Raw genomic sequence first — 63,401 nt, 5'->3', positions numbered from 1 at the left:
CACGCCACCACATCGCAGGTTCCATCGAACAACGAAAAAAGGTTACATTCTGTCTATTCACGTGAAAACATGATTCTTTCTTGATATAAGTATATGTATGTTCATCTGGCACACAAGGTCCCAGCCTTCTGTATTTCACTGGCTTCAATTACCTTCTATGCTGTCTTTTCTCAGTATCTGTGCATATCGTGGTGCGTTCAAAGTGCTGATTACGGCCATAGTCACGGCATTGCAGCCCCACGTTATCTGATGTCAGCCTAGTCCAATTACAGCGGTGTTCTTTTTCGGCATCTCATTCAAGCACCTGCCCCTCTTGCCAATAGACGTTTTTGCGCATGTCAACAAAATGGAGTAGACAGCAGCATCCACGGCCAGCACAAAAAACAAACAATGTCTTTTTGAACACCTGGCTGCCGAGCTGTTAATGCTGTCGGCTGTGGAAAGGTCAGACCCCTTTTCCTGTGCAGAAAACAATATTTTGAACGCCTACGCGATGGCGCACGTCTTTTGAAGTTGTGGGAAATGCTTGTAGCAGTGTAGAATGACGGTTAAATATTTGTTGAACTTCCCTGCTGTCTTGGATTTGGAATTCTACGGGCTTCATTATCTTCTGCAATAAGTTTTTATCGAACGCGAATAGAGAAAAGCTATTGGATACATAAATCGAAAGACGCTGCGCTTGATTGACGAAACTGCTCTTTATTTTATCGGTACATCGCTGAGATGATAATTTGGGTTGAAGCCTCCAACACACGGGAACATAGAGAGCCTTTAATGACACGGGGACGGCACCAAGGCAACGTACACGATAACAGACACAATTCACTTCATGGCTGTCGCTTTGAGTGCCATGCACAGCGTCGCTGTAAGATAACGTCTCATCGCGTGTCGGTACCACACACTAAAGGCACCAGGAGCCAGAACGATGAATCTGTAGCAGCGGGTGGCGCATGGGATGGAAGCCGGGAGGGGGGGGGGGAGGCCCGGCACACAACCAGCCACTTTTGTGACAGCTCTGTCGGGGCGTTTGCCCACCACAGAACAGACCATTCGGAAGGCTTGGCTACACCAGAACACGCTGGCTTCGGATGTTCGCACACCAGTGGAGCATAGGGACAGTTCTGGCACAGGGATAGTCCGACCTGCTGTCCCTACTCACACCGGCCCCGGGTAGATGGCTAAGAAAATTTCCTGGTGGAATAGTTGGTTCATGCTCATAAATGAATACTGGTAAGTGCACTTTAAGTATGCGACAAGAAAACACAAACGCACAGGACAAGCGCTTGTCCTATGCATCGGTGTTTTCTCTTATCCCGTCTTGAAACTGCGCCTACCAGTGTCTGTTGGGTAGACGGACTGCTCGGCTCATTGGGCACCAGGCAGCTCGGGCTGGTGGCATGACTGTTCTTGTTCTTGTTCCCTAGCGAAATGGCGCAACCCACTCTGTGGCATCGGCCATGAATCGGGCGGTAAAGGAATTGTTAGCATCTTTTTTTAATAAATTAGGGTGAAATTAAGTATCTTCCAATTGGGATTTAAAGTATCTACTGTTACAGGTATAAATAATCAATTATGTAGATATTTTTTTATTCTGTGCACACTAAAAGAATTTTGTAGAATTATAACATACAATTCCTTTTGTCTCACACCGAAAGGTGCAGGCCCCTTCCGCGCCAGACACCGACTCCTGCTCTTCATCGTCCGTCACGGCACCACAGCAGCCACGCATATTCGACCTCGCAGTTCAGATAGTCTCAGCTGCTATCACATCCCCCGTCCCGTGTTTTAGAAATCGAGGACGGTAGCGCACTGCCAAGAAAGAAACTATAAAATTACAACATCCTTCGGGACCACAGCTTCTCGAACGCTGGACCTGCCCCATCCTATAGCTGGCTTCAACAGCTCCGAAATTTTTTAGTGTGACTGATGTGTGAGTACCATTCTCGAAGCTCACTTTCCGTCAAAGCAATAGACAGCACGAAGGTCTCTTCGCTCGCTGGTGATGCCGCGCTTGCCGCACCAGCGTTTGGACAGCGAGTGACCGCGGTCATCGAGTTTTCGTGTTCGCTGTGAGCACTGACACAATGCTTGTGAATTTAGTTAGGAAGCGAATGTTCCCAAGTTGATACTGCCGATAAAAGTGCTATCCTTAATTCACATGGCTGTCTGCTAATTTCCTAACGCAATCGATGCTTCCCCTCTCTGGGGAAAGTGCGACTGTTTTTACAGGTGTCCTGCTGAGAAATCGTCGATAATGGGCCACAATCGGCAACTCTCACAACAGATCTTCGATACAGAAAGTGAACCTGCGTAGCATTTTTCCTTTTCTCTCAATACACGATCCTTGTGACAGAAATACAACCTAATCAGACTTGCGCACGCTCAGAAATATTGAGAAAGACGTTGTACTCGGTTGAAAAAATAACCTGCAACATACCTGCACTGTCCAGCATTTCAGAACAACTAAAATAAATGAAACCGCCTCTGACCAGCGGACCTCGTCATTCATGCAACAAGACAGGAATCGATGGAAGGTGTTCGCCTAAGAAGAAAAATACAGGTGTCTGGAATATATTTTTGCTCTTGAAACCATTTTTTTACGTAATATAGCATGTCCTCACCAAGAAATTGGCCTAAGATCTGCGAGAAATTAGGGTAAACTTCGGAATGGTTTTGTTTACATGCCTTTTCCTTCCGATCTGATATTCATTCCAGATACCTCATTATCATTTGCTTAGGGTAGTGAACACGCCAGCTAATGAATAGAAACAAAGGAGCATGCTCACAGGTTTTGGCGGCGTGCTCAGAGATTGTGAGCTGCAAGAAAAAATGGAGCTATGTGAAACTTCTTTATTATTGCGTGGCTGACTTCATGCGCTCACTTAGATTTCCTGCTTTTCATTTTCAGCTCCTATAATGGCCCAGGACAGGCTGTTCATGTTTTCAAATATAGTACAACTAAAGATTGACCTTCTTTCGCTTTTCGCAAGAATTACTCTCTGCATTCATGTAACCTTTATGTAGTATCAATTATTACTGCCTGAAGAATATTTGGTGAGGTTAGACAGAACAGAAGAAAGCTCACGAACAGATGTTGAGCGCCTCATTCCCATACAAGAGCCAAAATGGTGGTTTTGCTCATTCTTGCGGATAACCTCTTTCCTTTCTAATTGGCTCCTGGTTGCATGAGATCGACTTTAATTACACTGCCTAACAGATGGATACAACATTGCCGAATGCTGCACAACACAAAAGGAAAGGAGTCACACACACGAACGCTTGTAGCAATCGCTCGTGTGGCGATCCCTCTCCTTCCGTGTATTTATGATGCCTTACTTTAGGACGTTTTCATTATTCATAAAGGCTGCTGGAGTGCACAGCAACCATACAAATTCATTACGGTATCGTTACAGTCACGATGCCTCACAGGTCAGATTCCTCATGCGCCACTTACGGTTCCAACACTGAACTTGAACTTGCATGCTGCATTTATGTAACTGCTTGCCCATGGTATGACACTGACAATGTCGGTAGGTAACTACGGTTTTAAAATTTAAAAGCTTTCGTTCGTGGTATGGCATTGGCAATGTTGTAAGGTACTACGGCTTCAGTGGTAGTCTCTTGAGCTACAGCATTTGTAATGCTAGAAAATAAGTATGGCTTCGGGGTTTTTCGCTTGAGGTACAGGATTGGTAATATTAAGATTACCTACGGCTTCAATAGTAGTTTCATGAGTTACGGCATTGCAAATGCTGGTTGGTAACTATGCCTTCAGTGGTATAATGTATCATTTCGGCAACTTCCTGGCATGAAGAGTTTGCAGGTAGTTATACTGTAAAATGTTGGGACTTTTTATAACAGTGTAACACGACGGAGTAACGAGTCACACAGTTCACGCTATAACTTTCATGTAATATTAATCCCGGTTCGTAAATATATTGCTGAAACAATCTCCACCGACGTTGTCACAGCCACGAATCTACTCTACGTGGAAGTCGAAATCCAAAAGGAATAAACTCATGAGAAGCACACCTGTTCACATGCTTCGCGGAATTGAAATATCGCAGTGGTTGGTGGTCGGACTGCAGGATGAACGGGTGACCGTAAAGGTACACATGAAATTTCTGTACCGCCCACGCTATCGCGAGGCACTCTCTCAATTCAGGAGAAGGCAGTTTCACGAGGGAGAAGTTTGGGGCTAGCGTAGAGCACAGTGTGCAAACGTCCTCTGTTTTCTTGCAGAATAACTGCTTCGAAGCTTCTCGAAGAGGTGTCCATACGTAACGAAAAGTGTTTGCTCAAATCTGAGGCTTCTCCTACAGGCTGATGTGACAACAGCTTGTTTAGTCGCATAAATGCCTCTTCGTGCGGTGTCTGCCGATTCAGCCGGTTCGTACAGCCTTTCTTCGTAAGATCGGTTAATAGATGGCCAAGCTCAGCGCAGTTTGGAACAAAGTCCCGGTAGTAGTCCGCGAGTCCTAAGGAGGCCCTGAGCTCCTTTTTGTTTCAGGTGGCTTAGCAGTGTTGATCTCGTCGGCTGTCTTCCAAGGGCTGTAAAATGCCTTGTCCCACCACATGGCCCAAGAAGCATGTTGTTGGGGAGCTAATTTCACTTTTCATAGGTTTTGTGGTTAGTTTGGATGGCATCGCATACAACGTGATGTCATCGGCGAAGGCTGTGACCTTGACAACACGGCTACCAGGCAGTGGGAGCGCAGGGAGGCAGACCGCACGCGTAAGGGTTTCTCAGTACAGAGTGAAGAAATTGCTCAAGCTTAAGCACAAAGAGTGCTGAGAATAGAGGGCACCCTCGATGAACACCATGAGTAACGGGAAATGGCGCACTTTCACGACCATCTAGCACCAATGTACTTCAGATATTTGAGCAGGCATTCGTAATAAATTCAACAAAATTTGACGGAAACCCGAACGAGGTCAGTACATTAAATATATGGCTATGCTCAAGGCAATCGTATGCCTTCTTTATATAGTGGAACCAACCGACGACATGCTGACCCAGTAAGCGCGTATGTCATTACTTCACGTGCAATGAACGAGAGACTATGTATCTCTCTGCCAGGGACTGAGCACGCCTGATGGTGTCCTATTAACGAAGGCCTCAGGCTTCCCATGCGTCAAGTGACAACAGCTGTGAAGGTTTTGTAGTCAACGTTGAGAAGTGTGATTGGCCTCCATTCTTCTCGATGGGCTGATCTTGGATCGTGCTTAGGTTTCACCACAATACGACCTCTCTCGATGGGCTGATCTTGGATCGTGCTTAGGTTTCACCACAATACGACCGTCGCGAAAACTAGACGGACATTCAAAGTTCTCAAAGCAGCGGCTCATAACAGACACTAGAATGGCAGCAATACGTTCCCAGAATGTTATATAAAACTCTACGGGTAACCCGTCCGGCCCAGGGGCCGAGCTATACTTCATGGAAGATGCTGCTGCCTTCACCTCGCCAGCTGACGGTTCTGCACAAAGATGTTCAGCGACCTCAGGTGGAACCTGAGGCCACACTAAGCATTTCTACGTTACCATGATCCATTCGCAAAGTCATACGAGCCATGTTTTCAAAATGCGACACGAACAACGAATAACCACGCCTGGGAGACAAAGTAACAGGAAGCGCTCTTGGGCCGCAGATTAGCCTCGATTGGCGGATATATTTGTGTATATATTTGACGAACGTTCCATGAAACTACCATCGAAATGGCTTACAGAACCCTTGTATGTTTGCCAAGTCTGCGTATGTCGAATACTATAATTATTATATTGCTTTCCTGCACAAAACCTGTACATATAATGTGGACTCGCAGGCTTTCCTAAAGTACGCCTACCTCTCACTCGAATTGTGAAATATATTTTGAGGGATTCTTGGATTTACTCTGTTTTCTTTGATTTCTTTACAAGTTGCCTGTTGTCGGGCAGTCATTCAGACTGAGCATGTCCCACTACGACTCCTAAAAAAGACTGAACATTTCATGTCGCCTCCCACATATCGCTAAAGCTCACCGATCACTTAAAGCATCTTGTCCAAGAGCGACAAAACAAGATTCTACGGCACCGCACACTCTACTGAAGAATAGGTGAGTGCTGTCAGCACAGCCAAGGCGCTCTTTTTAGCTTTCAGTCCTCGTATGAGGCGTCATAGCAACAGTCACCTTTCAGTTTCTCGCCAAGTCTGAAATGTGATGGGGAACTTTCTCGTCTTTTGTCTTCGTGGTAAACACGAGTGGCGACCCAAACAATATGAGGCTGTTGGGGTCCGTAGTCTAAATAAGGGAAAACTTCTCACCGTTTCTTTTGTGAAGGGCAAACATACGTGCTCACAGGCACTTCTGCTGAGCATGGACCCGCTAAGGATGCTTGCTGCCCTCTTTCTCCTGCAACTTTTCCAATGCTCCTATGCAGGTAAATCTTCATTCCATATTTAACATTTCTCAACCCATCTATGATGTCACAGAAGGAAAGTTAAAAATATTTACACTAGCTTCACCATTCGTTCGAAGTCTCAATGACACAGATTTCTATATTAGGCACAATTATTTCTTACACCGTGTCTGCACGTATGTTTTACTTTATTGAAACTTGAAAAAAAAATGTGTCAATGCTGTGATTACTTTAGTCTATTTCCCGGTTGATAACATTTCGAAATGAAAATTTCGTAGTTAGATATATGGATGGCCTCTGACGTGGATCAGTTGGCTGCAGTGCAGGGAAGGTACAACGTTGTCATTGTTAACTTGGTGTTGATGGCTCGCCATAAAATCATTGCGTCATTCTTTAGTACTGTCAGCTCATATTTAGGAATAAATTTATTCACTACAAATGATATAAGAGCTCCCTGAGGGTGATTTCCCGCAGCTTGTTTTAGACCATCTGTAGTGCAAAATACAACGCATCCAGAATGAAGGAGTTTAACGGACGCTATGCTCGTTAAGGTTTTAACGGAACGCTTGTTCTATTCTCTCAACCTCAGAGGAAAAAAAACTTAAATAAATGTTCCGCCAAGCGGTGTAAGAGAATGTGCATGGCATTGCCTGGTCATGTGTTTTGAATAACTTAAGATAGGTGGCTAGAGTCACAGGTGATTTATTTATGTTTAGAAATCTTCAACTTCCGTAGCAGAACATTCGAAAGCATATTATCTAAGGGCAGCTCCTAGTGAAATGTTGGCTTTGTATACCGATCAAAAGAAACGAATGAGTTCATGCTGAACTGTTTTACTTGATCAACATATTTTATAGTGATTCAATTTGTATATTACTATGCCTCACGTATTATATTAATCAGCAAGTATCAATTTGCAGTGCGTGTTCATAAGTTTGTACCATACTAAACAAGGCAATTGTATATATGAACATGTCAGAATTATGCCGATTTCAGTTCCATCTATATCTCTTAAGGATAATGTGTCCATACTGACCATCTTTCTCATTTCCGTTGCAATATTTGTGAAAGATTCATAAACAGTTCTCACGAAGAACTATGAGACATTTGAGCTTACCCATGTCTGACTTGAAAATTTATTTGCCTTTTGAAATCCAAGCTTTCTTTGCCTCTTCCTCTGACTTTACACTTGCTGCCCGCTGGGTGCCGTCTTGCAGGACTGGTAGATAGCGAGCATACAGCAAAGTGGCACCACTTACAACTGTCATCAAGAACTGCGCCGGGCGGAAGGCGCTGTATGCACACGAGGACATGAGCACCAGCACAAACACGCCCTAGTCGTAAGAAGTACACACCGTTCTTTGTGACGGCGTTGAAGGGTGGTAGTAGAAACCAAATATCCATGTGTTCTCATTATTTACTAGTATAAGAATAGTGACCGATGGACTGCTGCATTGCTGGACAACGCATTTTTTGATCGTGCCGTTGACGCGCTCGGGGATCGTTTTCACTTTGAAGTAGGTAACTGGTGGTAGGAGTTCATGTGTATCGGGGTAGCTTCTCCGTATTTGAGGTGGTGGTGCATACAGGAAATGCAAAAGAATGTTGCGTTAAAGGAAAATAGGGGTCTGATGAGCAATCTGCGAGAACTCCATGGAGCACAAGATATACTCGGCAGAAGATGGTGAATTCTCTATCATGGGCGTCAATTCAGACGAGAAGCTAGCCAACTGCTTGTTAGACTAGAATGATCGAGGAACACCTTGTACTGTAAATGCGAGTTCACCAACAACTTGCACTCCGAGATCAATGAGGTCGAACGACACGCGTTGGGGAAATATTTACTATCCGTTGAGGTTGAGGGCTTGAATAAAACGATGAGCGACCAGCAGTTTTCTTAATCTCGTCAATGCATTTTGGCGCCACTATGTTATTGCAGGGTTTAATTCAAAAGCATGAATAGCATGCAACCATAAACATGGCTGCCTGACTAGGTGGGAATACGTAACTGGATATCGAAAACGTTTCGTTTTCACTTGAGGTAAACTTCGCTAGCATGAAGGCACGAAACTTCCCCATCAAATTTCATGATGCAAGAATTCAGTTTAGGGTGCCACATTTCACCTTCAAGTGCTCCAAAAGTGACTTCGCGATACCGAGCGAACAAATCTATTTGTCGAAGGTGAACTTTCAGATATCAGAATGTTACTGAAAAAAGGCGCCATCGTTTACACTGTCTGTACAGGCATACACCACCTTCTTAAACAGATCAGCATATCTGCATCTGCTGCGAAGAGGCGAATATGGTGAAATCTCCATTGTTGGCACTGTGAGGATTGGGAGGTCAATTCCACCGTTCGTAACTAGTTGTCAAGATTGGAGTCGGGCATGAATTAAATGGTAGCTGGCCCATGCCGCTGTCTAACTTATCCACGCTGAGGACGTTGTTGAATGGAAGGACTGCTTCTCATCGAGAACGACGAATATGGGTTTATTTACAGTATCTACATAAGGACGTTGCAGTTCATCAGTCTAGCATGACTGCGAGAGAAAGTACACTGAGCAGCCGCACAACAGCGGTTTATAAACACTCGGTCCTCCCTCGATTCCTAGGTGAGGGAGAGAGAGAGAAACAACTTTATTGAGCCGAGTTCCACATCTTTTTAGACGCCGTTGATGGAAGTGGTTCCCTCATCACGGGACCCATATGCTTCCCTAGCCGCCTGGCGCCTGGAGATCAGGACGAGCTGGTCTTCCAGAACGGTGCTGGTTAGCATTGTCTCCCATCGCTAGGTAAGGGTGGATGAGGAATGGGGTAGGGTAGTGGGGCAGGTAAGAGGTGGGGAATCGCCTTGATGAAATCGCATACTCCAATGACGTGTTGGAGCGTGCCTAACTGAGTTTTGCAGAAATTACAATCCTCGTACCTTTTCGGGTACATCTTGTTTTGAAGGTATGGGTGGGGGAAGGATCCTGCCGGTATTTGCCTCTAGACCGCTTGCTGTTCTAAGCGATTTGTGAAGATCGGGGTAACGGCACCTTTCCGTCTTGTAATGGTTCGTAATGTTTCTGTAACTAATTATGTACATCGGCTCACCTTCCTCTACCCGGTGTTCCATCTCTCGGGTGAACTGGTGAGCAAGTTCGTTGCCCTCCAGCACAGAGTGAGCCGGCGTCCATATCAATTCAACTTTCCTTTCAGGTACGTCGCGTTTACTCTTCAGAATATCTAGTCCCGCAAGAGACACCCACACATTTCTGTGGCTGTTATACGCCTTTTGCGAGTCAGTGACAATTCTTCTGACCTTGGGCTGTGCGAGTGCTAGAGCTATCGCTGCCTCTTCTGCCACTTCTGGAGAAGACGTCTTGATGGAGGCGCAGGTTACGAGCACATCCAGCGTCGTAACTGCCAGTGTGGCTTTGGATGAAAACTTGGGTACCGAAGCGTCTGTGAAGAGAGTGACCTACTATTTGACCCAAAGTCTCCGTCAAGGCGGCTGTACGAGCCGCCCGGCGGCCATCGTTACGACCCGACCTCATGTTTTGAGGCAGTGGCTTTACTGCCGATATTATGCGCCCACAACTTGGGTAATGGCCCCGTTTCTTTCCGTTTTGCCTCTTGCCAGCCCAACTTGGCAAGGTTAAGGAAATGTTCGATCAGTAGACGAGCCACCTTTGAGCGGGAGGGCTTCCGCACGTGTTTCACGGACCCCACCGAGGGCAGATGGTCTTCGCAGAACTCGGGGCTTACGTCAGGAATGGTGCGTGGGACGGGGCCTCCAAATACGTTCCCTCAGGAACTCCTTTGCTCACGGCAGACCGGGTCGGCGGTGGCGTGTTCAGTCACAAAGCCTGGTTCGTCGAACTCCTCTCGGCAATCCTGCGACGAACGTCGAGGACGCCGCGTATTGTCCTCCGGACACAGTAGACTTAGTGACGCAGTTTGGCTAAAGGGTGACGGTGGCTTTCCAGGAAAAGTCGACACCGCTCTCACACCTGGCTGGCAAAACTTGCACCTCAGCAGGCTGTTCTTAAAAGCACCATCTTGTTTTCCAGTGGTGGCGGGAATGAAAACCGGCGACGCGGTCGGTAGCGTTGCAAGGCTGGGCCCGGAGACAAGATATGCATTGGGCCACTTCATTCGTGTTAAGTTTAGCATCTCCTGGGTTACTGTTTCTCTATTGGAAGGGTTAAATATGTGTCCGTGTCCTTTCGTTGCAAGAGAGGTGGATGAGCTGAACATTACAGTGGTCACCGGTCAGAGCCGGCAGTAGCGTAAAATGTGCCCTCAGAGGCCACAGTCTGCAAACTGTGTCCATGATGGGGACTTCTACTGACCAGTGCGCATGCACTAAGCCGGTGGCAGAAGCTCACTGAAATACGTCGAGGTCCCGCATTCACAAAGTGAAGGATATTATTACGTGAAAAACGAGTAAGTAAGCCGAGCAACTATTTACAGGTTATATCTACAAATGTGGCTGCAGCGCTGACCGGTCAGATTCACCGCGCGAGCCCAGTTCGTTCTTCCTTCTCTTTTCTCGAGTGGTCGCTCCCACGCGCCTCATTCAGGGTGATATGGGCCGGGTAATATGTGATATATGGGCAGGGTTCAGGGCGATATGTGCAGGCAGATATGGGCTGGACTAGTTTTGAAGTGAAGGAAGCTCACTGTAATATTAAGTATGAAGAACGGCTGAGGAATATGCAAGAAAGTAAATGGGCTGGGAGAGTGTTCAGGAAAACATTGATTGACAGTAGAAGGAAAGAACTAGGAAGCTTACGAGCAAGTATGCAGCCTGTAGGGTGGGCGTCTAAATGTCATCACTGGGACGATGATACTGCTTCAGTTGTGTGACGTGCATGATATCACTGGACTGGGAAGTGTATGGGGCGTCGGGCGCGATTTCGTGGGTGACGGGAGTCACGGCACGAAGCACTCGGTATGGGCCTCTGTAGCGAGACAGCAGTTTTTCTGAAAGGCCGTCCTGACGCGACGGAGACCATAGAAGCACCAAAGAACCAGGCGTGTTGGCGTTGCGAGAAGACGGCGCCGATCCCATAACCACTGGCATCGGTTCGGACCTCCGTAGGTGCGGATGGGTCAAAGTGGGTCAAGACCGGTGGATTGATGAGAATCGTGATAAGGCGTGAAAATGCGGCAGCCTGAGTCGGACCCCACGTAAAAGGCACGGCTTCAGAAGTTCAATGAGTGGTCGAGCGATTGCTGCGAAACCTTCCACAAACCGCCTGAAATAAGAACAGAGCCCCACAAAACTCCGGACGTCTTTGACAGACTGAAGCACAGGAAAAGTCGTTATTGCTCGAGCGTTCTCCCGGTCGGGCTCTACGCCGGAAGCATCGACGAGATGGCCTAGCACTGTAATCTGTCGGCGCGCGAAGTGACACTTGGATGAGTTTTATGGGAGTCCAGCCTTGCGGAAAACGTCAAGGATAGCTGCGACGCGCTCAAAGTGCGTCTCAAATTTAGGAGAAAACACAAGGACGTTATTGAGGTTACAAGGGCAAGTTGACCATTTGAAACCTTGAAGCAGCGAGTCCATCATCTGTTCGAACGTGGCGGGGGCATAACATAAACCGAAGGGCATAACCTTGGATTGGTAGAGGCCATCTGGAGTGACGAAAGCGGTCTTTTCTTGGTCCTACTCATCGACTGAAATCCGCCAATAACTAGATCAAAGGTCGATGGACGAAAAGTATTTGATACCGTGAAGACAGTCAAGAGCATCGTCGATTCATGGTAAATGGTAAACGTTCTTTTTAATGATTCGGCTTAGGTGGCGGCAATCAACGCAAAAAACGCCACGTGCCATCTTTTTTTTTAGGAGTATGACAGCCGACACCCAAGGACTCCACGAGGGCTCAACAATGCATCTGGCTAGCATATTGTTTACTTCCTGCTGAAAAAGTTGCCACTCTACCGTGGACACGCGATACGGTCGGCGGTGAATGGGACCAGCATCAACAGTGTTTATCCGATGCCTAACAAGGGACGTCTGCCCAAGTGGTCGATTGCCAGCGTGAAATGTGTCGCGGTAGGAAAGCAAAAGGCGATATAGGGTGGCTACTAGGTCAGGTGTGAGGTCCGGAGCGACCATGGGACGTAATGGGCCGTCAAGGTTCAAGGCAACCTGCGGGTAATCAGGAGGATCTGGAGACGCGTCGGCTACAAAAGCAGTGACGTGGTCGTCTGTCACAGACCGGAGCGTTGCCACCGCTATGCCTTCTGGTAACAATTGCTTTGTCAAGCCAAAATTGTTAACGGGAAGACACAACGGATTAGCGGCAAGGGTTACGACGGAGTGTGGAACAGAGATGTCGCGCGCCAGGAGGATATCACGGATAGGTGCGACCACATAGTCGCCATCAGGCACGGTTGCTGTTGAGGCCAATTCCACAAACCTTAGGCCTTTTAGAGGTAAGCGAGCAAACGCTGTATTGCAGAGGGTGTTCGGTTGTTCGGGGCGAAGGTCTGAAAGAAGACGAAACTCGAGGCACAGCGTACCGGTGGAACAGTCGATGAGGCCAGAATGCGTCGTCAGAAAGTGGAGCCCGAAGGTTAGGTCATGAGGGCAACTGATCAGCACGGCGAAGAGGACTGGAACATGGCGGCCAGCAATTGAAATGCGAGCAGTGCACATACCCCTGACGACAACAGTGGCGCCACTGGTGACGCGTACGGCTCGAGTGATGGCAGGCTTAAGAACTTTTTTGAGGCGACAACATAGGTTAGCGCTCATTAGGCGCACTTGGGCTCAAGTATCAATTAATGGCGTCAACGGAACACCATCTGCGTCTACAATTAGGTTCGTGTTGGTGAGGAGCGTCAACGGAGGATTTGGACAGCACGAACGTGATGCTGCGCTACCTCCAAGAGCTGCATGGCCTAGGTTTCCGTCCGTCGGTTTGGCGAGGAAAAGCGGCGAGGTTGGGGTGATGGGGAGTGAAGGGGTTGAGGCGACGGCGATCGCACGGAGCAGTGGCTGTCAGGGGCATCAGAAGTGGGGTACAGACGGCGAGGTGAATAACGGCGAGCGTCGGCGTATGGGCGAGGAGCAGGGAATGAGCTCCAGTACTGCGGCATCCATGTGGTGCGGCAGTGGCGGGCTACATGACCAACGCGGTGGCAGCGGACGCAGATCGGTTTGTCGTCTGGGGTTCGCCATTCAACAGGATGTCGTGGTTTGGGAGTGAAACAATGGTCATTACAGGTTGTGGACATGGGGAATTGGTACCGAATCAGGTCGGGAGGCAGAGCAGGTGGTAGGGATGCCAAGGTGTGCAATTTCTTGCCGCTGAACCGCTTTAATAATGGAAATAGTGGGGGGAAGGCACTTGGTCGAAGGTACCGTCAAGAGGTCGTGGATGAAGGGGGGCCGTACTCGCCGCTTACATCTCACGGCGAACGATACGTGTGACGTTCTCATGAAATGGTCGTGTGGCGGTAAGAGTGGAGCAAGAGGACGTGGCAGAGGACCGGCAAAGCGCGAGCACTTCCTGTATGTAGCAGACATACGATTCGGTCGACGTCTGGACACGGGTGGCAAGCTCTTTTCGCGCAGCCTGTCGGCGAACTGGCGGGTTGCGAAATAGGTCGCGAAGCCTGTCTTTGAAGATGTCCCAGCTGGAGAGCTCGACCTCATGGGTGTGAAACCAGACACGCGGTGTCCCGACCAGGTAAAACATCACATTGGCAACCATGATGGTAGGGTCCCAGCGGTGGCTTTGGCTAACACGCTCATACATGCTGAGCCAGTCTTCGACGTCAACGTCATATTGGGCGGAGAATGTCCCAGAATCACGGAGACTAGGAACCGTAACGTACGTTGTGGTGGGCGCCACAGGTGTAGGTGGTGACGGGATGGATCTGTCGGAAGCCATGGCTGAGAAGACGACGCCATCGATGTTACGCGAAGGACGAGTCAGTAAGACGAGCAACTATTTGCAGGTTACATTTACAACAGCGGTTGCAGCGCTGACCACTTAGATTCAACACGCGAGCCCAGTTCGTTCTTCCTTCTTCTTTCTCGAGTGATGGCGCCCATGCGCCTCGTTCAGACAATCAAATGCCACACGCGTGTAGCACCATTCCTGTGGCCGGAAGCTTCTTTCATTGATGTGGGGCGCTATAAAGTAAAGCTATTCCAAACTTTTCTGCTCAAATTCTTCAATCAGCCCTCCGCAATTGGCAAAAAACGATTTTAAGCCACCCCCACTTCGCCCGGGTCTTATCTCAAACCTTATCCTTTACCGATATAGCGGTGCCGGCAGATTGGCCAAGCGCTGTACAAATGCGTGCGCGAAAAGTTCTCGGCTCGTCGTCACACACTTCCCTTGGCACATACAGCTTACGGCACATGGCTGCGATCTTATTGCACTTGGACTTTATACGGAACCTCGCTTCAGCGTCGACGCTGACGACGGCGGCGCAAATCGGCCAGAAGCGCCCTTGTAACGGCTATTGCAGTATAAGGGGGCTAAACAGTTTGGTCCTAATGCATGTTTATTTGGCGGTGCGTGTTGTTCATTACTTCTATTCATTTTTCAGCAGAACAAGATTTCTACGTGTACCCAACCATTCTGCAAGAGAGAACAAGATCCGGAAATTTAATTATGCGCCTGACCAACAATCTAACTCTCAACCTTGAAAAGAGCTCGGTGCTGGCTGATCAACTACTGCTTGTTACGAGCAGTCGCGAAGGACATCGGATGGACACGGTATGCAAACAAGAGTGGTGAGGCTGTAAATTAAATAGCCTAAGCTGGCATCATGTTTACCCAGCTATGCCGGTGAATCACCGTTATTTATTGCGTAAGCATCCAACCTCCCCCCTCTCCCCCCATGTCATATTCGTCAAACTTCTGCATTTTATTGCCCCAAAAAGATAAATTTCGTTGTCGTTGCACCGCTTTTGAAAAACGCCTACGCTCCTGCGTAATTGCATACTTTCCGAAGACACAAATTCGTTTTGTACCGGTTTCAGCATACCGTGAAATGTAGAGTTGTGACGTAGCGGAAAGCGCGTTTGCGCGATCGTTATTAGCCCGAAAATAACAAGGCCATACACTTTTACAAAAACAAAAGAAAAAGTGATCGAAAAAGATGCGCTTGTGACAGACGAATTCCACTCTGTAATATCGGTCATACGGGTATAGCAGGTATAAACATAGACCTTTGAAATTTACACTTTCTTGTGGCCAATCCATGCTCCAGGTCGATCCACATAGCGCTTGCACTTATGGGCATCCGAATGCATTGATATGTAAGCATATGCAGAATTACATTGTTTAAAGTATGTACAGACCCTGCAGTTTTCTCGAAGCATGTTTTGATATTGTACATAGCCGAACAAAGGCGAAGAAGAAAGCCTTTTATTTTCGAAGTAATGCAAGGCAGTCTTTTCTGAAACCAAATGGTCGACAAGAAATGTGTGGTTTCACTTCAAGTTATCTTTTATTTTTTCAGAAGAGAAAGTCTGCTGTTGGCAGATAGCGCAATTCTACTGTCTGACGTAGATTGCTTGATGATGCGTACAGTAAACGTAGATATATCGCAATGGAAACTTTCATAATTAGCAGATTTTAATAATTACTTTTAAACGTATTCTCTTGAGGAATCTTTTGAATTTTGCGGAGAGAAAAAGATAAGCTTAAGGCATGTTCTCTTAAAGAAAAGTATGAGTTTTAAGAATTGCGGAAATACCCAGAGTTCCATGTACTTTTCTTAAAGCGTTTTTAAACGACACATGGAAAATTTAGGTCGAACATGAATAGCGGTAACACATATCCCAAACTGGCGCCAGCCTGAAATTGCCTTCAAGGTGATGAGGCAAACGATATCGCCGGCTGCAAATAACAAGCACCAGTATGCGTCCTCAAGTGACAATTTTTAAACATAATTGTGTCTAATGAGACAATTCTTTTCATCGAATACAAGAGCAAGTTATACATGCTTCTTCAAGAAGGCGAGTTCATCGAGTTACAGGTTCATGAATTGCACTTCTCGAAGCGGCGTGTATAAGTTGCTCATGAACGTGAGATCGGCCACAGAACATATTACAAAACTAGATTCCGATTAAAAACACACGAAGCATTTGGTCAATAAATTAAAAGTGTTTTGCCGTGCGCCTCGGTACACTTCAATTTAAAACATCATATTTTTTTAACATTACATATACAAGAGACTTCCAGTTCTGCAGTACACCAAGCACCCTTTACCGCAGGATCTGTGAATACGTGCAAACAAAAAAGTCCCGCCCACAACACCTATCGAAGCACAAACGGAAGACCAGTGGTCCAAGACCTGAGGACCAGCTACGGCTGGTGAACAGGTCTAGGCTATCATCGCAGGGCAACGGCTATTTGTAATAGGGCGGCCGCCCACTTTGAAGCATTAGCAGCTTGGTCTCTATAATTAAGCTTATTGACTAACTCACTCACTCACTCGCCCACTCACTCGCTCACTCACTTAATCTCTCACTGGGAATATAGCTTCTGTATATGACGGGTGTTCTGGTCATCTTGTTTCAAACAAGGCTGCAAAGGGAACGAGTTGGCTGGTAACAAACAGGAGTTTCGCTTTATTGGTGTAGTTCTGAGAAGGTTCTTCTTGCACCTCTCAATTCCAGTCAAGTTGGTTATTATTTTATGAGTTTTTGACAGTCGATATTGTTAAGACTGGCTAAGTTCCAACACCTGTCAAACACCGCATTGTGGGGACATTAAACTAACCTAATGATATCTTTAGTAATGTTATCATTGCGCGCCATCAGATTATTCAATACTAGTAACATTATACTGTAATCACTAATGCTGCTGCCAGATGGCGGCTGTGCGTTAGCCGGCTTTACCACTCATGCCGATTTCCGAGAAGAGGTGGTGAAGATAAAGCGCAATTGATAAAACAGTAGCAACATGGCATGAAGTTCTTGATCGAATATGGCAGCGCACTTCAGGACAAGGACGTAACACAGAGGGAACAAACACGAGCGCTGCTGGTTCATCCTGTGTTACGTCCTTGTTTCGAAGTGCGCTGTTATATTCGATCATGATTAACCAACTAGTCCCCCAGTTCGTCTTAATAAAGCTCTGGACCTGCGAGAAGTGGTCGCGGTTACAGTACCGCGCAAATGATCAAACGATATCAAGATGACATGAAGCTCTTAATGTCAACGCATTTGGCCCCTGCGGGAGATTATACGCATGGTTTACAGCAGAAGGTCAGCAGAGGCTCCAACAAGATGACCAAACAAGCCACTTTCCGGGCTTAGGAAGTATTACACCCCCCCCCCCCGTCATCATAAGACAATAAATACTCAGTTTCTCTTAAGTCTATGAGCATAGTGTTTCGAGGAACCCGTATGGGTTTCCTTTATACCAATTACTATGATTGGGTGGATGTGACATTTTCCATTAATTATTTATCTGCACCTTGCGGGCTTCCGTAGAACTATTACCTCAGGTATAATCGGATAGGAGTAAATGCTCATTTCTTTTTCATTTCATGTCTGCGATAATATATCACTTTTCAAAACTTAGTTTAACCCAGCGGTTCTCTGCATACCGACTGAGGTATGCTGATTGGCAACAAAAACCAGAGTTTATATGTCACTACTTCTGTTCTTACAGAATAAACGAATAAACAGCTGCCTCTTTCTAGCGAACGAGGAGACCTTAGATTGCTCAAGCGCCTAGTTCTTGTACACCAGCATGTGCTGCTGTTGTAAACAATGATATTGCTTACATCGGAGATCTCACTGTATGCGAGATTGTAGATCCCTAGAATACAGTGTCGTCTGCTAAAACCTATCGAGGATCAGTGCGTTAGTTGGACGTCTTGTCCGAACTTCTGGTTCAAACTTTTTAGTTATTGAGTAGAGCGTATGTGCAGACACTGCTCATCGTTTAGAAATGCATTAGATGAAAGGCAGAAGCAAGTATTTCGAACATGATAGAAAGTAGCACAACAGAAAAAAATTATGGGCCATACCACACTTTGAAGATGAATGACCAGCGAAGCTGTTTAGCATACGACACAGAGGTGACACAGGATTCTGAACATAGGTACGGACTCATTTACCATGATCTTTATATGCATTCGCGTGAACGACGGGAAAGCCTCCCGGAGGAGCCGGAGGAAACTGGATGCGCGTGACGTTTCGACGTGACCGACACCGCAGGAGAGCAGAAGGAAAGGGGATACGCAAGTGCTTGGAACGCCAACAAAGAGAGGGTGATGCGAACGCAGACATGGCCGATGCGAGTGGAAGTGTAGTTTGTGTTCTTATCAGCTTAATATCTGATACGGGTTGTATTTGTACCCAAGTTATCAAACTTATTTTTGCAAGTTGGCGGAGAGCTTGAAGCCTGCTTTACTTCCACTGCGGGTCGACCCAGTATTGCACAATATTCGGGATCGGCCCAGGTTTTTGGTTTAAGGACACCGATCCACACGAAACTAGCTATACACGGCTTCGCTTTAAAAGAAAGGAGGAAGAAGTAGGGCGAAAGGACGGAGTGCTCTACCCAGTGGCATAGCTAGGTCGTCTGGTACCCGGGGCCCATAGGTCTTCTGTCACCCCCCCCCCTCCACCCCGGGTGTAGCCGGCAGAAAGAGGGGTGTCTTCAGACGTATATGACACCCCCTCCTCCAACTGGCCCCTTGCACCCGGGGCCCACGGCCCCCCGGCCCCCCGTGTTGCTACGCCACTGGCTCTACCACAGGTGGATGGATAAGATCTGCAGTACCCTATTCCGCACCATGAATTGTTTTCGAGCGTAGATTAGCGCTTTGCACTCGGCCCTCCGCATTTCATTATGTTTTTGCGCCTTTTGAAATATATGTGCACACCAATAGCGAATAGCACAGCATGAAGTCTTTTAAAGATTTACAAAGAGAATACAAAACGTATCCCGGCGCACACCGGTGAATGGAGTACGCAGCAAAAAAAAAAAGGTTTTAGTAATTTACCTTCCCTGCACAAAAATTTGTGCTAATATCATAATTTAGTTTCCTTTCTCATTCGTTCCTTTGAAATGAACAGGATTATGCACGAAATCGGTGTTCACTTGTAAGTTTTGTGAAAAGCACTTTGAATTACGAAAATACATGCAGATTCCCTTCAGTAAGCTTCCGCGCGTTAATGACACACATTTTGTGCCCACAAATATCATGACCTAAATCTATTTCTAAATTTACCTTGAAAACAGCATATTTAGTATCTTAAAGAAAGGTCAACGTAAACTGTGCAGTAATTACGATTTTAGTGAAGCAGCAGGTCACAACCATTCATCCAGTGCAACGTAAGCAAAAAAGAAGAAGTTTAATGTGGAGCAACACAGCAGAAGTACTGTCTTTCACACGGAAAGATCCAGCAGCATCAAATAAATAACCACACAGTCATCAAATGCCTACGAACACTAAAAATTACGTGTATACGCAGGTTGACACCTCAGCTATTCAAGAGATTCTGTACCAGGACGTGCATCATCAATCCTCTCTCGCCTTACGCCAGAGGGAAGGCGTCGTGCAAGTCGTAAGTCCTTCCCTATGCAACTATTCCTATTTATTCGTTGGGCTTTATGGGTAATATGCTGTTAACATAATGAATAACAACATGGATAACATATTTGGTGACATATACCTAAAACCTCTAGTGCATGGCATCGTCCTATCCTACAGGCGCGAAATGTTCGATACGGCTCTCCAGACGTCACTAGAGAGAATCTCAGTGACATCGCAACGTAGGTGGTGGGTTTGGCTCCCACTGCCAGTGGGTCTTTCTTTTTCGTCGTCTTCCATTTTCTCTTAGGTTATGATTTCTACATTTCAAATAATATTACAAATAGTTTCGCTAATGCTATGCTTTGTTTCATTATCTGCAGGCTTCGTGCGGTAATAGGTAATGTCACTTTTCCTCTGCGTTTACTGAAGGCTGACAGTATCAACTCGACCGTCACGCGTTCACAATGTTCAGTTATGTGAAAAAGCTAATATGTCAGTCTATACAGTAGTATATTAGTACGGAAGTCTAAGTCATCGTTTCTCCCGAAGGGCACATCAATACAGCACGTGCTAAGGCTCGTAGCTCCATATGCAATGCAAATTTCAGCAAACATTCGCTAAGTACACACCATCTCTTGCGTCCCAACACACGAGAACGTAGTCCACTCCATGACCGCGATCACTCCTGGTCACAACACTCAAATTATGCGAAGAGTATTGGCCGGTTGGCAGCCGGAATCACGTGTAGATGGTGTTAAACGTGCCGCACTGTCACCATGTTCACCATGTCACTGTTTCGCACCCCCGAAATACTGCAGGGCTTGCGAAATCCGGCTGAGCGTGCATCGAAGCACGATTCCTTTAGACTAACCCCTTCCTGTACAGACTTCGCATGCGGTCCTTGCACCCGCCGCAGCCACGTGACCTGAAACCTGCATCGCCCCAGCTGCGCATTCGCCCGGCGGTATGCCCGGGAAAGGAGGCTGCGCGACCAGCTCATGGTGTCATGACAAGCCTCACCCCGTGGAGCCGAACGAAATTCACGCCGAGGATCCGTGCGCACATCACCTGTCTCTCAAATTCCTTTCGTAATAAAATTGTGCCGCTGCGCACGTCGCAATCGTCTCCTTTCACACAGCACATCAGCTGTGTCACACCGGCCTTCGCTCAAAATTCGCTGGTCTATGGACCTGGTGGTGGATCGAATGCTCCTGGTACACGGCCACTACAAAGCCTCTTGAACAAAGGGGCGTCTCCAGCCGAAAGGCTTTCACACAAGATGACACACGGCAAAGAAATGTCTCCTCCCTAGTAAGAGTCCCTTACGGAAAGGGAGGTACCCGAAATATTCAAATGACTTCAAATGATTTTACTTCCCCCGTGTGCCAAGGGCAAAACACTGTGACGTAAATCCTTTCGCATTCCTGAGAATAACGTGAAAACGGAAAGGCAGACGGCGACTAAAACGGTCGCAAACCTCATTCGCAGCCCATCAACAACAGAAGCGTTGCCAAAAGACTCTGTATTCTGGGTGATATTAGTATTGCTCCTAAGTATGTTTCTGAGAGTTAGCAGACCGAAAATTTGTCTCGCAGTAAACTTTTGTACAGCCATACTTTCAAACGCATGCAAATGGTCCCGCTGCAGCCGTCACCACCGCACCATCCCACTTTTTGTCTCAGGCAGCTTCACCGGCGTGTTGTCTTGGCCATCCAGTTTCGTCGGCATAGCCTCCTCGTTATCAGCATTGACGTATCCAATACGGCCCCGGCAGTGGGCAACCACAAGAAGCCTCGCGTCCAGTAGCCAGAGAAAGCAACATGAAACCTTAGCAGTTTCTGGGGAGATCATTTGAGCAGACTGTTAATAACGGAGATAATAATGGATGCGGGAAATGTAATGCTTCCAGAAATTGCAAGCCTTATGCTGCCTGTTTTTATCAGTTATGATTTCCTTTTTTTTGAATTTCCGAGGTGGACAAATTTCTAGCGTTTTGCCAGTTTCAGTTTTAACGAAACGCGCTTCTTGTCGTGCTTCCGCGCTTGCTGACAACCAATAAAGGAAATCACAGCGTAAAGTGTGTTGCCGGTGAAACTCCTTTTGCTAAGCAGTCCTTCTGTGCGAAGTAAGCGGATAACGTTCAAGGAACTTAGCCCGTGTGTCAAGGGCATGCCATTGCGACGTGAATTCTTCGCATTCCTCAGAATAACGTGAAAGAAGAAAGGCAGACAGTGACTTAAAGAAGTTGCAGTGACGCTTTAGCTCACGAATGCGGATTACGCGCATGCGTATGGGCGCTGCTTCCTTTTTGTTCACGGCATGTGGAATATTATAAAAATGCTTTGATTGTGTGCAAGTATAGTCGTTTTCTCGAAGCTTATTTTTATTTTGCATGTCTTATGTCCAGTTTTTTATATTTGTAGATTGTAAAGTGCCATTAGGAAATACCGTCAGGCATTGTAAAGAAGTACACCGTCTTTATTATTTCAAGCAATTTGGCAGTCACTCAGTCCTCGCTTGGCGCTCGGCCTCGCATTCACGAGAGGATCCAGGTACTAGCACACACAGAAGCCGCAGCAACTACCACAGAAGGTAAACCCAGCGCGCCTCCACCTACCCTCCTCCTCCGCGACGCTTCATCAGTTTTCTCCTTCCCCGCGCCACTCAACGCCACCCAGACATTTCTCTGGGTGGTGTTACTTTATTGCGCGCTTAGCACGCTCCTGTGTACATTCCCCGGTATGTGTTTCTCTTCTCCTCCAGGCGCCTTCTTCTTCCGGTGTTCGCTTCCCATCCTGCGACATACATAATCTCGCCGATTTCACAGACGGTGCACGTATGCTTGCGCGTAAATGTTAAGCGTGTTTTTGTTGTCCTTCTCGATCGACGCCCTCATTGGAAATTATAAATCAAGATGGTCATGGCAAAGTTTCACTTGTGATGTAACAGTGCGTAGAAAGCTAGGAGAGTTCCAGTGTGGAAACATCACTCGCAACCAACCTTACTATGTGTTTTGTGACGTCACGCAATGAGGTACAAAAACATTTGCCTGCTTTCGAATTGAGAGAGGTTATAGATGTATGACTAAAGTTGTTTAACTTTCTCAAAATCTTCAACATAACCGTACAGTTCTTTTGTTCTTTGAAACGTGAAAGAAATAAAATATTGCTTTCTCTATTTTTGACTGTGAATCTGTTAAATTTACTCCTATTTCTACCAGGAAGGTATTATCAACCACGAACTGAGAATAAAGCCTTTACCACAAGACGAACGGTCGTTACAAGATAAAATACTGCATAAGATCTACAAAGTAGAAGAGATAGATGGTACCTATATGAATATGGGTAAGCAATGTTTACTCCTATCTGCGTTGCTGGTTTCCGCATAACTATTACGCCAAACCCTTGCCTTTGTTTCTGAATTGTTGATAAATTTGAGTTCGTCTGCCATCTGCTAGTCGCCCGGTTAGCTCAGATGGTAGAACGGCTGCCCCGGAAAGGTGGTGGTCCCATGCTCGAGTCCCGGACCAGGACGAATTTTTCTTCATCTGCAAAGCCTTTTTTTCGAGGAAAATTTAGCTAAATTTCGCGAAGTTTTTGCAAGGCCATACACGGCCATGCCGGTAAGCCTCACAAGCCCCAGCAAGTCGCACGCATACAAGCCGCAGTAGGTGCATAACAATTCATTATGTACAGTGCTTCAGTACCAGCTATCATCATCGTCGTCCGGTCCTCGTCCTTGACGCCCGACCATCGTCGTGGCCTTCGTCATGGTCGCCGTTGTGGTCGTGGTCGGTGGCATCGCGGATGGCTTCGCTACAAGCACTTGCAAGGCAGAGCTCTTCTGTTCCGCACCGATCTCACCTTAGAGAGTTTCACGTCAAACCAGAACCGGTCACAGAGGCGGTGGCTGTGCCCGAACTCTATGCCGAGAAATTCGCGCTGGAAACGGCCGTTCGCACCTGCCACGGATTTGCGGGTTTCGGGTTGAAAGTTCTCGGTGGCACGCAGGCCCGAAAGCGATTCACGGCAGCGCCGAGCATTCAGTCGGCAGGATTCGTTGTCTCTGGTCTGTAACTCGGTATCCTCGGCTCGGCGATGGCGTTTGTCGGCGGCGGCCTCGGTGCGATGGGCCGGATGGGCTCTCCTTCGTCGGTCGTATTCCCGCTGAGCCGCGCGCCGAGCTTCCTTGTAGGTCGCACACGCGACAGCTCTGCCCGAACTCCATGCCCAGAAATTCGCGCTGAAATCGGCCGTTCGCACCCCCCGTGTATCGGCGGGCTTGAAGCTGGAAGCTTTGGAGCAGTCGCAGGCCGGGATCGCTTTTCGGTGCCGTCGAGCGTTTGGGCGAAAACTCTCGAGTCCCCTAAACTGAAACTCGAGATACACGACTCGACGTCGCCTTTTAGCCGCAGCTTCAGCGCGGTGTTCTGGATTAGCATGGCGGGACGCACAGCGTCTCGCTTGACAGTACGGCACTCTTCGTGGTAAGCCGCTCCTTCTTCGGGCGTCCGGACTTTCTTCGGTCCTCCCATGGCAGCAGCACGTACGCAGGCAGTAAAGGACGCGAGAGGTGTGCCGCCATGCCGGCTCGAGGTTTTACTAGCCTTTGACGTCACAACTCCGCACTACGCGCGTGGGGTGCGAGGAGGTTACGTGACTCGGTACTCTCGCAGCTGGTTGCTAGGCAACGTGTGGCAGCGCACAGCTGGGCTGAATTTTCTGGTAATGCTCCACGGCAAAACGAAAGCTTAAACAGTTCCCTGTTAAAAGTGCAAAGGCGGCTTCGCGATCTCCTGGCGCGCTCCTTATTTAAAATATTTTCCTCACTGGTTTGAGTTGTAACCGTCACTATTCCGAAAAATAGTTGGGAAATCTAAAACATAGAGATGCTACATCAGAGATAGCTCCATCAAGGCAGTGACGTCGCAACAACCGACTGCCTTTTTGCATGGTACAAAATTCTCGTCGCATAGTCCAGTTCCCTGTGTAATATGCGTCCCTTTTGGTACTGGTATGCGTACATAGCACCTGTTGCCTAATAAATAAGGCTGATGTTCTTTCTGCTTTCATGGGAATGTAAGCATAACTACACATTCCATAAACATAAAAACCCGAGTGCGGAGCAATGGGAGGGCCTGCTCACCAGCAGCGAGCTCACCGCCCAAAGGGCGATCGTGCAGCACGCGTGCGAAGTGGCCAGGCTCAGTGGAGCCTTGGAATAGGGGCACACCCGTGCTGAGAAGCCAGGCAGCAAGCGCAAGACGGCTCACCGCTAAACCTCTTGATAGAACCAATAAAGTTTCTCTCTCTCTCTCTGCGTACGGGAAAGTCAATACGCTTTAATGTCTATCACCCGCACATGATTATAGCAGCTGGCAACAGCATTACTAGTTGTTATGCCATTAGTTTTCCTTTGTTTAACCACAGCCGTTAAACTGCCTCAATAAGACTCAATAGTTTCCAATTTACTGTGCATCGAAGCAAATATGTATATCTATTTTTTCAGAGCCGACGCTCTCACAAGTTTACCAACGCTCGTATGAGCTCAACCAGCGTAAAAAAAGAGACCGAAGAAATCGGAACGGTAAGTATTGCAGATTTAAATTTGAAGTAATTGGTTATGTTTCACTATTTGTCATTTTGTTATAATCCGCGCCAATGCACTGATAAGCACTCGCGTAACTTACAAAAGCATTTAATGCGGATGAATTGAGCCTGAAAAGTAAATAAGCGCATGTTTCATTCAAGAGCTTAAACAAAGTATTTATTATAAGTGGACGTTTCCACAAACCGCATGATTCATTCGTCATCCACCGCACAAAATGCAGTTGGACTTAAATTCAAGAGAACTTGGTGGCCACTAAGAATTATTTAGCTAAATAAAAGAAAGCTGTTAAATATATTGCATTTATGAAAAGTCATGCTGGTAACATTATTGGGGGCGAGGACTTATGGAGTCGCCATCTGTCGGAAGTGCCTCCCTTGCGTAGTATGAAGGATCACGCGGCGCGCTCCTCATAGGTTTCGCTTATGGCGCTCAATAAAAACACCACGCAGCAGCACTCCTGGACATTTATGTAGGTACTCTCAAAACGAGGGAAGTTGTTGACTGTCGATATAATAATCTTGGGCACACTTAAAGCACAGAAGCGTTTACAGACGCTATCATTTTACCGAATATGTAAAGCGACGCCACTACACGTGTTCACAGCGAAGGAGACTGCCGAGCCGGTTTTTTGCGTGAAAACTTTCGCACTTTTGCAAACTTTTACTTTCGCAAATGCTGAAAGTAAACTATGTGAAATATGTTCTTATAGTAGACTGTCTGTATAAACAAACGGGGCATAACAGAATGAAGCCTCAATGCGGCGATCGCACGGGTTCACAGCGACCGACTGCGCGTCTGTATGCATGTCCACGGACAATGTTTTGGTTTCGCTGTGAGCGCGTCTTCCCACCGTGTGTGTGTGTGCGCGCCGTCAGCTTTAGGCCACAGTATATGAACATTTGGCAGTACACTAGCGACCATTGTAGCGTGGACGCTACCACAACTGTCCGAAAGTAATTTCGTTATAGAGAGTACGACGCCTACGGCGACTGTGATGTGCCGTCGCCACGATTCAATCTTTTTAGAGCGCAGCTCTTTGGCGTCCGTTCCTGGGTTTCGCGTCGGCGTTGTCGTCGGCCTCGTAACCAGCTCCGCCCCCCTTTCATCCCCCCAGCGCTAGCAGCGACCGACTGATACCGCTGGATGCCGCTGACGCCGCTAGAGAGTCAAGATAACGTGACTGCATAGAACACCGTCGCCGCCATGCAGAAAGAGGAGGAAAGGGTCCCCCCCCCCTGGTTCTTAGCGCTGCGGAAGCGAGGGTATCATATTGTTTGTGTCGGCATCGGCGGCGTTGTCCCTGAAACCAACTCCGCAGCTGGGGTTGACTCACTATCGGCGTCAGCGGCATCAGTCAGTCGCTGCTATCTCTTCCCTCCTCCCTTTATCGTGTTGTCCGCTTGCTGCACGCGCTTCTGCCCCCATCGTTTGCCGCTGGGTGTACACGCCGCCCCCCTCCCACCCCTTCCTGCGAGTCTCCGGTTGTCAAAGCGCCGGCTCGAACTTTGAAGTTGGCGAACTGTGCGCCGCAAAGTTGCCCAACGGCTTGCTGGTAGTAGCTGCCTACTTCGCCCCTACCGCACTCACGAAAGACGTCGTGCACTTCCTGCAACTCGCATTAACCGTCCATCGATCCACACCGATGTTAGTAGTGGGGGACTTTAATGTTGACATAAAGACAAACAGCAATTTCCTAACAGTTATGCGGGAGAACATCCCGTTCCTCTCGCTCGTAACGCGTCCCACGGCTGTGACAACCTCGCGAGGCACTTGTATAGATCTCGTCTTTGAGAATCAAGCATTGGTGTACCAAGTCGAACATATATCAGTCTATTTCTCCGACCACAAAGCTTCCTTCATGACTGTCAAGAACTGTTAGTGGAGTCTTTATTAAAGGAATACGTGTGAAAAATAAAAAAAAAATTTCTGTGATAGCGCATGCATGTGTTGCTCGATTTCTTTGCCTCAATCTATCGAAAAGGTGAAACAGCTTATTTGCTGCGCTCAAATTTCGCATTAGGAAGTAACGTAATCGTCGGTAATTTTTTGTCTTCCAAATTCATGGACATGTCAATGTTATTTCTCAAGTTGCGTCGCACTGTATGTTTATCGGTCTTCTCACCGTGCGATTTCCCTCAGCTTCTTTTTAGAGCGCAGCTCTTTGGCGTCCGTTCCTGGGTTTCGCGTCGGCGTTGTCGTCGGCCTCGTAACCAGCTCCGCCCCCCTTTCATCCCCCCAGCGCTAGCAGCGACCGACTGATACCGCTGGATGCCGCTTACGCCGCTAGAGAGTCAAGATAACGTGACTGCATAGAACACCGTCGCCGCCATGCAGAAAGAGGAGGAAAGGGTCCCCCCCCCCCTGGTTCTTAGCGCTGCGGAAGCGAGGGTATCATATTGTTTGTGTCGGCATCGGCGGCGTTGTCCCTGAAACCAACTCCGCAGCTGGGGTTGACTCACTATCGGCGTCAGCGGCATCAGTCAGTCGCTGCTATCTCTTCCCTCCTCCCTTTATCGTGTTGTCCGCTTGCTGCACGCGCTTCTGCCCCCATCGTTTGCCGCTGGGTGTACACGCCGCCCCCCTCCCACCCCTTCCTGCGAGTCTCCGGTTGTCAAAGCGCCGGCTCGAACTTTGAAGTTGGCGAACTGTGCGCCGCAAAGTTGCCCAACGGCTTGCTGGTAGTAGCTGCCTACTTCGCCCCTACCGCACTCACGAAAGACGTCGTGCACTTCCTGCAACTCGCATTAACCGTCCATCGATCCACACCGATGTTAGTAGTGGGGGACTTTAATGTTGACATAAAGACAAACAGCAATTTCCTAACAGTTATGCGGGAGAACATCCCGTTCCTCTCGCTCGTAACGCGTCCCACGGCTGTGACAACCTCGCGAGGCACTTGTATAGATCTCGTCTTTGAGAATCAAGCATTGGTGTACCAAGTCGAACATATATCAGTCTATTTCTCCGACCACAAAGCTTCCTTCATGACTGTCAAGAACTGTTAGTGGAGTCTTTATTAAAGGAATACGTGTGAAAAATAAAAAAAAAATTTCTGTGATAGCGCATGCATGTGTTGCTCGATTTCTTTGCCTCAATCTATCGAAAAGGTGAAACAGCTTATTTGCTGCGCTCAAATTTCGCATTAGGAAGTAACGTAATCGTCGGTAATTTTTTGTCTTCCAAATTCATGGACATGTCAATGTTATTTCTCAAGTTGCGTCGCACTGTATGTTTATCGGTCTTCTCACCGTGCGATTTCCCTCAGCTTCTTTTTAGAGCGCAGCTCTTTGGCGTCCGTTCCTGGGTTTCGCGTCGGCGTTGTCGTCGGCCTCGTAACCAGCTCCGCCCCCCTTTCATCCCCCCAGCGCTAGCAGCGACCGACTGATACCGCTGGATGCCGCTTACGCCGCTAGAGAGTCAAGATAACGTGACTGCATAGAACACCGTCGCCGCCATGCAGAAAGAGGAGGAAAGGGTCCCCCCCCCCCTGGTTCTTAGCGCTGCGGAAGCGAGGGTATCATATTGTTTGTGTCGGCATCGGCGGCGTTGTCCCTGAAACCAACTCCGCAGCTGGGGTTGACTCACTATCGGCGTCAGCGGCATCAGTCAGTCGCTGCTATCTCTTCCCTCCTCCCTTTATCGTGTTGTCCGCTTGCTGCACGCGCTTCTGCCCCCATCGTTTGCCGCTGGGTGTACACGCCGCCCCCCTCCCACCCCTTCCTGCGAGTCTCCGGTTGTCAAAGCGCCGGCTCGAACTTTGAAGTTGGCGAACTGTGCGCCGCAAAGTTGCCCAACGGCTTGCTGGTAGTAGCTGCCTACTTCGCCCCTACCGCACTCACGAAAGACGTCGTGCACTTCCTGCAACTCGCATTAACCGTCCATCGATCCACACCGATGTTAGTAGTGGGGGACTTTAATGTTGACATAAAGACAAACAGCAATTTCCTAACACTTATGCGGGAGAACATCCCGTTCCTCTCGCTCGTAACGCGTCCCACGGCTGTGACAACCTCGCGAGGCACTTGTATAGATCTCGTCTTTGAGAATCAAGCATTGGTGTACCAAGTCGAACATATATCAGTCTATTTCTCCGACCACAAAGCTTCCTTCATGACTGTCAAGAACTGTTAGTGGAGTCTTTGTTAAAGGAATACGTGTGAAAAATAAAAAAAAAATTCTGTGATAGCGCATACATGTGTTGCTCGATTTCTTTGCCTCAATCTATCGAAAAGGTGAAACAGCTTATTTGCTGCGCTCAAATTTCGCATTAGGAAGTAACGTAATCGTCGGTAATTTTTTGTAATCCAGTGCAATAATTCTTAACACAAACATTACCATATGCCATGCCTTTCTTTCATGTTTGTCTTACCGCTCCCTTTCCGTTCCAGTGAACTTGCCAGCTATATAAAATTAATCTGCAAAAACTAAAGTAATGTTTAACAGTCTCGGAAGAGAACAGCAATTTACAATAGGTAGCGAGGCATTGGAAGTGGTAAGGGAATACATCTACTTAGGGCAGGCAGTAACGGCGGATCCGGATCATGAGACAGAAATAATCAGAAGAATAAGAATGCGCTGGGGTGCGTTTGGCAGGCGTTCTCAGATCATGAACAGCAGGTTGCCATTATCCCTCACGAGAAAAGTGTATAATAGCTGTGTCTTACCAGTACTCACCTACGGGGCAGAAACCTGGAGGCTTACGAAAAGGGTTCTACTCAAATTGAGGACGACGCAACGAGCTATGGAATGAAGAATGATAGGTGTAACGTTAAGGGATAAGAAAAGAGCAGATTGGGTGAGGGAACAAACGCGAGTTAATGACATCTTAGTCGAAATCAAGAAAAAGAAACGGGCATGGGCAGGACATGTAATGAGGAGGGAAGATAACCGATGGTCATTAAGGGTTATGGACTGGATTCCAAGGGAAGGGAAGCGTAGCAGGGGGCGGCAGAAAGGTGGGCGAATGAGATTAAGAAGTTTGCAGGGACAACATGGCCACAATTAGTACATGAACAGGGTACTTGGAGAAGTATGGGAGAGGCCTCTGCCGTGTAGTGGGCGTAACCAGGCTGATGATTATGATGATTATGATGACACTAAGTTGTAGTGTGAAAAATTGTGTTGTTTACTACTGATAGAGTGACTTGCTTTAGTGCATCCATTTGGAACAAATGTACTCACATAGACAAACCTACGTGGAGTGCTGGAGGCCATATAAACTTCAAATCGCCTACTAGAAGTAAATCATGCCATATTTATTAGACAAACAGGCCACCAGCCCCAACGAGAGGGGGGGGGTGCAGCACCAATGACAAGGACGTACTCAGCAGTAACACAGAATTCTTCATAATCTTCCATTGTACATGAACAATTGGCTAGTATGTTATATGTGTTCAAACATTAATAGTGACACACCTCGATCACCAGTGACTTGATGTCCTATTTAGCTTTAATGTTTTCTTCCGAGATGGCTGAAAGACATCACAATCAGTCATATATCGTGTTTCGTTTATCATTGCAATGTTGCAGGCCTTATCAATACCTTCAAAGAGCTTTCAAGTTGTTCTGTTGTGCTATTAACAAATTTCGCATTTTGCTTCCTTCTCCTGACTCTTTTGCTTAGAATTGTACCTTTCTTTTATGTTGAGCAAGTGCAATTTGAATGATTATCTACATCATTGCTTCCATGAATTAGAATGACGTAATCAATGTATAATATCAAATCATAGGATAATTTGTCATATGTGAGACAGCATTGTATTTCTGAATTTCCACTGATTTCTTTGATCTCACAATGTAGTGCAGTATTTTGTCATGAGGACCTGCTGTCATAATGTGTGATCCCGAGGTGAAGGCCCTGTCAGGAGGCATTGTTGCCTCCTTTTTCCGCGCCTCGTGGACATCCTTTACCACCTATGTATGTCCAAATAAATTGAATTTAATTGAATAGAATTGAATATGGGCACAGCTAATAATAGCATTTCGGTTTCCCTCAGCGGGGCCGTAGGATTCCTGTTTTCTGAATAACCCAAAGTGAGTCATGGTTATGTTGAGTAATTACAGCACAATATGACAAAGAGATAACAAAAACTACTAGGCAAGATTACGAAGCATATCCTCTTTCTCAGCCACTGCTGCTGAAGTCTGTTTTCTTTGCGTACAAGTTTCCATTTGCGTGGCGTGCGCACTTGTACACGAAATGTTTCACCCGTTTCTTCGCGTGAGGCACAGACCATTTCTGGCTCGACTTTTCATATGCTCGGTCATAAAAGCTTTTGCTGAGCTGCAGTCTAAAAGATTCGAGGGTACTTAAGCACTTATGAGTGGTGAATGCGAAACAGTAATTGTTGAAGTGAGCGCTTACGAGCAGTTCTTCGAGGTATGAACTCCTCAAGGGCAAGCGAGCACATTGAGATGCTTGGCCAATACCTCCTTGATAGCGCATGGCCGTGCACTTCGATCCACGACGTCATGCTGCCTTGTCCGACTGCTGTAAACTCTAATGGTGACGATCTCGAATAATCCACGGTGAATTTTGACGTCACCGCGTTTGCCATGCTGGGCATGACAGTGGAAATTTCGGCCCAAGTTGCACGATGTCACAAGGCAGAGTGCACAGGCCTGCTTTTAAGGAGGCGCTGGTATAGCCCATTTCGTAAGACCTTCGGCTCCTGCGCGTGCCGTAATTTGCTCGAAAGACAATACGGTCAACATGTTTTCTTTTAGAATTTCTTGTGTTTTTATGCGTTGATTTCTGTATAGCCATAACCTAGGTGAAGTCAGAACCCAGGTGAGACCTTGCGCGCACAAGGAACGCGCTCATAGCAGAGGCTTCCGAGTGTGAGGGTGACGTGGCGTCGCGTCGATGCCCTCTACCCTCAGCCAACAGCTGAGGCGCCTACGTGGCAGCAGTTCCTTTCAAGTGCTCAGCTGCCTCGAGGCGCGCTCGTGAAGTGTTGTTGCAGCCAATGAGAACTTTGGTTCCGTTTCATTGCTTTTCGCTCAAGCAGCCATTTAATGGCGTCACATCAAAACAATTACATACCTTGTAGGGTGTCTTTGTCGAGCGAGAGCAAATCAACAACAGGACAAGACACCAACTTCCTGTATTTTTAAGTTTAAACGTCTGCTATGCCACTCCAGGACCGTCAACGCCATCCCGAAGTTGACTGAGTTTCTGAGGAGCCCCAGCTGTCCCAATGTTTTCAACATTTCGCTTCACATTCTTCATTTCTTGGTCCAGGCAGTCAAGGCGTTTCGTAATTTCATCAATTTGATCAGACAGCCTATGGATATGTTGCTCGAAGCCGTGTATTTTACATGCTAAGCCCAAAAGCAAGTTGTGCTTCAAATTCATCTTGTGAACTACAATATGACATTTGATTCTGTTTGTAACCCTGGCCAGAAGCAACACCGTTGTTATGAACGCCTCGGCATGTCTCACGCTTCCGATTTTTGTAAAGGCTTCTCGTTTGGCCTTCTCGTTCAATCGAGAAAGCATGCCAAAATTTTAATGTACCCTACATTCGGAGCTCGATAAGTCTGAGTCATTTTCGCTCATTGGAGAACAAGATGACATTAAAAGCCGCTATTGAAAGCAGCTCTTAGTATTGAAAGTGCTACAATTTATTACAAGTGAGTTTTATCAGAAGTAGAGCATAAAGTAGAAGGACTAAAATGTTGAAATTTCGCCAACCTAAAGAACATACAGAAGACCGTTCGAAATTTGATGTGCGGTGTGCTCCACCACTGCAGCCAAAAAGAATACGAAGTTGGTGTATTAAAATGAATCCAGGAGGTCCTGCTTACGAACGCAATATTCGTGCTATGGGAATAAAACATTTTTAATGCTGACAACTTTGTGTGGCAGTATTATTGGCTATCACTTCCCCTTTCGCCATACATATCTTGGAATGATTTGGAGCCCATTGCAAGTAGCTTACATACAAGAAAGACTACTAAAAATGTTCACTTTGCTTTCATGTGTAGCGCATCATTACACGGAAGATAAAGAAGAGGAGCGATCAGCGAAACAAGATAAGTTTACTGTGGAGCTTCACGTTATTTCGGACTCGGTGCACCAAAAATCATTTGAGGAAGATGAGGAGTTAATTGCTTATCTGGCAATCTTTATAAATGCAGTGAGTACCTCTCCTGATTTCTAAGGATGCAATTACTGTGTGTTTTTACATTCTAAACATTTTTATTTCCTTACTGCAAATGTATTTCTCTTGAATTGTTTAAGTATTTTGAACGGCTATGCCGGTTCAGGGAGTAATTATAATATGTTCAGACATTTACGTAAGTGGACTTGTTTGCGCAGGCTGTTTGCTCCATTAACATGGGAATGGAATTTTTGTTCTGACGTTTTTGTGCGACCGTTATTTCTACGTTCTGACGAGATGTAGCCGGTGACACCAAAATCTGCCTCCGGTCTCTTCCCACTATTACGCTATGGCGCTTCATTGACGTGGTGAAGAAATGCTTTTGTAGACCCAGCCATAAAAAGGAAGCGTAGCGAACGTACACTTTTGAAATATTTTGAACTTCCAAGTTAGATATGCAGTATGGACATAAATGATATACTGAAGATGTTTAGATGTGTGCACCCATTCTTGGCAAACAAAAAATATTGGGGAATTGGAATATAACGTGACCAATACGCGCATGCGCACGCTAATCTCATTGTTTGATACAGGGAGCGGTCGAACAGTCTTGTTTACGATTCATCTGAAGGAAGCGCTGTTTTACTTAAAGAGCTAGCGTTCTTCTTTCTCATATATGGAGTTTGCATTATCTGTCGTGCGTTGCGATTCTTGTATCTGCCGAAACTCTGCCATTCCCAAATGGGGTTCATACATGCATGCTTTGCAGTGTGCGAGAAAATGCGCCTTGTCGTGTTTTTAAAAGTTTTAGGCCGTGCTCCCTGGCTCGTTCCTTTATAGAGTGCCCGGTCTGTGCGATGTAGGGTAGCCAGGAAGCTCGGCAGAAGCAACACTACGATTAGGCGTGGTAATGGAAGGGTACTATTCAGGAAAGAGAAACAGTATGATTTATACATCGCCACAGCTATTTCAGTCAGACATTGAGTGGTTAGACGTCTCGTTCCCGGAAGTATTGAGGACAGTGTGTGCGTGCGTACATTTGTCCAGCTATTCGTGCGTCTGTACCGTAAATAAATCCGTTGCAAGTGCCACCGGTGTCATCGCCAGTGTGTCTTCACTTTTCTTTGTGCTCTGCTTGGGGCCCTTATGTTTTTCAGCAAGTACACGCTAGGCCAAAACAGCTTTTCTTCTGAAGGCTTCTAGATGAAAGTATGACAAGCATCACTTAGGGTGGGAAAGTATTTAAGGAATAATTTACAGTTCATTTCAACTACATACACCGCGGGTTACTAAGGATAGTTCTCCTAAAACGCTAGTGGTGCAACCATGGAGTGGGGTGCTTGTGAAGTTTTGGCGCTCTTGCAAAGTAGTCTGTGGTTGCCAAGACACTCTAGCCTTCGCGGAAGATGTACCATTGCCAGCGTTGTTCATATTACGAGTGCCTCTTCATGCCTGCGGCGTCGACAATAATACCTTCGATGTTCTAGTTGGGGTGATGTCTCTAAAGTCCGCAAGAAAATGTGCTTGCCTGATTTCTTTCGCGTTAACTACTTAATATTCCAATTGTGTGCCTTGGGTTTTTTAACCAGTTGTTCTGCACAGCGGGAGGCGACTCGCCTCCCTTGAGCCAGACATTAGCATAGACATGGTGGGCCTACGTGACGACATCGAAGATACCGCCACTGTTGCCTGGCTTGATGATGTCATATTACCGACTGCGCTGAATGTTTGTTATCAATGAAGTCAGAAGCCAAGGTTCACATTCTCTCAAAGTTTAGTCTCATCTTTGACTCTTACAAAAATGCCAAACCCCGAGCCAGCCACTTTGGGTGACTCCTGCACCAACTATCCTACTGTAGAGTATTAGAGGTTGGATTGCGCAACATTTTCAGGAGACACACAGAGGATAAAATTGGCTGCTATAGAGTCTAGAACTTCAGCCTGATCCAACAGAGGTAATATCGAGTCTCACTGGCTAAAATTAGTAATAGTAAAATAGTAAATATATTGCTTAACATGTAAAAGAAATAATGACGAAGAGGTTCATTTAAGAGTCACCGGCTGCATCTTGCATCTTTGTAAAGAAAAAAAAATAGCTCGGGCAGGTTGGTCGTCGAGGTGGGAGCTGCGCAGGGCGGCGTGCCATCTCGACGAGAGGGTCACGGGGCGACCCAGACGGCCTACGAAGCGGCAAAGAGCCAAGACCTCGACGTCCCATCGTGGGAGGCCTAGGCCCAGCCGACAAAACTGCTGGTGCTTATTAAAGTTCGCTCTCTCTCTCTCTCGGGCAGGTTCTGCGTCAGTTATCTACAACTGAGCCCTTCTGCAAAAAAAGGAAGAAGAACACCTTCCTGATCCGGTCCACAACTGCATCCGTCTCTACTGTCAGCTTTGCATTTTCTTTCCGTGGACCTCAGATCTAGATTTGCAATTTTTGCAACCAAGGGGTCTTTATATTGGCGAATTACAATACCTTCGTAAGAGGAAAACAAAGCTTATAAACCCAAACACCTCGCTCAAGTTTATTATGTGTTATGCCGTCTCGTTTGTGTAGTGCCCCTTCTTACCTTCGGCTGTCTATTGACATAGTTATCTGTAGCTTCAAGTACACCATCTCTCTTGCATTTATCCCCAAGACGTTGTCATCTTTTTCAGGATAACTTTCCACGAGTACATTGAGCACAACTGTCCTTTTGACTTAGTCTCCACATGCCTCGACATGGCTGTGCTGTCGTTGATCCCTCAGTGCCACCTTTGTGACCTTGAAATGTTAGTCCTCACTCACCTGACCAATAGGCACGGCGTTCGATCCGACCTACAGCAAGTCGTCACAGTCTGCATGACGCTACCGCGCTAGCTACTAGGCCATGAAAGATTTTTAGATCAGAACTCGTACATCTGGCGTCCTCCCAAATTTCGTAAGGTTGATTACCGGTTCACTTGCACGCTCAACAAAGACAATTTTCATTTTTCCAACATAATAAAGCTTGGCTTCACGTGATTCTGTCATGATTAGGAGGCCTGCTCATCGGCCGTTCCCATACTTTTTATCTCATATCATTCAGTCTCCCTATGATGGACGACCTATGTATATCTAATGCACAAAAAGAGATGCGGTTTGGCAATGAACTGCACATCGCAAGCGTGGCTTGCACCTAATTCATGGTCCACTACACTGGCCCCTTCAACATTCTGGCGTACCTCAATGGCGTCACTGACGTGATTTTGGGCATCACGTGCATCGGAAGCCACTATCGAATTACCCGTCTCGTTCATGTCGCCAATTTTAGAAGTTTGCACCGTGGGATTTCCGAATAACTCCCTCTTGGCACCATCTGTAATGTGCGTAGTGCTACGATATGGCGGACGATTCGTGCCGAGGAGGGTTATGCTCTCCGGTAATCTGATTGGCCTTACAGCTATCGTCTCGCTGTCAGGAACCATCATATTATATCGAATAAACGTCTCACCCTAACAAAATCACGAACAAATGGTCAGCGATAACGTTTTTATTAAATGTATATTCTTGCAGCCAGACTATGCCCCCTCTTATTTCCTAACCATAACAAATGTGAATGTGTTAAAATAACGGTGACCAAGTTTCAGCGTACTATGTGTAAGGAACAAGAGGTTCGTTAAGGACGTCATAACTGTAAATGATGCTGCATTTCAGGTGAACTTAAGATATCTGGACATGAGAAATCCACGGATAAGCTTCATCCTCGTTGGACTTACACGTAGTAAAGTAAGTCTTTCAATCAGTGTTCACCGGAACAATAGAACACAACTGAAGAGAACCCCTTGGTTCTTCTCTGTAGTTCCACAGTGTTAGCGTTCTCTCCACAAGGACAGATAGTACGCGAGGTCTAGAATCAAGCTATTGGTGGTATTAGCGTATTGTGTCTGTACAAAAGTGTGAACAAGCGAAAAGCGCACTTGATGCTTTGTTCTGAAGCTCCATGTTTCGACTCACTAGTTGAACAAAAAAAAACAGCTTTTTTAGGCCAAGACTAGTTTAGTGCTTCCAAGGCACCCGAAAGATGTCGCTCTTTCCTTGGTGTCCTTTGCCACACCGTCAACAAACTGACCACGTGTACCTCAAGAGGCTTGACGTCGATTATTTACTCCGCTGCAGTATAAGCTTATCACTAGCGAGCGACTTCCCAGCAAACGTAAGAATGGTGCTGGGAGTGGCGCCCCTCCTGCCGTCCCACAAAGTTCCAGACTCATCACAGCAAGTTCAAGAAAAGTAGTAGGCGAGGAGTAAGAGCGATTTTTGGGCCATAACTGCGATATCACTTGAAAAGGAACTTAAGGCGTGGATAGCGCCACGAAAGTAGTCTGCGTTAGACAGCACTGATATCTAGAAAAAAATTAAGGGGTGAATTCTGTAACGGGAATTATCTGAAATGGGCGAAGCCTGTGCTCGGCGGTAAGACTGGCGTACGGTCCTTTGTTGCGTGCCTGCTTTGCCAAGCAGCTTGGGAACAACGCTAACTCCCCTCGGTCGCTCCACTTTTCTTTCCGTACCAACTGCTTTACACATACAACGGCTCTGTGCGTACCACGTGACACCAGTTGCACATGCTCAGTGCTGCCTTCCGCTGCCTTCGAGACTGTCGCACAGGCACCACTATGAAGAGCAGAGGGCACAGCCTCCCTGCCACCCCCCCCCCCCCACCTATACCCGCGACCACGAATCACCGCTAACTCTACGTTCGCACACTGGGAAGACTTATAGCATGCCTTTGTGTCCATACCTGGCTCCTAGGCCACACACTTTTCACCTAAAACCCGTTTTCCACTGTAATGAGAGTTGATTTCGTTCTAGAAGATTGATGACATCGCTTTGGAACGTGAAACACTGGTATTGCATTCCTCATGTCGTATATCTTATATATTAGGCATTTTTGAGCGACTCTGGCCTGGCTAGAGTGATGTTTTTGGTGCCCGTGTGAGTAGCCATACACTACTTCACGTTAAAAGGTCAACGTCGCGTAATGGCACCCAGTTACAAGTGCACCGTGCAATACAAATAATTTGTTAACCTAGTTTTTCGGAGGTCGATGCCACTTATTATTCTTTGGTGACTTCCTTTTAAAGCAACGACCAAGAACAATGCTGCCTATAAATTACACTTCGACTAGACTCAGTTATTGCGGTATTGCGTCATGAATGTTCAAGAATGCTGGCAACACAATTAAGAAAATAGGTGCATCTCCATTCTCGCACTTCCTTTTTTCAAAATATGGGCGTAGCTAGCAGACAAATTTGCAACCGCATGATAATCAACAGAACACCATGGGTCTTGAGCCAAGGTGGCTAGTGACTTCAAGAGATGAAAATGTAGCAGTGCGCTTTTTGTACCACAACATTATTGTTGGGCGTCCAATAATACAAGGAAGTAGATAACACCTTGAGGACATGCAACAGACATCTTCTAGGTTCATGCACTCGCCACTAGCTCAAGTGAATTGCAAGAAAAAACCCACAGAGAAAATAGGCAAACAGTGGAGAAAAATATTACGTTGTGCTTTCTTTGATACAAAACTGGGCTGGTTTGCAGGCTTCAACAAACATTCTATTAACAAGCAGGGCTTACAGCTTCTTTATCATCAATATGGCCATGAGGATGAAAATCAAGGATGAATTATGTTCTTGGCAGTGTGAGTGTCCGGACTATGCATTCCCGACGATGTCAACACCACCGGTATTTCGCTCATAACGTGCTATGCACTTTTACGGTTTGAAAGTTCTTTGAAAGGACAAGCACTTTCGATGCAAACAACTGACATGATTACTATCTCCTACATTTTCTCAGAGGTACTGGTAGTGTCCTGTACACCTTTTTTATTGGGGTGTGTGACAGTGCGCTGGTGCGTTCTTCCGGCAGAACGACTGATGATATAAAAAGCGGCAAGCAAAATGTCCTCAAAGAATGAAAATTGCTCGAATATCAGGCATATGCGCCTCAAAAGCTTTTCCTTACATTTTCACGCAGGACGATCCTTTCGCTGTACATAAGGAGGGCTTCCTTTGTGGCTCAGCTACATTAAGAGGACTGAGAGAGTATAACAAGAAAGGGAAAATACCTGGAAATGCTGACACGGTGTATCTTTTAACCGGGTAAACGAACGTATTTTATATATTTTAGGTTACTCTTAAAGCCGGACATTACGCTAGCTGCGTTGTCAGGTATACTAGGTTGACCATGAAGAAGTGTTGGAAACAACTTATTTCAGTTGTGTGGAGAAATGTATAGATCATCGTTTTCTTAGGAATACCCCATAATAATTATCTTTTATTGCAGCCAAGATCTTGTAAATGAGAAAGATGGAAATATGAGCCGATCGCTGTCAGGTGAGTCGACTATGTTTCGAGGGGACTAAATGTACTGGTGCACAACCTACGCTATTCCACGACTGCGGTGTTAATATTCGTACGACATAGGTTTTCTGCCCTAATTACTGGCATTAACTTACTGAAGTATCCAACAAAACTTTGCTAATTCTGTTGTCATAGAAGGGAATGCAGTTAATAAACCTTCTCGTACATTTGGTGCAGAACTGAGTTTGTCCTACTGGTCCCGTAACTATGTATATGATTAAGTGGTCTAAAGACAGTTTCTTATTCCCTTACCCACAATATCCGTACAGGCCCCATGTTTAAAGAAATCAATTCACACACTTTTCGCACAAAATTTGAACTCAGGAAAGCTAAGGGGTGGTGTTAAAATATAAGGGAAAAACCCTAATACAGGGCACAGCTTTCCTTGCATTATCAGTCGTATCAACAAATATTCGCAGAGCTTCCACTAGAGGCAAAACTTAACCACATTGTTTGTGCAGAATTGTCGTATAAACAGTATATCTATCGAAGACGTCACTTATAGTGTTTCGATTGCTTACGAAAGACGTACACTTGCTCATAGAGTTGTATTTATTGTTTAATAGCTTCTTGAGGGGGCAGCGCAAAAAGACGATGACAGAAGGCAGGAACACAAAGGACAGCGCTGAACTCACAATTACTTTATTCGAAGGCATACACACACTTATGTACACAACCCATTATCAGTGCGGAGGCAAAAAAACACGCAAAACCATTTGATCTGTGATGACGCCATAGATGGGAGAGCACGTGGCCATGGGTTGTGTACATAAGTGTATGTATGCCTTCGAATAAAGTTAGTTGTGATTTCAGCGCTGTCCTGTGTGTTCCTGCCTTCTGTCATCGTCTTTTTGCGCTGCCCCCTCAAGATATTCAACCAGTGCCAACTCGCCCAAATGTCGATCCTTCTACAGTATATTGTTTAATAGCAATGTGTGCTTTTGAATTCAATTCACCATTCTCAACCCTTTGGGCAGTGTAATGAACAAAGGCTTCGGCGCAGAAACGTACGACTCTTATCAAGCCAGGTGATGTCGAGAGCAGAGGCTAAAATCATCGCCGCCGAGATTTTATGACGTCGCTCGCTTTTGCAAAAGCACCTCCCAGTGATGATAAATGGCGCGCTTCATTTTTTCCTTGTGGCTATTCCCATAGGTTCAATAAGTTATTTAGTGCGTAATGCAATCAAAATGATTAAATTTAACTTTCGTGAATTGGAGGTATATGTTTGTCATGCAGCATGGCTTCTTGATGCAACTTGACGATCAATAAGCGAGAGATTTCGTCTTGTGAGGCGGAGCCTTTCTTGCAGAAAGCTAGCTAATAGTGAGACTCGAGCTTCCCGTTCTTTCTTACTCTTGAGCTTTGACTACGGGCGAGGCGTTAAACCGGAATATTTGTGATTAATCACTTTGACCTTGGCATATTGTAAGAAACCTTTTAGCTGCAATTTCTAGAGGCACTGCCAAGACAACGCATATGCCAGTATTTACACCGCCTTTGCACATATTCTAATAAAGTATGAAGAATTAGGTTAGGAAAGGCAATAACTTGTCTGTAATTAACGCAGTCATCTGCAAAGACCCCAATATTTACATTATTCTATAGAGGGCAAACTAATAATAGATAGTTTGAGCAAAATTAACAGCCTAAATACTTTGTTGTGCGCCTGATGTGACTGTGCTTAAACTAGATGCAGTGACGTAATGGTAGAAATTATAGGCGATCACTGAAGAAACTTTTATTATAATGAAGAATAGTGCTACTTTGGAGGGGCGGTTCTAATTTTTTTACTAGTTTTTTTGTGAGACGCTGTAGAAGGCTTTAGAGAAATGTAAAATATAAAAGTGGTTAGCAATGAACTGCGCTACAGAACTTCTGTTTTTTTCTGCAACTTCGATAATTGTTGATAGGTCTTTGAAGAAACAAGAAACCATGCTGGGCCGGAGATAGGGCCGAAGATGGTTCAGGCAGCGTTTGCGATTTTCAAAGCTCTTACGGCGGCGACAAGTGATAAAATCTCATGCTGTTTCCGCGACGACTGGCTTTTCCGATTGACATCAAGAGACGCAGAGCACTCGACTAGTCGGTTGCCAATCGCTTCGGCTAAACGCAGCGACGAGGGCCTGGCGACAGCATGTCATATAAGCATAACGTACACGTAACTTAGAATTACGTTACCGTGGAGGATTTGTTGTTATATCCAACGAATGGCGAAGACTGTCCTTGTTTTACGCCGGCACAAGATGGCTAACGCACGATCTACCTTGGATGGCCTTGGTTCCTGCCCGCTGGCCGGGTCTTCTTTCTGCGGTATGGTGCTGTTCCCCGATGTTGTAGGCGCGCGCAGTGGGGAACTCCGAGTGAAAAAGTAGAGTGCTGGCTCCGCTTTCTTTTGCACTGTGATTGCCTGTTCTCTTAGAAGCAAAACGGTGTGCTCTTTGCTCAGCGTGCGTGAGAGATACAGGGCCATGTTCGGGGCCAGCCTCGTATACAGTTGAAACCGTAGCTTACGCTAGGTTTTTTCTATGTTGCCGCAAGAGTGGAACGAGTCATCAAGAACACCACTGAAGATGTGATAAAGTGGACACAGCATTGCACAGATACAGATGGACGCCTATTCGAACCCGTCCTCTAAGGAAACGGCTGGTGTTCAACGGCGCTTACGAATTAATAGATAAGGGCCATTGAAATGCGGTTGTTTCCTTTTTTACAGTTTTTTTTGTAGACGTCCCCATTGCCCATTCGGTTCCATTGTAAGTGTGTGTGTTTGACAAATTGATTTAAATATCCTGCAAATTGATCGCCTGCGTCTATGGTGAGCCAGGGGCAGCAGAGAGACCCTGTCTCCCGGCAGTTACTTGAACGCATCGGTTTTGCCATTTCCCTATACGTGGGTCGCTTCCCTTTCTATTTATTTGACTTTAAGCTTTTGCCACGAGCTTGTTTGCTATCGCAATAAGAGTGAGCGAGTTGGCATGCGTTAGTGATGTAGTTTGTGCAGCGCTCACGAAAGGGCAAAGAACGAAGAAGGTGCACACCGGACATGCGCTGCAGAGAGGAGGTAGCAGCAGGAGAGCGACAGCAATCCGCATTAAGTGCACAAGAAGATATCAGCCGGGTGCATCGTTCAGTTGCTGCCGCACCCTTGCAGTGTCGCCGAAAAGGGTGAAGCACAGGCTGCAATAGGGCGTTGCGCTTTGACTTCTTTGGTGGTGTCGAGCTGTATGCTGGCGAGACCCGTGTCACGACTTAGCGCGCGAGGCAACTTCTTCTGAGCACAAGGAATAGCACCCTGGCAGTGCTGCCAGGCATCTCACAGCGCTGGCGCAATGAGTACGTGCAGACGTCTTGGAACGCTCGCGTGACGAGTGCATGCACTCAGTAGGCGGGCACGAACGGTGGTGTGCTTTTAGTCACACGCGCCGAATGCTCCTGCCAGACTTCAATTTGAATATTGTTAGGTTCAAGTTAAAGGCACAAGGGGTAGTTTTTGACACGATTTTTAATGCTACATTCTTTACCATAGGAAAAGCATTTAAAGGACGTGTTTGCACAGCCAGTGGTGTGGGCGAAGGCGAGGACACTGCTAAAGCTTACACCGGAATCAAGACGATGGCTCATGAGCTCGCGCATATGTAAGTAAACCTAAGTTGAAAATCTTTCTGTTTCAATTTGACGGAACATATGAAGTGCATTCAACTGCGTTGTATATTTCTGGCACCCATGCCACCCTTGCCTCTTGAATAAAGTTCTGCGGGTTTCCGCAGAACTACTACGTCAAATACTCAATTTTTATTTAATAATATTTTGGCTGATTATTAATAGTTCGACAGCTTGCTACATCACTCATTCCTTTAAAATTAATGTGTAAGTAACGTTGTGCAACATTGTGTGAGGATGATTATCAGTAATAAATGCATTTGTCGATTCATCGCGCAGACTCGGATCACCGCATGACGAAGCCCAGCCTAAAAATCCAGAATGCTCGTGGTCTCAGGGATACCTGATGAGCTACGTGGACGGCGGAGTGAAAAAATATCGGCTTTCTCCATGCAGTGAGGAGAAGATACGGACCACGTTCGCGTAAGCTTTAGCACGTACAATATTTGGTTTGAACCATCCATCAATTTTTCAAGTAGGCGATATTGTAACAACGAAGTGGCGTCTTTCATACTGACGTAATCTAAAGGCACGATGAGTCCTTCGCGCAACTCAGCCAAACTTTCTTGCAATTGTTTTGCGTGCGCGCAGAATAACATACGTTAATTTCAAGAAAATTACGAGTGACAAACAACAAAATGTATTTTCGATTTTCTCGGCAAGCTGCATGTCGCTGCATGTCGCAGCTGCAACCGGATGCCGTATATATATATATATATATATATATATATATATATATATATATATATATATATATATATATATATATATATATATATATATGTTATCCCGAACAGTGGCGAAGACAAAGACGTTGTAGTGGCGCTGGGGCAGAGTGTCGCCTGTCGGAGAGAAAGGTCTGCTAAAACCTGTGTGCCCTGTGCAGTCTTGACTAGCCAAGTGCTAGCCGTTTACTGTCGGTTTACTGTCGAATTGACTCCCTGTAACATCTTTTTGGTGGAGGTGGCGGGCTCTATTCCTCCCGGCCCTTGGATCTTCGGAGCGGACTCCACGTTTCACCCGCCTACATGACCGAAGACAGCACGCCGTCGTCCCAGCCCTTGCTGGCGGCTCCGGCAACCGTCGTCCTTTCGCATCCCCTCGATCCCGGCACATTTTGCGGTGCGGACAATAATGACGTCGACGACTGGCTCCTCTTGTACGAGCGCGTTGGCAAGCACCACAGGTGGGACGAGTCGTTAATGCTCGGGAACATTATTTTCTAGCTACGGGGCACAGCTCCCGTGTGGTTTACTACGCATGAAGAAGAACTGGCTAGTTGGGACGTATGTAAGGAGAAGATGCGCGAATTGTTTGGCCGATCAGTCGTACGACAAATGACAGCCCGGCATGAGCTCGCGGCCAGAGCTCACACGTCGAAGCAATCGTGCGTCACAGATATCCAAGACGTGCTAGCCTTGTGCTACACCATTGACAAAGACATTCCAGAGGCAAACAAAGTTGGCCACTTGATGAAAGGCATAGCTGACGATGCCTTCAACATACCCATGTGTAAGCACTGCAGCACGGTTGACTCCATCATAACCGGATGCCGTTGGTTTGAACAAGCAAAAGGCAGGCGCATCACTCACCGCTTTACCAGACACCCGAACACGGATGCGACATCCTCATGCGGAGATCCCGTGACGCCCCCTCCGTTCTCGCCGCCTAACAGCCTAACCAGAATTGTTAACCAGGAGCTCGAACAAATAGCTCGAACCGCTTATCAGGCACCCGCCCACGACCATTTGGTGACCATATCCCTCATTCAAGCCGTCGTTCGTCAACAGGTTGCGAATATGGGCATTCCAGAAGCCGCCTGTCACGCACCTCAGCCCATGTGCGCTTCCGGTCCTCACACTGGACACTTCTCTGCCCCAATTGTTGCTGCTGCTGCTGATTTGATCTGATCGATCTGATCCTCTCGCGCAACCTCGCCCTTCCTCACGCCATATTGCTTCTTACAACAACAGAACGATGCTTCCAGTCCTCAACTTCTCTACCTCGGCCCATATTCTTCATCAAATAATTTCACTAGCCGAAATGTCACAACTGGAAGTACGTACAATTTCTACATTCGCTGCTGAAGCTGAGACCATGCCGCAGCTGGTCATCCCGGCGCCAACTAAGGCACTTCTGAAGGCACTTCTAAGGCACTTCTCTCCCACTACCCCAGTCAATGTTCTGCATGTCGGGCCCTACCACGTACTGCGTCAGGTGACTCCTATGAGATAATTCCCATGGCCTCCATTTCGACGGCTACACCACGAATTGACATCGTGCACGTTTCCCGCCTCAAGCGCTACAGCTCTGATAACCCATTTTACCACGACTAGCACGAGGACTGTTCTTCACCGGCCGGGGATAATGTCACGAAAAGCGGTGAGGACAAACAGGTTGTAGTAAGGCTGGGGCGGAGTCTCTCCTGTCGGACTGCAGGGCCTGCTAAAACCTGTGCGCCCTGTGCAGTCTTGACTAGCGAAGTACTAGCTGTTTACAGTAGATTAAATGCTTCCCGTAACAATATATATAAACAGTATGGGTATTTGAGCAAGTCCACGTTCCAAAAAGAATTTTGTCGTTTCGGCCGGAGACAAGTCCTTTTTAAGAGTGGTTTTACAGGGGAACGGCAGATGAATTATGCACTGTGTAGAGCCTTGCTTCAAGATGGTGCAGTCAGTCTCTAAAGAAGTTGTAAGCAAGGAGTAAGCAAAGGAAGCGTGGGAATGCACATTACGATATAAGTTGCTCCTATGGCATGGCGCCAACGTCAGGCTTGGGCTTGCAGCCCACAAAGGAAACGCATTTGCGTGAAATGTAGTTACGTACGCGTAGGAGACATGCCTAAAGTGAGTTAACATCGCTTCTTCGTAGCGCTAGTGGGTGAGTTCATGGGGACTAAGTGTCTCCACAATTATATAGGTACGTGGTACAATTTCCTGTATCTGGATGTAAATTGCTGGCCACAGGTCAGGTGTACTATAGTACAGAAAAAATAGGAAAATGAGACGGCGGGAATCGCAACGCTAGAATGTCTAGGTTTCTCGTGACGTGCAAATGAAAAAAGAATGGAAGATTGTTAAATTATTTAAAGAAATTTAAAAAAAGAAAAGAAAAAAGATAACAATGAAAGAATACGGATATCCGTTTGTCAGTGAGTATATGCGTGCGCCATATGAACAAATTGATGCAGAGAAAAGTAGCATCTTTTTTCCTCTCTTATGCCATTTGCAGACTAATGCTGGACTATTGGGAGATTGATCTGAGTGTGTCATTGATTCCGTTGATGCCCTCCGAACGCTTTATCAATTAATAAATGATATAACACTCACAAGCTATCCTGAAGATTGGGTTTGCAATGCAGACTGTCGAATGGTGAACTTAAACGCTTCAAAGGGTTGCTACATATGTAACATGACTTTAGAGCGAGATCTTAGTTTTGCATTATACGTGCATGTTCTGACTATTATACCCTGTGCGGGAAGAAGTATCTCTCTCTCCAATGTGTAGATGACATTACAAGTGGCCGAGTCCAAGTCGCCTAGTTTTCGATGAGGTTTTGTTCATTTGCAAAAAGGCGGTCTATCGTCGTTTACTGCAGGGTACGCACCCTCTACAGATTTCAGAATTCATTAAAAAAAGTAATATGTAATTATTGGTAGCTACCGCCACATGAAATTTTTTCAGAAGATTCGGAAAAAACTTCGCTCATTTTATGACGTTCTATTAATGTGTCCCAATATGCTCGAGGTATCGAGTTTGTTTTAGGTGTCGAAGACAAAAATCCTAGGACGAGATTAACTGTATGTAGATCTGAGTGAGGAGGTCTGTTGCTGTATAGAAATGTACCGCGTTTTTGTTTCTTGCTTTCTTTGACTCCTGAATTACCAATGACGGGTAATTCTGACGGGCTGCGTCCGTGCTCAAACGTTTGCAGTATGACGTACACTTCTTGCCCTTTGTGCATATGTGCCTGAATTGAGGAGCTTGACTATAGGGAATCAATGTTATGCAAATTCGTGCGTGGTTAGCGTTAAAGTAGAAGTGCGTAGAGTTGTGCCTCAAAGGGTTAAATTAGAGAGCAGTGTAGCTTTTCCGTGTGCTGTATTGATCAGAATTTTTCATTGTTGCAACGTTGCTAGCTTAGACGGCTTTATGCCCAGGGGTTTTTCTTGCCTCCGTGAGATCACAAATGCCATGCCTTCATATCATGCTCTTGCGCTGCGAAGATTTTCTCCCCGCTTCTAGCATCAGTATTGTAGCTTTCTTATCAATTGAATATTTCACCTCAAACTTCTTGAGAAAAACGTTTTCTTGGGTGAACGGACGTTCTGGTGCTTATTGCAGCAGAGTTACCAAAAATATTCTTGCTAACTGAGTCTCAGCTCTGATTACTTTGGCACTCAATGTTTCGCACTCTCATTAAGAAAGCCACTATATAATAAATCAATGCGAGGCGCCGCCACTTTTGAAACAGGCAAACTGTGGTTGTCTTTTTATCATGGGGCCACCGGTGAACCCTACGCTGAATCTTCTAATGATGCGTCTTCGACATCGAAGCAAAGCCTCAGAACACACATTATGCAAATGTATATAGAGTCTAAAGAAAGTAATTGAAAAGCGTTTGCAGTTCCACGCTGCATATATTATGTAAGAATTTATGAGTACAACATACTCAGCCACAAGTCCTTTCCGCAAGCATTAGCAGTTTATGCTGATGTCACGTTACTGTTAACGAGTGCTTTATCTAAAATATGTGCTTTTTCTAAGAGGCCCCCATAACACTCAATATAATGTCATAGCTCCGCAAAGCACAATATACACAATCTGCACTGTATTTCCCACAATCAATGAATGCAATAATCATATACGCGGTTTTGTCGCAGGAAGCTAAAACCGGAATGCATAGAGGTGAAGGCGAAGCAGAACTACCAGAAAGACCACAAGAAGTTTCCTGGCCAAACAATGTCCGAAGAGTTATTTTGCAGGTACATCATGAATGAAAGCAAAGAAACCCTAAACAAGGTAGTAGTGAAAAAGGTAAGCTACCGCAGTGCACAGATATTTTTCTTCCACAATGAAATAATAAACACATTAATAAGGAGTCAACAAAATTTGTTGCTGGGCTAGTTGGCTTAAGGTGTGTGTGCTCACACATCCTCACACCAACTCCAGACTCCTGTGGAGGGTGGTGAAGGAGAGAAGGTGCCGAGTTCTGTGTGTTTTGTCTGGAGTTGGTCCAGAAGGGTGTCGGATTCATCCTGCAGTGGATATAAAGTAAGCTGATGATGATGATGACAAATGATGAGGAGTGTTTGCGAACACAATCAAAGATGCTTTTATGCAATTCACAAGTCAAACTACGAAGAATGTGATATAGAATATCTATTCATCCTTTATTTATTTACATTTATTGATACAGACTGCTTCAGATTCTGCTGTGAATTGCTTTATATAGCAACAAGTCCTTTATGGTTCGGATTGCATCATCGCTTCTGTTCTAGTGCTCCAGGATATCACTGGCCTGTGTTTGTATCGTATGCCAAGGTTGCCAGAGATCGCTAACTGGAGTATTTCTCCTCATGTAAACTAGACATGCCAGGATCACATTCCAATGGTGGCCTGTCCGGACCCAGAGATTCTTAACGCCTTCTGCTGCGTCACTGGTCTTACCAGCCGCCGTGGTCAGTTGCTTCACAGCTGCTTGGGACTGAGGGCCGGGGTTTGATTGTTGTATTCATATAGGAGGTTGTGGCCAAGTAGTGCACCAGGGTGGCCAATCCTGCTCTGCTGAGGCAGTGCACGCATTGCCGGTTCTGGTCACCGGGATCAGGCCGCACTCCAGGCCTGCTTATGCAATTTTATCAACACGCGGATTTCTTTTTTTTAATCCGGTGAAAATTGCACGGCAATGGATTTGAACCACGATCCTCTTGCACGCGAGGCAGATGCTCTACTTCTACGCCACCGCTGCAATGCATGCTCACTGACCTGGACAGGCAAAGCAGAAGGGTGGGTCTAAAAATTAATCTGCAGAAAACTAAAGTTATGTTTAACAGCCTCGGGGGAGAGAACAGCAGCTTAAGATAGGTAGCGAGGCACTGGAAGTGCTAAGAGGACACATCTACTTAGGGCAGGTAATGACCGCGGATCCGGATCATGAGACTGAAACAATCAGAAGAATAAGAATGGGCTGGGGTGCATTTGGCAGGCATTCTCAGATCATGAAGAGTAGGTTGCCATTATCCTTCAAGAGAAAAGTGTATAACAGCTGTGTCTTACCAGTACTCATGTACGGGGCAGAAACCTGGAGGCTTACGAAAAAGGTTCTACTTAAATTGAAGACGACGCAACGACCTATGGAAAGAGGAATGATGGGTGCAACGTTGAGGGATAAGACAAGATCATATTGGGTAAGGGAACAAACGCGAGTTAATGACATCTTAGTTGAAATCAAGAAAAAGAAATGGGCGTAGGCAGGATATGTAATGAAGAGGAAAGGTAACCGATGGTCATTAAGGGTTACGGACTGGATGCCATGGCAAGGAAAGCGCAGCAGGGGGCGGAAGAAAATACGTGGGCAGATGAGATTAAGAAATTTGCAGGGACGACATGGGCACAATTTGTACATGACAGGGGTAGTTGGAGAAGTATGGGAGAGGCTTTTGCCCTGCAGTCGGCGTAATTATTATTATTATTATTATTATTATTATTATTATTATTATTATTATTATTATTATTATTATGATACGTCTTATGTCGTATAATAGGTACGTTTTGAAATGTCTTACTCCCTGGCGCTTTTCATTCGGTACAAATGAGTAGAATGAAAGACGTTTCATTCTATCGTTGATCGGCCATTTCTCAATTAAATTTCTTTTAGGCACTTTTATAGAGACCTTGAAGGAAGCATAAATGGGTGTCACCTGGATGCGTAATGACAGCATTAAGATCACAGAGCATCAATAATAATTTTCTAAGATATCACAATATGAGAAAGCTCTTATGTAACATTTCCTGTGCTTTCAGATTCCCGAGCTTACCAGTAAGTGCCGAATTAAATGTTGCCTTAGGGTTGACGGCCATACCCGCTGCCGAAAAGCAAAAATACCTGATGGCATGGCGTGTGATCAAGGAAAGGTATGTAACCTCTGGCGAATTCTTTTTGAGGAATGCGTAGCAGCAAGCTAGTGTGGTTGGAAATAAATAGCTGCAAAGAGAACAAGTACGTCTTTTATGTTTAATAAACAGGACAGGTAACTGACATACGTGTACGATGGGAAATATAATGGGCTTGTAATCTAAATATCAGTTATGCAGGTTGCGAAAACAAAACTAACGTGACCGCTTATCTAGGAGAATTGTGAGAAGGAAATAATGACGTGTTAAACGCGAAGCGTATTTCGAGATTATTTATCTTGCAACCAATGGCAATTACAAGCAAATGCTTTTCAAGAATGTTATTTTTTAATCATAACCTAGCCATTAAAGCGTAGTAATTCATCAACAACCTTTGTTCTAGTAACGCAAATAAATATACTGCAGTTTTTAAATAGCAGAGATATTATATACAAAGTAATTTTCACATTCAGTGGTGTAATCAGGCTTCGCCATATTTTATTTTTTCCTTTTTCAGACGTGCAAAAGACGTGTCTGTGGAGTCCACACTTGGGAACAGTTCAAGTGAATTTACGTTTTTCTAATCTATGGGCTAGCACGAATTAAGCATAATTTTCCCAAGAAATAAAACACTGGCATCAAATTCACCAAATTTTGCACCTTAACCAAGTGCGCTTCACAGGTACCATGACCACGTGGGGGCCGCTGGCCACCCTACAGAATTGTGAGCAATATATATAATATCCAATTGACCATTCATGCGTGTACCAAAATGGAGAAAATCACTACAAGGATGTAACAGTATTGACGAATTACCCGTATTGCAGCGGTGTTGTGAATTATAATTTGTTTCAGAAAAAGAAGGCGATTAACGGTTTTCAGTGAGTCACCTCGGTTTCGTATGTCACTGTCAATTCAGATTTCCCTCTATCCAGACAACAACAACGGATTTGATTGAATTCGGGATATTGTCCAGTTTACTAGGAATGCTTGTATGTCGATATTTCCAAGTAGAATACAAATAATATGCAGTCCTTAATTTTCAAACTAATCAAAGTAGAAATGTTGAGTTGAGTGCGCTTCGTTCTATATAGGATCAGTTCCAGTTTCATGCAAGCATGTATTTCCATTGACAGTTGGATATGCAGTCATCTCTGCAGCTTGTAACTGAGGAACAACTGCTTCCAGCTGTCGCGTGTAACATGACAATGAGAGCGTCACAACAAGAAAACAGCGCGTTGCCAGATGGTGTGTTAATGCAATTGTTTTTTTTTTGCGTAGTTGGGGCCCACTTGAAGGCTATGTAGTTATCTACTGCCTGGACAACGTCACAGTCTTCTTTGCTCACTGCGGCTCTGTGCACATAGCAATACGAGGCTTCTTGACTTGCGAAATCTCGTCAGGGCCATTAATTAAAACTGCTACTGAGACAACAGTTAGGCGCCTGAAAATTTGCTTTACGTTGTTCGTCCCGCCCGTTCGTCTGGTTGGTGCCGTATGCCCGTCCGTTCAGCTTTGTTGAGGACGAGCGTTTTCGTCAAAGACAACACAGATCTGTTATTTCTCTCATCGTCAAGAGGCCTCGTTATCTTTAGGTTAGCCATGGCCACATCGGGAAGAACAATCTCCTTCCTTAACATTTGAATCCATGTCAGGTACGCAATGTTCAGTTATGTGACGAGAGCGCTAACCACTGATTGATCACACAATTTTTTTTCTCTTTACTGCATGAAAAAAAACGTTATTGGGCATGTAGTGCAAGGCTTTTCGCAGACAGACTCTCCGTGCTGTGGCATCTGTGTATGGATGTCGGAAGCCATAATCCAGCTATACTGTTGTGGGCAATAATTGAGTTACGTGCATCGAGTAGAGAATGCCGTAGACAAGATGAAGGAGTGTTTGCTCGCAATTTTTGCGTCCCTTACTCGCGAAGACAGCGTTGGTGCCACAAATGAGGTGTGCATGGGAATGATGATGATGAGCCTCGAACATAGCACGCAACTATAGTACAGGATTCAACGAAAATGAAGTACGGTAGTTGGTGGAAAGCAACGTGGACAGGAACGACCACGTCGATGTCAACAGCAACGTGACGGCGCTGACAGGTATTTTACATATTTGTTCAAAGTATTCATAGCCGCAAAAATTCCCTTTATATCACCACTGCAAGTACAGAGGCACAATAAAATCCCTCATAGCTCATAGGTGGTGCTGTGTCATTCCGTTCGTGATACAAGTTTTAGTAAAGGTTTGAGGGTAACAGCTGTTGAATCGCCAGGGGGGATCTTCACAATGACTGATCAGCTCGGTAATGCAAAAAGCCTTTAACACAGCCACAGCCTCCTGCTCACCTTCGGTCCTAAACCTTTAACGTGCATGAAAACTCAGTTTATTAAATTGTTTACGAACAGGTCAAATATCATGGTGATCTCAAATGTCACCCTCCAGTCATGTCGGGCAGTTATGTACTTTGGCTTTGTCCTACTGAACGTCGAAAACAAATGAATGTGGCAGTTTTACGCAAGTTCTCCAAACTTCCTGCACTGACAACGCTACCTGACAATGATAAGACACAAAAAAACATGATGAATGATGATTAACTGGACCAATTATATACAAATATCAAGATGTTCAACACCGCTCGTGCAAAATAGAAATTATCATAAGCCTTCGGCCAAGCAGCTGCGAATCACAAGTTCAATAAAAGAGTGCATTTTGATTATAAATCTCGCCTACTCGTACAAGGAAAGTCTGAGAGTGGTAATGTATGTCCATGTGAGCAGTTCGCATTCCTGATAAGCTGATCAGGATGAGCCCGCTTACATTACTACACTGTAGAAGCAGCATGTGCAAATTTACATGCTATTCCTATGTCTTTCAGCGACATTGTAAAAAAAGACGTCATTAGGCGCTTGACGGTGTCACAACAGTTCCGAGAAAACAGATGCTTCTTGGAAAGCATTGAAGGCTATGAATTTTACATTTATTGAGCTTTCATGCGTACCAAGAGCTTACAAATTGATCATCTATTATCGGTAGGTGCGGAAAGGACATAAAAGTCCGCTATATACCCACACCAAAACTGCGAAAGCACAGTTGTCACCAAACTATGTATCGACGTACTTTCAATGCAGGAATGTAGAGCAAACTGGCCTGTGGATCGCCTGAGAATGCAGGCGCAGCATAATTCTACTACATACTAACCAAAAAACATTTTCGTTTCAAGTATTTTAAGACGCGGATTAAGTACGGTAAAGTATTTACGCAACCACGTCAGTTTAAAAAAAATTAACGATAACTTCACCAACCTGTGCTCTCATTAAAATATTCTTGTTATAATCACTTTAGCGAAAAAATGGCGTTGCCTTCACTTACATGATATAATTCTAGCAGGCCGAACATTCGCTGGGTCATTTGATGAGGCAATCCGATGTAAATACTTCAGCGGAAGCAGTAACTTTAGACCTGGCACCAAGTGTACTCTGTGGAAGGCAGCCGAAGCAACAAACGGAAACCAGTTTCTGTTTCGGTGTTCGTTTTCTCCATAGACTCTCGCAAGCCGAATCTCGTTTACCATATTGGCACGTGTGCTTGTTTTTTCGAGTTAGCACATTTCACCGTCTAACAAATGTTATCGCTCAGCGCTGCACGCATCCGCATGTATCCGAAGTTTCTGGAATGCTATCGATGGTGCTATCTTCTGTCTGTTGCCACCAAAGCTTGTGTAACTTGACTGCATCTGCGACGCGAATTGTGCAGAACATTCTGGAAGACACGCTGCCACCAGCGAATACTCTGGAACCATTGATGACGCATGTATAAAAGCTGACGCGCTTGACCGGCGGATCAGATTCCTATAATCACCCATGTGTTCGCCGCTGTCCTTGTGCTTTGAGTGTAACTTGCTTTTGTGGGCACAAGTTCGCCCAATAAAAGTCAGTTTCCTTATCCACAGTTTTGCTTCTGTATTCTTCACGGTTGCTACCACGTGACAATATGACCAAACAAATGCTCTGATAAAGCCTCTCAAAGGTGCCTCAGCCAATGTGTTTTGTTATTACCACACAATGTCTGCCCAGAAGTACTTACTGTCTTCTAACTTACGTTGCCATACTCAATACTGGTAACATTAACCGGTTTCACCTAGTGGAAAAGATAAAGAGTCATTAAAATCTTACATTGCATCGGTAATGATTCGTTCTTGTTGATCATCAAGCACTATTTGAATATTCGCTGAGTAATTGTCAATGTGGAGTACCTCTAAAGAAGCATTATAACAATATTTACAGACGCTAATGTCTTCAAGTAAGCTTAGTTTGTGTGATTGAGATCTGGGGAGGGGGGTATTCTGCAAGAGTCCACCTTATGAACATGTCCATTTGGTCTGCCACTGATGTGCTGATTGGGTGGAATGCCTGCCTCCTTCTGACATGCAGATACTCCAACCCAGCCAACCATACCTTCACCAGACGAAATGAACATGTCCACTAGATGTACTCTTACAGAATAATGCCCCCCCCCCCCCTTCGAGCAGCTCTTGAGCAGCAGTACTCATGGTCTGCCATTTGGAAACTTTTGTTAAAGCTTAGACATGTAATCATGCATTTTCGTATTTTGCTTGATTCTGGTTCTGCTTGTTTTACCTTTACTTAGTTAGTTTGCTATGGCACTGTCAAGTCATTTTTACTTTACATTGTTACGTAGCTAGACGAAGACTAATAGCTATATGCAAGTATATTTACAAGAAGATATGCCGCACTTGGCCAAGAGGCAACAGCCCGCGCAAGCATCTAATCATCGTCGTCGTCTTCCCACTGCTCGCCTCTTCGTGATCGCAAATACAGTTCCATAGCACTACCCCCGGCGGCAAAAGCGCCGTCCCGGAGCGACTAAAAGCAGGACTCGGAAGCACTGTAGTAGGCCTTCAGCCTACTGACATGCATGAGATCACTAGATGCCAGAGGAGAGGACGAGGTTGAACCCACAGGAGCAATTTCGTACGTCGCAGGAGTCGGCGAAGCACGCGGTAGGGCCCTGTGTATCGTGAAAGGAGCTTCTCTGAAAGTCCGACGTGGCGAGAGGGCGACCAAACGAGCACGAGCGCACTAGGGCAAAACTGTACGACACGATGGCGGGCGTTGTACTGGCACTGCTGAGTGGTTTGTGAGGCCGTCAGTGGAGCACGGGCAAGCTGGCGTTCTTGGCGTTCATTAGTAGAAACCAAGGAATGCTCTCCTATTCCGTGGTTCATGAGGACAAATAGAAAAAAAATGTTAGTGATGTCATTACACTTTCGCTCGACAGCAATGTGCTGTCGAAAGCTGCACTTTACATGCGACGAAATTTTAGGCGCGCCAATGCACGCGATATGCGTGAGGGGTGTACAGCCTCTTCAATACTATAGCAGTTAACGGCGTGACACACTTATGCAGACCAGCACAATTTTATTGTTCGATTCACCTTAAAGTCCAACGAATGTCGCGTCCTGATCGAACCTGAGACTAGTCAGATGGGTTGCATCGCTGTTCGCAAGCCTCCTTAGTTTCAAAGTTGTTGCAGTTTGCTTCACAGCCACCCCAGGTAAATTCTTCACACTTCCCTGTTTTGGTTTTGAAGGCCCACCTCGGGATGCTTGCTTTGCATTTGCCTACTTCAACCTCCTGCTGGCAGCCTACATTTGAGAACCAAGAAAAGAAGATTGTAACCACAATCAGAAACATTTTTAACAAGGTATTGCTGACAAGAATGACATCCGAGTGAAGCTGTGAGGCGGATTACTTCATAACTGTGTTTATCATGCCTAATTGTGTCTGCACTGTTTTCTGAGCAAACTAGAAACATTGAACGAATTGTACTATAAACGGTTGGCTAATACTCGCTGTTCATAAGTTAAATGCAAGGAATGTGCTCTCTAGATTCGTATCGCGGAAGACTTTCGTGTACGCATATCTAATAGGCATTCACAAGCACCTACAATCGGCTTCAACGCTTTTAGAGACCGCGGGGCCTCAGAAAAATGTTCGGTTACCAAGTAGTTTGGGCACGACGCCGGTAAAATTGCAGAGCGCTTTTGTTCTCAGGAGGACGAACAGGAAAATGTTGGCTGCAGGCTAATGCAGTTCTGCAGTACATGCCGGTAGTTGCTGCACAAGGGCAATAGTGCTTTGTGACACCTTCAGCACACCACAGCAAATATTGTTTATTGCCACAGTGAGTCTCGCAAGTCAAGCACGAGGTCAAGCGGCGAGTAGAATCTTGAGTAGCTATGCCGGAGCATGCGCTGATACCGTGCGCAAGTCATGCGGCAGGTGTGCCTGTGGCCTCTTCGGCCTATTCAAGACATGGGCTGGTGAGGTGGTGACCATAACAAATGAAAATGAAATATATGTGCCCGGCTTGGTTTAGAATACGTTGAGTGTCCCTCAGAGCGTATTCTTTTTGCTAGTCTCGATTTTAAGGCATTCGGAGCAAGTCGCTTCAACCACATCATTGTCCGCTATGACTACATGCGACAGAAGCCATCGAAACTCTACAGTAAATCCGAGGCTACGCAGTTTTGTCATTAGGTGTGCCGAACTTTTCGTGCACTGATCCAAAACAAACCATTATTTCAACAACTTCAGAGTGGATTTTCTGTCCGACGGCACTGCAACTTACTGCAAACCTTTAGCTTATCCTTAAGGCTGCTTTCAATGCCTACACCCTTGCATACTGTAGTCGAGACGATACAGTGAGGTCGGGCAGCCCAGGACGCCATAAGGGACGAAATCACGAACCCTTCTGCGCTTGCTCCGTGCTCTCTAATGGTCGAACTACCGTCAGTTAAGGTTTAAAATGTTGCTCATGCGTTCTTTGCAGGTGTTCAAGCACCAACAATTAAGCTTCTGCTACAGGTGCGGAGCGCTTGTCGTGTACGCAAGAAATAGCTGGCAGTTTAGGTTGTCGTATGACCATGGTGGCTTCTCGCTGCGTTCCCGTGGAAAATTTCAGGCCAATAAAACGAAAAGTATTGAGTGCCATGAAAACATGCGACTTCGGTAAGTAGCCGAAGGTGAATCAGCGGTACGCTCGTTTCGCTTAGTCGACACATCTCCGCAGGCAGTCGTTGAGAGGCGAGAAGAAGAACCGGTGGCAGCTGAGGCTCATGATTCACCGCGACATTCGCCGCTGCTTGTGGCACTCCCAGGGCAATTCTGAGCTCTTGACAATAAAACGTCTGCAGCCGTTCGCACTAGACTCACACAGCGAGATCAGGAGCAGTTGGAAGAACATGCGATCGACTGTCAGTGCCATACGAAACTTTGTCATCGACAGTACATAACTTCCCCAGTATACCTGACAACCTTCGTATGATATTTACACGCGGTACAGGGTATGTTGTGGTGTACACGGCTCGTCGCCAGTTCATCCTAGAGTCTAGCGTGGCCCGAAGTAACCGGATACACTTAGCTTGTTGACATATTTCCGATAGGCGTCTGTAGACATGTTGCCCGTTGCCGCATGCCACTAAATAGCCTAAACCGAGACCTTCCCACTGATATTGAAAATCCTATCAATGCGAGTCAGGTCTGCGCAAACAGTCCTTTTCCTATCAAGTGAAGTTGGGGACAGCGCTGAGTGCATGGAAGGGAATCCCGAGAAACGGGCCGCATGGTGGTGTCCTGTCCCCAATGACATTGAACACGGCCTAAGCTGGTTAACCCAATGCCTTGAAGAAAGCGAGAAAGATAGTCCGTGTATCGATACACGCCGACGAAACCGGCATTTGGTTCAGCATGAGTGTTGCTCGCATATACAAGTACAGTTCTGGAATATCGAATTCCAAGCTGCCGAAATGCTCAGCTTTTCCTCGCACCCTACTGTCCTTATTCTTTTCAAGCCGACTGCATATACAGTAAGAAGAATGGGATGGTATATCCTATCGATGCCGAACTATTGTAGGCTATCCAGAGAGCCCTACGTTATAAAAACATGAGAAATGAAGAGGAAAACACTCACATTCATCAGCGACGACAGCAGAAGAGTCTGAAACATTGAAACAAGGTTGCGTCAAGACCCTTACTCTAGCAGTCTTTCTTGCACATTTACACAACCTTTTACGAATGCTTTATGGCTGAATCCGATTGCTTGGCATTACCCATCTGTTGATATACACCTAGAATGAAGTCATTTTAAACTCTGATGGCATTCAGTACAATAAGCGATATGCTATCAGAAAACAACCTGACCGCTATCTATGTAACTTGATTTCCTGATTTCTTATTAGTTTCATCATAGTGCATTCGAACAGCCCTTCATGGAGCGCTTAATTATTTTTAGCGTTATTTTTTGGCATGCTTGCGAGTGGCAGTAAAGGCACAAATATTTTCAGAGGCACTGAGTTTCACTTGTATAAGCACTGTACAGCGAAAGCAATATTGCTAGGCTATTTAAATCAATCGTGCTTATCTCCGCCTAGGCCTCAAAGTACGTTAGTGTCCTACACGCCAGACTTGTACGTAACGAATTGTAATACATTCACAGTGCAGGGTAAAAGAGAAACAGCTAGTCCGCTTCGCAGGTATCTTTCGGAGAGAATGTGCGTAGACGTTTAGAGCATTGCACATTGCCTGAGATTAGCATATAGTATTCCTCCAAATCAATGCCTTAAACGCATATCGGTCGTCGAAAATATCAGTTCTGTCTCGTGTTATCTTAAAAGCGGAACTGGATCATATTGAAAGCGTGAAATTTTGTGGTATTAGGAAATTTGCCGGCCAAAGTTGGAATCGGTCAGCGTAGGACAGGTGTAATTGGAGATCGCCTTCGTCCCGCAGTGAACATGATGATGATGATGATGATGATGATGATGATGATGATGATGATGATGGGTGTAGTGATCCAGTTCTGGGTCCGTGGTTCGGACTCGGGCGCCACTATGAGGGTCGCTTGCGCCGGGGCCCCTAAAACGAGGTAGCTGGCCGGCGCTTTACCGCGGCGTCGCAGTAAGCTGGCTAAGTGGACCCACGCCATCGTCCGTATCTACTGCCGAGAGTTGCTTGTCGGTGAGGAGGATATGAGGCCGGGAGGTTGAGGGAAATAAGAAGCGGGTTTATTTTACATACATATACATAACTGGCTCCAGATATTGGAGCTCGAGCCCGCCGCTAACGCGCAGCCTCTTCGGCACGTTCCTCGCTGGTTCGTGCCGCCCGCCACTCTCGCTCACTTCTGTGGTCCCGAAGTTGGGGCTTGTGAGCGGCTTGTTCTTGGGCAGTACGCACTACACGTGGCCTCCCCACACCAGGGCACCCAACATAATAAGTGCCCATTCGGTTTCTTGGGCAGGCGTGGAAATGCAGTAGTTGGCTTGTAAGCAACCACTGTCACACCAAATGATCGATGCGTGCTACGGCCATTGGCGCTTCGTCGACGCCGACAAACCGAGGAGCTCGCTGAGTCAGGAGCTGGGGCAGCTGTCAATACCGCATCACGCTCAGGATTCGCGACACCTCGAACGTTACCAATCACCACGAACTCGTTCTCGAAGCACAGCCTGCAACACACCGCACAACTGAATCCGAAATGTCTCTCCAGAAAGTCCCTCTAAAATTTCGCATACGCTATGTTGTGCTCGTACAATTTACTGGCGTGGTACCTGCGTCGCTTCACCGCATTCTCTTCTTCCAGGCACCCGTCTTCCTGTCGAGCACACCGCTTACAGGTAACCTCACGGGAACAATCTTCGCTGCTACTCACCACCCGTTTCTTAGCTTTCCTCTTGTTACACCAGGTGTCGGCACATACCTCACTGGTTTGCTCCTCCTCGTCATAGAGAACGGTGTTACGTCGTATTGGGTGTTTTCTTAGTTTTCCTCTTGCTACGCAAGGTGTCAGCACACGCCTTACTGGTTTGCTTTGCTTCCTCACAGAGAGCGCGGAAGTTTTGAGTCGCGGAAATTTAAAAATCTATGAGAGGGTACACATATACAGCTCCGCTGCATGAAAAAAGCAACTGAGTAGCTTGTATCATGGGCGCAGCCCCCGTGGGGTACATGAAACGCCTTGTACGTTCCGCAGGGCGTGTAGGGCACTAAGGTACATATATGGACACAACGAAATACAGAAGTTGCATTTATTCACGTATTTGAAACTTTGAACGCTAACTTATTGTACAATTGGTGGAGTTCCTACGGTCAAATTTAGCGAACGTGTTCGTCACTCTTTCTTAGTGGGCCCGCTTGTTCTCCGGAGGGTGTTTAGTCACCAGTGCAAAAAAAAAATGAACCCTCAAACTAGTGGCGCCCAAGATTGCTCAGGGCCACTCGAGCTCGCCACGCTCCTAAATGGTTGTGGCTCCTGCGCTTGCCCTCACTGTGAAGAGGGACAAGTTGCGCATCAGTCAAAGCGGCTGGATAATCCTCTGTCCTGCTGCCCGAGACTATGCATGCCGTTTCATGACCCTACGGGTCGGACGCAGGAGGGCAGGAAGAAGGGGCCTTAGCAGAAGCAGGCGTGAAACTTATGCACTAACTTGCTCACTTGCAGACCTAATAACTACTGATGGGCACCAGCTTGAGCTCGATGGATTCTACTTAATATGGCTGGGTGAGCTCTCTCAAACGCGATCGCTCCTGCTTGGGTCGACAGAGGTACTGCCAAGCTAGGCCTCTCTGAACGCCAAGCGAGAGACTAAATTTAGCTCCGATTGCGTCATCCGAGGCACGAGACGACGCCATTTGTGTTCACCACATGTACATGCATGGTCGTGTAAGGGAGTATTTCCTCTAAACAACGAAAACAAAGTAAGGCGTGTGGGTAATACGGCCGCAAAGATGTAAGCGATAATGTTTAACGTATTTTCGTGACATGAGGTTCTAGCAACAAATCTGACCTACTTTACCGATGTTAAAGACGTTTCACATAAAAAGCATGTACGTTTATGGTTTAAAGCATAGTTGTAAAGCATGTGGTGTAAAGCATGGTTTATGTAAGAAAAAAAAAAGGTCACGATTCCCGCTGCCACATCGTAAATTAAATAGGCCGCAGGCGGTTACATTAAGGCTTCTGCAGACACGAACGTACCCTAACCCGGTCATCATGAATAAAATTAATCCGGACTGCGGGGTTTCAGTCTATTGTAGTAAGTGTGGGGGTTTGCTCGATTTACAACACATGCTGTGGCGCTGCTTGGCGTTGGCCGGTGATGGTTCTCGAGGTGAACAGTGGTGGCAGCGGATGCTGCACAGTGAAGTGCTGGCGGACCAACTCAGGGCTGTCCAGAGGGCCCGTGTGATGGCAGAGGGGCTCGGCCTCTCTGTACCGACGTGGGAGAGGCCCGCATCAGTCCCAGACTGATCCCTCAGGACCTAAATAAAGTTCTTCATACCATACTATACAGCGATAGTTTATTGGTTTGGTTTCCTCTTGTTGGATGATTGTAAATGCGTCAGTTTGCTGAAATGACAGTGATTGTGTGTATATATTTCGTCATTTTCTATCAAAAGCGCTCATTTGCGAGTCCCACAGTCTAGTGCCTTTTCTTTTACGTACTTTGTTTACTTGCTTGCTATTATACCTACTACAAAGGAGCAAAACTATTGGCACAATCTAAGCATCTTACCCAGTAGCACCACAGGGGCAGACTTTTTTTTTCTCTGATCACCTCTAATGTGACAATCCTCCTCATGGCTATAGCCATGAATCGAGGCCACAACAAAAACAAACGAGTGTGCGTTAACTATATCGAGGCTAAAGATGACTAAGGATTATGTGAATGAAGAGCCGGGAAGATAGTGAAGGCAAAGTACACATTATCATGCATAGATGGTTAAAGGTGATTCCAATAGTAATCCGGCAACTTCACATAAGCATATAAAATACGGACTTACCTGAGGCCGATGATGATAAAGCCAGAAAAGTAGCCAGGACTACGAGAACGACCAGGGCCCGCATGGCTGCCACAGTGAACGCAATTGTGCCTCTCAAATGTTGGACGAGGTTTACCGTCCAGGTGGAGTCTCATCGTACCTTAAATATATTATCTTGCCCGGTAGGCGACCCGCGTGGAAAGGGTGGTGCATGGTATTCGCGCATGTGCGCTGTAAATCATGATGTTTACGGTCTCGCAGTGGGGAAAAAAAGCTCTCTCTTCATCCGGTGCACAGATATGGCCTCATGCATACGCCATGCAGACTTCGTCCCTGCGTGAAAGCACAAGTGGCGTACGCGCATGCAAATGCCATGCATCGTGGGTGGCCGACGAATGATACCGTTTCACAATGCCTGCTCGTCCCTGGGACAGTTGGCTGCGTCGTGGATTGCCACAACCACCGGCAAGCGTGGTTTGCACGCCGCAAACGAGTTTCCGAGAGAAATGAATTGATAAACAGGCGACGACTACACGGAACGAAATTGTAATGACTACAAATAAATGAAAGATAACTTATAAGGCAACTGAAATTCTTGTGAAACGAGAATTATGACGCCACTTTCACGCGCACCTCGACCAGTTGGCTCTTCCGAATCGATTCCTGCGTAAACTGCCATCATACCACAGAAAATGTCAACAAAAATTACAAACAAAAGCTTACTAGAAGAAGCAAATGTTTGATGAT

At 46.2% G+C, this 63,401-nt stretch overlaps 2 protein-coding genes and 1 pseudogene across 2 annotated transcripts; 2 read left to right on the top strand and 1 right to left on the bottom strand.

Annotated features, from left to right (window-relative positions):
• Nucleotides 1–18,666: 18,666 nt before the first annotated feature.
• On the top strand, nucleotides 18,667–18,846 carry LOC139051161 (U2 spliceosomal RNA; annotated as a pseudogene).
• Nucleotides 18,847–19,864: 1,018 nt separating this feature from the next.
• Nucleotides 19,865–51,717, top strand: LOC139050563 (venom metalloproteinase antarease-like TserMP_B). The gene is made up of 12 exons (XM_070527099.1): nucleotides 19,865–19,952; nucleotides 23,142–23,265; nucleotides 25,430–25,507; nucleotides 33,521–33,672; nucleotides 37,310–37,381; nucleotides 39,638–39,762; nucleotides 39,947–39,996; nucleotides 43,553–43,661; nucleotides 43,966–44,109; nucleotides 48,573–48,726; nucleotides 50,716–50,826; nucleotides 51,323–51,717. The coding sequence occupies exons 2-12, from the start codon at nucleotides 23,256–23,258 to the stop codon at nucleotides 51,371–51,373; spliced, it is 1,056 nt and encodes a 351-aa protein (XP_070383200.1). The 5' UTR covers nucleotides 19,865–19,952; nucleotides 23,142–23,255; the 3' UTR covers nucleotides 51,374–51,717.
• A 4,512-nt stretch (nucleotides 51,718–56,229) lies between these two features.
• Nucleotides 56,230–63,005, bottom strand: LOC139050763 (PI-actitoxin-Afv2a-like). Its single transcript, XM_070527483.1, has 3 exons — nucleotides 62,676–63,005; nucleotides 58,804–58,830; nucleotides 56,230–56,476 (listed from the first exon to the last, which is right to left on the bottom strand). The coding sequence occupies exons 1-3, from the start codon at nucleotides 62,737–62,739 to the stop codon at nucleotides 56,307–56,309; spliced, it is 261 nt and encodes an 86-aa protein (XP_070383584.1). The 5' UTR covers nucleotides 62,740–63,005; the 3' UTR covers nucleotides 56,230–56,306.
• Nucleotides 63,006–63,401: the final 396 nt, after the last annotated feature.

Source organism: Dermacentor albipictus, chromosome 10, assembly GCF_038994185.2.
Source record: "Dermacentor albipictus isolate Rhodes 1998 colony chromosome 10, USDA_Dalb.pri_finalv2, whole genome shotgun sequence".
NCBI lineage: Eukaryota > Metazoa > Arthropoda > Arachnida > Ixodida > Ixodidae > Dermacentor > Dermacentor albipictus.
Note: the sequence above shows the minus strand (reverse complement) of the source record. Positions and strands in the feature narration are given on the sequence as shown.

Bases quoted from the DNA above. Each gene is read 5' to 3' on its own strand.
- LOC139050563 (XM_070527099.1), top strand. The intron at 39,763-39,946 runs GTAAACGAACGT...CTTTTATTGCAG, and splicing joins ACGGTGTATCTTTTAACCGG to CCAAGATCTTGTAAATGAGA. The intron at 48,727-50,715 runs GTAAGCTACCGC...CTGTGCTTTCAG, and splicing joins ACAAGGTAGTAGTGAAAAAG to ATTCCCGAGCTTACCAGTAA.
- LOC139050763 (XM_070527483.1), bottom strand. From the start codon at position 62,739: ATGCGGGCCCTGGTCGTTCTCGTAGTCCTGGCTACTTTTCTGGCTTTA. The intron at 58,831-62,675 runs GTAAGTCCGTAT...TCAATGTTTCAG, and splicing joins TTTATCATCATCGGCCTCAG to ACTCTTCTGCTGTCGTCGCT. The intron at 56,477-58,803 runs GTGAGTGTTTTC...TCTCAAATGTAG, and splicing joins TGCTGTCGTCGCTGATGAAT to GCTGCCAGCAGGAGGTTGAA.